Source organism: Idiotropiscis lumnitzeri, chromosome 5 (genome assembly GCF_059441095.1).
Source record: "Idiotropiscis lumnitzeri isolate Australia: NSW breed Sydney's pygmy pipehorse chromosome 5, RoL_Ilum_1.0, whole genome shotgun sequence".
Lineage (NCBI taxonomy): Eukaryota > Metazoa > Chordata > Actinopteri > Syngnathiformes > Syngnathidae > Idiotropiscis > Idiotropiscis lumnitzeri.
The window spans coordinates 19035861-19106454 of record NC_142395.1 but is presented as its reverse complement, the minus strand read 5'-3'; the positions used below and the strand labels follow the sequence as shown (position 1 = coordinate 19106454).

The 70594-nt window shown below is 39.0% G+C and overlaps 6 protein-coding genes across 8 annotated transcripts in view; 4 read left to right on the top strand and 2 right to left on the bottom strand.

The window, feature by feature from the left end:
• nsun3 (NOP2/Sun RNA methyltransferase 3) overlaps nt 1-1312 on the bottom strand; it is a 6117-nt gene extending 4805 nt beyond the window's left edge. Inside the window, exon 1 of the mRNA XM_088296479.1 lies at nt 978-1312. Coding sequence (XP_088152605.1) covers nt 978-1115 — 138 coding nt within the window. The 5' untranslated portion in view covers nt 1116-1312. The remainder of the gene's footprint in view (nt 1-977) is intronic.
• A 380-nt stretch (nt 1313-1692) lies between these two features.
• On the top strand, nt 1693-4934 carry LOC148337159 (ATP synthase F(0) complex subunit C3, mitochondrial-like). Of its 2 annotated transcripts, none has more exons than XM_088296480.1 (5): nt 1693-1852; nt 2137-2227; nt 3524-3595; nt 4020-4219; nt 4589-4934. In XM_088296480.1, exons 2-5 carry the CDS (start codon nt 2189-2191, stop codon nt 4701-4703), a joined length of 426 nt encoding a protein of 141 aa, XP_088152606.1. In that variant the 5' UTR covers nt 1693-1852; nt 2137-2188; the 3' UTR covers nt 4704-4934. The 2 variants fall into 2 exon arrangements, with proteins under 2 accessions (XP_088152606.1, XP_088152607.1); XM_088296481.1 differs by lacking the exon at nt 1693-1852 and adding an exon at nt 1875-2063.
• A 14766-nt stretch (nt 4935-19700) lies between these two features.
• Nucleotides 19701-24586, top strand: rrad (Ras-related associated with diabetes). Of its 2 annotated transcripts, none has more exons than XM_088296473.1 (5): nt 19701-19820; nt 21721-22116; nt 22970-23043; nt 23134-23338; nt 23668-24586. In XM_088296473.1, exons 2-5 carry the CDS (start codon nt 21741-21743, stop codon nt 23943-23945), a joined length of 933 nt encoding a protein of 310 aa, XP_088152599.1. In that variant the 5' UTR covers nt 19701-19820; nt 21721-21740; the 3' UTR covers nt 23946-24586. The 2 variants fall into 2 exon arrangements, with proteins under 2 accessions (XP_088152599.1, XP_088152598.1); XM_088296472.1 differs by lacking the exon at nt 19701-19820 and adding an exon at nt 21529-21596.
• Nucleotides 24587-25138: 552 nt separating this feature from the next.
• Nucleotides 25139-43055, top strand: cdh16 (cadherin 16, KSP-cadherin). The gene is made up of 17 exons (XM_088296978.1): nt 25139-25189; nt 25272-25367; nt 25900-26034; nt 27339-27468; nt 28461-28619; nt 28850-29046; nt 31867-31992; nt 32507-32657; nt 33331-33543; nt 33928-34004; nt 36786-36977; nt 39243-39484; nt 39548-39678; nt 39896-40135; nt 42062-42178; nt 42556-42672; nt 42917-43055. Exons 1-17 carry the CDS (start codon nt 25145-25147, stop codon nt 43015-43017), a joined length of 2469 nt encoding a protein of 822 aa, XP_088153104.1. The 5' UTR covers nt 25139-25144; the 3' UTR covers nt 43018-43055.
• A 667-nt stretch (nt 43056-43722) lies between these two features.
• On the bottom strand, nt 43723-62377 carry ca7 (carbonic anhydrase 7). The gene is made up of 11 exons (XM_088297099.1): nt 62224-62377; nt 60942-61139; nt 58849-58967; nt 58513-58608; nt 57994-58056; nt 57759-57914; nt 56672-56810; nt 49759-49887; nt 49514-49630; nt 44540-44745; nt 43723-43839 (listed from the first exon to the last, which is right to left on the bottom strand). The coding sequence occupies exons 1-11, from the start codon at nt 62258-62260 to the stop codon at nt 43723-43725; spliced, it is 1377 nt and encodes a 458-aa protein (XP_088153225.1). The 5' UTR covers nt 62261-62377.
• A 553-nt stretch (nt 62378-62930) lies between these two features.
• nae1 (nedd8 activating enzyme E1 subunit 1) lies at nt 62931-70383 on the top strand. Its single transcript, XM_088297143.1, has 20 exons — nt 62931-63072; nt 64058-64161; nt 64247-64307; nt 64387-64417; nt 64552-64623; nt 64814-64893; nt 65175-65284; nt 65481-65590; nt 65666-65728; nt 65805-65868; nt 65958-66049; nt 66189-66248; nt 66345-66478; nt 67118-67193; nt 67584-67623; nt 68078-68164; nt 68645-68737; nt 68816-68930; nt 69009-69058; nt 69132-70383. Exons 1-20 carry the CDS (start codon nt 62942-62944, stop codon nt 69239-69241), a joined length of 1683 nt encoding a protein of 560 aa, XP_088153269.1. The 5' UTR covers nt 62931-62941; the 3' UTR covers nt 69242-70383.
• Nucleotides 70384-70594: the final 211 nt, after the last annotated feature.

Sequence of the window (70594 nt, the reverse complement as noted above, 5' to 3'; positions counted from 1 at the left end):
CGTCTCATGCTGACAAACTTTGGAACGGGTACCACTAGTGGAAAGCGGGCGCCCTCTAGTGGTACTCAAAAGAATTACTGCCTAGTTAGTATTTGTATTGAATCTTTAACAACCATTTAGGCTTTGTTTTGTTTTACTTTTATTTGCAATAAAATGTATTTAAATAACTACAGAAGTAAAGTTTTCCCCAATAATTAAATGCAGAGTTAGTGTTCAAACTATGAAGAATGTAACAGAAGCTTATAGTATTAAATATACTTTCAGGAATAGAACATGTCTTGTCTTTTGATGAATACTTAGGTCTACAAGACTATATCATTTTAATATAGGTCATGATAAAGGTACCTGGAAAACAAAGTATTTGGAAGGTGATAGTTGGGGTGAAACATTTGAGAACCACATTGTTAAAGAATAAAAAAAATACTTTTCAATTTTACTTTAATACATAGAAATATTTGTAACAGCTCAGTGTGTTAAGAAGTGCACTCAAAGCAAAAATAAAAAGTAAAGAAAATAAAAATACAGGTACTATCTAACGTTATATATGTTGACAATTTCAAACAATATGTTATTATGTAGCTGGTGGACTGGCAAATCTGTCTGGCTGTCAAAAAAAACTAAGCAATACTATATTTTTTCCTTTCTCTCTTTTTAAACTCCAGTCGTAGTTGATCTCGTTTTTTTTTCTCGGTTATTTAATGTGGTTTTACGTTCACAGTTTTCAAAGCGCAATGACGTGGCGACACCTGCTGGATACAGTCTGAAACAACATGCACAAACTGACCGAGTTTTAACTCAAAAAACTCATTCGTTATCACGTTGACGCGCTTGAAATAAACAAATCTTCTCTGTTGGATATGTTTTATTAACTGAGTGGCGAGTGTCAACCGTTGGCTCGTGAAATAAGAACAGTGACACGTGCAGAGATACGATAAACATCTGCGGAAGCAGACAAAAAGTTACGGTGAATTATTTACCTGTGGACTAGAGGCTATTTTTCGCTCCTTGCGTTTTCGAATAGCATCGTGATGACCTGACGAACACAGAAGCCTCGACACGTGCTTCCCACCCCTGTTGTTTAATGTCCTCCGAAGGGAGACTGGGAATTGAAACATTTGATTCCTACATGGAAGACCTCAGACGATCAGTGGTTAAATTAAACAAGAAATATTTTACATCAAACCAATTCAGGGTGTCCCCCGCCTAATGCCCGAAGATAGCTGGGATAGGCTCCAGCACCCCCCGCGACCCTAGTGAGGAGAAGCGGTATAGATGATGGATGGATATTTTACCTCAACCACCCAGAATGTAATCGGTTCTTGTTCTACTTTAACGATTGAGTGCCGGTGTGCCCTTTTACAATGGACAGCGCCACCAGGCGGACAGGAAAATTAACTGACGCATTTTACAGCGTCACCAGCAAGTAGTACAGTACAAGTAAAAATAAGAAATCCATAATTGGGGTGATTTATGACCCATCTCAGATATCCAGTTTTGAGTTAAAAAAAAGAAAATGCTCCAAATGTTATATCTGATTAAGGATCGATATCATTTAACATCTTGATTGATTTATCTTACTCATTAATAGAACTTCATTTATTAAGATTATTAAGATTATATGCGACAGAAGGGCACCACCTCATGAGAATTTATAAGAACGTGTAGTTCTCGTCGTTGGGGATCAAAGACCAGCGACCTTCTGCAGGGGTCACAGATCGTGTATTGACAGGTTAGTCTAGCGACAACGCGCATGCGTGCACTAAAAGGAACGCCGATAACACCGGAAGTCAAACCCTAAGGGGACATTGCGCATGTGCAATCCTCTCGTGTGTTCGACCTCCACTCGTCACCGGTAAGGGCTATTCTCTTGTCATACCGCGGTTTAAATTATTATTTAAAATCTGTATCTGCCGCCTCTGCGCAACGTATTGATTTCAAACAAGCGACACTGTTCTCTTGTGTTCCACTAGCTTGTTGTTGGCAACCACCTTTTCGATTGTACCCTACGCTGACCTTAATCAGCGCGTGTGCCCACACTGCACTTGCTTTGTTCACACCCTATTGCAAGTTATCTTCGCTTTCTCAAGAATGTGCACCTGATTATGTTTTTAATCGATTCCTTTTGTCATTGCGCAGATCTTAATCTTCTCCAACCCAGTGCTTGACCTGACGAGGACGTCCTGTCGTGATGTATGCCTGTGCTAAATTCGTCTCAACGCCCTCTCTGGTGAGGCTTCACAAAAGTGGATAGAAATGACAGCGTGAACACGTGAATGTGTCATTAGTTAGTGGCAGATCTTTTTTTTTTTAATGTTATTGGCACTTGCTATGTAGCTTGCTAGCTGTGTTGCTCTGCCAATGGAAGATCGTCGTCCTTGTTCACGAAGGCTAAGACTAACGGACTCCTCTCAGGGTTAAAGGGACACTTGGATGAGCTTATCATTGGCATTTATAGAATAGGTCTGCTTATAAAAATGACAACCATACTAAAACGACCCCCCCAAAAAAAGTCTCCGTAGTGATTTACTGGCTTTTTGGGGGTGATTAGATTTACAACAAACTGGCACGCCCCTTTTTGGAGCTTGGTTTATTTTTTTCAGCCTTGGCGTCTCGTCACAACAGGGAGGCAAGCGTTGTAATATTGTTTGCTTTATTAGTTCTGTTGTCTAAAACGGCAATCGATTGCCACCAAAATGCAAATGCACGTCACTACTACTGTTGTCCACTTCAACCTGTGAAAGTATAAAAGCGTTCCGCACAATAATTTGGATTTATTGACATCAAATGTGAGCTCGTGTGATCCACTCCACACAAAAAAAAATAAAAATACATAAAAAATACCGTGCCAATCTTCACTTGCATAGGCTGAAGCGGACAAGAGCATGAATGCGCACACGAACCCCGAATGGTTATATTTCGGACTTTTACCTGCACTGAAGTCATATCTCCTTTTAGGAGGCAGGCGGCTGGCAGGCAGCCAGTCACTTAGTGTTCTAAAACTACAATATGTCATCACCAAAATGTATCCGCTCATCTCTCCTCATGCTTACTTAGTACAGACGTCCACATAATTTTTGGTGACGTTTGATCGCAGTTTTCTGACTTGAGTCCTCGGTTTACGATGGCGTTACGTTCCTGCAGCAGCGACTCACCCTGATCTAGCCTTACTCTCCTCATAACATTTCTATGCCATAAATATAAAAACAATTCGATGAAAACCGCCAATACGGTGGTAACTGAGCCTTTCTTCTTGCACTGTGTGACGAGTTTGTGTCCTTCTGCCAATACGCAAACTGGTTATTTGCATTGTTCCGAACCACACAATGTATATCTGATTACTGCCTTAAACTGAGGATCCTCTGAACAATGTTGTTTACATTTGTACTAAATTTATTCAGACTGGTAGCACAATTCATTTTTAATCTGTTGACAATTAAAAAGGCTCTGTCAGATTATTAAAGGTTTTCATTTCAGGTCTATTTTAATCAACTGTACCTTTTTTTTTTTGTCCCCTGTTATATAGGTCCGTGCAGGATCTCAGGCTCTGTACAGGCCACTGTCAGCAGCTGTAGTGTCAGATGCCAAGAGGGCAGAGGTGAGCAGGCAATACTGAAAGTATGTTGTTAATGTAAATCTTATCAGATAAGATTTCCGTCGAACAGCATTTGTACAATTTCTGTGAGAGAACCATGGTAATAAATTTGTAATACCTTTTTGCTAAAGTGCTTCGAAATGTTTGGCCTGTGAAAAAAAATTATTCTGTTACTGTTGAAGTTGTAACGACATTCATGAGGTCACAGCTGACATCAAAACATTGTTTTGTTTGTAACATGACATTTTTATGGACGTTTGTACCAATTTGGGCGGGGAGGGTAAATTTGGGCAATAATGAAAAACCTGCTAACAGAATAATAATAGATTTTTGGAAAATACAGTCACACTTGTTTGGCCTTGATGAAAATATTGCCTTTGTCATGTTTGAGTCAGCCTCTAAAGTACTGATATTTATTATATTCTAGTCTGCTGCATTCGTCCTACCACGGGGAGTTGCCGCTTCCCAGCAGCAGGTGGTGCTGCGTGGATTTCAGACCAGCGCAGTGAGCCGGGACATCGACACTGCTGCTAAGTTCATTGGAGCCGGAGCTGCCACTGTCGGAGTGGCCGGATCTGGAGCCGGTATTGGGACAGTCTTCGGTAGCCTCATCATTGGCTACGCCAGGTATACCAGCTGTTGTGACTAAGTCTATCCTTACGCCACTGAGGGTGCCTAGACATGGAGCGCTTGCCGCGCTTGATCACATTGGTGAAATAAGTCCTTAAGTACCTCCAACTTCAATGTTTGTGAATCAATGAACAAATACAATGATGACACCTAACGGACAACTTGGTGACTTACATATGAAATGACTCAGACACTATATTTTACCACGCACAGTAGGAATATCTTTCTGACACATGAATATAAATTAAATATATAATATTGATAGTTGGCACTTGGCAGAGATTATTTATATTTTGGAAGGTCTCAAAAATGATGTGGGTTGTTATTTTTCTTTTCTAAATACATTTTGTATTTCTTTCTCCACAGGAACCCTTCTCTGAAGCAGCAGCTGTTCTCCTACGCCATCCTGGGCTTTGCTCTTTCCGAGGCTATGGGTCTCTTCTGTCTGATGGTCGCGTTCCTCATTCTGTTTGCCATGTAACCCATTTCAGGATATCTACAACCAGGGACGTGTCACAATATTACCAAGAATGAGCAGTCTGCATGTCCATGAATGGTAGAAGAACACAATCATGGTGCTTAGTCCTCATTTTCTGTTATGATTGTGAGCAGTTGGCAAACTAACCATTTTTAATGGTTTTTGCTCTTATATTGTATATTTAATCAAATGTTTTTGTTAAAGAATCATAAAAGAAAACTTTGGATCTGTCAACTGTGTGTGCATATTAATTGCTGTGGTATGAATCATTTCACAATTAATTTGAGCATGGATGTAACCCTCAACTTGGAGAAGTTATTTTCTTGCGGCAAGAAGAAGGAATGATTTAACATAAAAATTACTTAAATTGGGCAAATGCATATTGCTGTGTATTTTGTACTTGGCCACTGTCAAGTCACGAATTGCAAGTATAGGCAAAAATAATCCAGTGCAATGGCGACGTTGAATCTAAAATATATTTGGTTAGTCCAACAGTTTCATTGCTGTTTTTGATTGGTCTTAACTACTAATTCTAATAGCACTGGATAGATTAGATCAGGGGGAGGCAAACGTTATGATTGGCGGGCCACAATGGGTTCTAAAATTTGACAGAGGGGCCGGACCAGGAGCAGTTGGATGGAGTGTTTTGGTAACCTCACCTCATCCGGAGAAAAATAATACATTTAATTTTAAATGAAAGTGAATGAAAGCATTACAACAATATATATTTATTTGAAAAACCACAGTATTTAGAAAATATAACATTAACAAGGTTTATTCATTTACATTTTTTCCAGTTCGGCGGGCTGGATTAAAATCTTTAACGGGCTGCATATGGCCCCCGGGCCGTAGTTTGCCTAGAGCTTGATTAGATATTCATGGCAGCACAAAGAGACTGAAATCTGATTGGATGGAAATAGAAAAAAGTCGTAGTAATGCATACAGTGCGCAAGCAGTGAGGTCACGAGAAATGCTAATCAATTAAATTTCACTGAATGTTTTGTGTCATGTTTGTGACTTCAGTATTGCTTCTCCGTTCTACCTTTTTGTGCACGCCGACTCCAATGCGTCTTCACCCACCTGCACCTCGTTTTGCCTTGATTGCATTGTGCTCTAATGTGCCTCGCTCTGACTTGTCGCCAGTTCGTTCGTTGTACCTTGCGGTCACGACACTTTTCCTTTCGCATCACGTCTTTGGAGCTAATTCTGGACACTGCTCAGCAAAACGAACATTTTTTTGCCCTCCCCACGAGTTGGAGCTCGTTAGGAGTCTGTTGAGACGCATCGATTGTGAGGTTGTGTCATTGAAGATACCTGCGGATAAAAATTGTATCGCGTGCTGCTGCTGCTGCTTGACATGCACCTGTTCTGATATTGGTGCGTCAAATACATTGTAAAATGTTTCTGCTTAACCCTTGCACGCAATGTGCTAACACACTTGCCATTGCTGTTTGGTGCACCGAATAAGTATCTGTAAGGCGTTTTTCGATTACTTACTGTGTGAGTGGTCATTGAACGCCCCTGGGTCACCTGCGGAACGTGAGTCTGTACAGTACTTGTTTAATTTTGCTTCTCCGCGTTCAGTGCATTCACATATCCCCCACAAACCTTGTTTGTAAACCTGTAAATTACAAAAAAAGTGTTTGTATTTAAATGAAAACAAGCACGTATTGTCGCGAAACTTTCACTCAATGCGTGCGCACTCCCGTTGCACGGGATCATTTTTTTCTTTGAATTATTATTTTGTATACAACAGGTGTCACGGCCCCATGTTGTCACCTAACTTTCACCCACCCATTTAGTTGCATTAGAGACGTCTACCGATTACACTTTTATCGCAATTAAATGGATGCGAGGCTCTGCGAACGCGAGATTGAGAGAATCCCTGATAAGGATGCGTCAACGCCGCGCGCAAGGACGACGAACGCACACGACCAACCAAGCCATTGGCAGACCACCTGTTTGCAGCCTTATTCCATCGGCTGCTACACCCACAGACGAACCTCTGACAGGGAAAAGCCTCTCTCCCGAGGACCGTCTACGTCGGCTGAAGGAGGGACGCTTCCTCAACTAGGGTCAAGTGGGTCATTCCGCGAGCAATTGTCACGCCAAAACACCGCGCCGAATACGAGGAAGGGTGAGTTTTAATCTCAAAGCAGCACCCTCCCAACTTGCTGCACTCTGTAAGGCGTATGTGCCATAAAACATTTAAAGTGACAATGCAGCTTTCTGTGCTACAGTCACCGGACACAAACCCTAATTGACTTTTCCAGACTCTCGTTATGAATGCATTAGTTTCCATGTTTTAATCACTATGAGTTCCAAGCTTATTATAAGGCATGCTTGGTTTAAATTGTATTACCCTCACATTGGCTGTTCCTTTGGACTGATTTCTTTATGGGGCAACAATTGTGCATGGGACTGTTCTAAAGCCCCATTTGACATATGGCAACAAGCCAATGAATTTCCGCACTTTATCTGAGGATCTTGAATCATCATGGGTGACCACCAGCCACCAGGACCTGAAAGAACTTTTTTTCTTCCTTCCTCCTCCAAAGTTAAAGCAAAGACTCTTCCACCCTATGACAGTGACGTTGGCTTGCTGCTTGGAACCACACCTCTGCAAGGGTCCGGGAGGTCGTTTTTGGCTTCAGCAATCAGCATAACATGAAGCAATTACTTCTGGTTTAGGTCGCTGGGATCTCTTTCTAGCTATGTAATTATTACAGTAAAAAAACATGAGGCCAAGTGATTAAAATGATTACAAAATTATTACCAAGATGGGACAGGTATTGCTAAACCTCAATTTGTTGTCGAGCAACAGTTTGGCTGCCGTTGGGGTTTCACGCAGAAACCAATGGACAAGCGGAGAGGATTAACCAGGAACTGGAGACTTGGCTCTAATTTGCTCCACCTGGGTGGAGTATTCTCACAGTTGCCCTGAGCAGCAACTGGTCTGTCACCATTTCACATTGTACATGGTTACCAGCTCTCTGTTTCCCACCCTAGCACCCCTAGAGTCCAGTGTCCCATCTGCATTGACCTCGCTGAGACGCTGCACGAGGACCTGGGAGCGAGCCTTCCCTATGCCAAGGTATGACTTACAAGACAGCAGCCGATCGTTGATGAATGCCAGCCCTGAATTATGAAGTGGGACCAATGGGTTTGATTCTTCACCAAATAGCTTCAGTCCAAGAAGCTCACACCCAGGTTTGTTGGACCCTTTTTCTATCAAGGTCATCAACCCTGTCATGGTGTAACTCAAACTCCCAATGTCAATGTGGATCCACCCCAGATTTCACGTCATCCTGCTGTAGCCTGCCATGTTCAATGCTGTTAATGGGGCGGTACTGTCCCGTTTGTGTGTTCCACTTTGTGCTGTCCTCTGTTATCCTGTTGCTCGCTGGCCTGCTCCAGACCGTGCCTTCTCTCACTTGTACCAAGCTCGTTTGCCCTGATTGCTTTGTGTATAATGTATACCCAATCATGTCCCTCACCTGTTTCCAATTAATCTGTGGAACAGTTGACTATAGGTTAAATGATTTACAAATCATTGTTTTTTTTATTTTTTTTACTTTGTTTTAAACATCGTCCCAACTTCATTTGAATGGGTGTGTTAAAAAACACCCCTCGGTATGATGCAGTTTTGAATCGGTGTATCAAACCCTTTAGGTGTCAGTTGTATGACTCATAAACTTGGTTTCTTTGTGATCCGGTGGTTGTGATTACAAGAGTGTTACAGAAAATGCGGGTTCAAATGGGCCTCATAAAGGAGAGGGGGAAAAAATCCAATCCTCACTGAGACTCTGCTCAATAAAAATGAGTTGATCCAAAAGGAGAGCGGATCGGATAAAACATTGTCAAAGAAAGATCTCATGAAGGATGAGAATGTTCTACTGTAAAATCACAAGTTGAAGAAATGGCGCAAATTTTAAGTGCTGTTCCGTTGCCTTAAATTCCATGTGAGGAACAAAAAGGCTAAATGGGTGTTTTTCTAAGCTTCTTGAACACGAAGAAGGATTCAATCAGAATGTCAAGGCCTGGTTTAAATTGACAAGCCAACAGTTACAAAAGACTGTCATGGACTGGAAGGCTCAGGATGGACACTATCTCACAAAAAGGTGACCTGCAAAACCGCTCGGAAAAGGATCTGTGGAAAAGAGGATACAAATCACCAAATCCCAAATTTTCAAAGAAATGATCAAGATCACTTTCACAGTGACCAAAATAAAAGGGGACAACCGCATAAGCATCTTCAGTTTGTCTACCGTTGACTGACAATATATCAAACCTCAAAATTAAAAGCTTCATCGGTGGCATCTGTACATCTTCAAGGAAATGGCTGCTTTATTTGCAAGAGAAAAGGAGATCAAAGGGAAATGTACTCTTGGAGAACAGGAGGAACAATTCGGGAAACACAAGGAACAATTAAGGAAATACAAAGAACAACTTCAGCTGGAGGCGGATATCCCAGCGTCTATAGCAAAAAAGTGAATGTTTAGAAACTCACAATTTGTGAGGAGCCAAGCGAGGGGAAGTAAGACTTCAGTACTCCCAAATCCACAGACAGCAACTCATACTGTCACAGCACCCTCTGTGTCTCAGAAATGAACCTAATTTTCAAGAATCAACATCAGTGCAAATATAAAACAACAATCGCCTCACTGCTAAAGTCTTTCATCGAACATTTGACCTCACCATTGAAAGCAAAACCACTCGAATTATGGACTGCCTCATTACCTGGAGCAGCATACCTGGTGGAGCCACAGTAGTTTGTCAGAAGCTGTCAACACATATTTGATAGCACACGAAACAAAGGCTTTGCTCCATGAACATTTTACATCGGCAGATTTGAGCAAACCTCTGTCCTTACCACAAATTCCGAAAATGGCGAAAGGCTTTGCAAGCATACCGTTCATTCCTGCATGGTTATTTTACTGCCGTGACAGATCTACACAAGCTGTGTGACTTGAAGACACCAGTTAATATGCTTGTCATTCAAGAAGCTTCCATACAAACTTGGGGTCAAGTGGTCAACTGTGGCATTCTTTGATTTATGGAAATTAAGTCAAAGAAAAACATTTTCTGGTTCTTCTTGTTAAAGGGCAAGTGAGGGTCGCCATTGATTCTATATTTGGTGATATACTGTACAGGTTGCCCCTTCGGTTAGTAGGAGCATACAGAGAGAACTGCAGAGAGTAGTTTTGCAACTACTGTAGCAATATTGGAACAAAAGCCAAAAGGGAGAGAGGAAATGTGTCAGATGGAGCTGAGAGGACTTGTCTCCATTTTAAAGGACGATGGCACATGCTGAAGTCATGCATTCTCTTGAAGAAAAACACACAAGGTGCTAAGTTGGAATTCCTGAAAACGAATGGAGTTTGCTTTGGTTGTATGTGCACTGGGTACATCAGCAAGTAACTATGCTATAAAAAATAGGCTTGCAAGAACAATAAATGGATAGTTCAAAGTTTAAGTGATGAGGATTTCTGTTGTTGCATTTCATAAGTTATGGAATCATCAATTCAAGACAGACTTTGCTAAAAGCAATTAAGATGAACGACGGGGACTGTCAAAAGAAAACAGTTTCTTGAAAATGACTGAAACATTGGTGAAACTGAGCAATGGCCTTTTTATAGCCTTGCCTTACCTCTGGAGGAAGAAAATTTCAGCAACACAAGATTGCAGAACAATGCAGCCTCTGAAGAGAACATTTAAGAATAATGTACCATGCCACAAAGACTACACTAAATTTGTAAATGACCCAGTGGACAATGGACATGCTGAGAAAGTCCGAGAATGTTGGCAAGGGTTGGTATATCTTTCATTATGTGGTGTATCATCCACAAAAACCGAAGATGTATTTGATGGTGGTGCATCACTCAATATAAATCTACAAGGACACGGCCCCACAAGCATGCCAGTTGCTTCGGGAAAAAGCCCATCATTCTGATTGCTGATTGAAGCTGTTCCATCAAGTCCATGTACCTGAGGAAGGTGCAAATTTGATACGCTTTCTGCAGGGACGTGATGGAAATAACAATAAGGATTTGACAGAGAACAGGACAATGATTGATGTTTCAGGCAACATCCTCCCCATGTGCTAACTCTTTGCAGATGTACCACAAGACCACCGAGAGCTCTTCAGCCAAATGGTGTTTAAATAATCTTGCACATTTTTTATGTTGCTGATCACCGCACATCTGTATTCTCTGAACATGAAGGTGTGTACTGATGTGGAGCCTAAAGAGACACATGTGTGGGGGCTCCATTTCACTAAATGGATCAGCAGCAGTCGTGTTGGCGGCAATAACAGACTTGGATCTGGATCAGGAGGTCCTACCAGTAGAGAAAGCTTTGGGGGTTCAATTTCAGCAGACAATTCGCGAAGAGTGATTTTGTTAACAATGTTCTCTTTGTATCATCATCAGGGAGTACTAGCTCCAGTGGTCCAGTGATCAGAGCCAAAAGAATTCTTCAAGACCTGTATCTGAAAGGGATGAGACCCTACTGCCACTATCTGTTGTTCAAGAATTGGTAAAAAACTGCAATTGTTGCCAGGCTTCTGCATTAGAATGTGCTTAAGGCAACCCAATTTTAAAGGAGCAACTCTTGCCCAGCTGCATTATTTTGTAGATGCAAGCGAGGCGTGCTTTAGTACTGTCACGTACCTGCTGTTGAAGAACAGAAGAGACCATACAGACGGTGCCTTATGGGAAAATCTAGGATGGCACCTCTTGATACGACATCCGAAACCTACGACAATCACACAAATGGAACTGACAGCCGCATCGATGGCAGTTTGTATTGACGATCTCTAGCGGACAGAGCTGAGACTGCAACTGTAAGAAAGCTCAGTCCCATACTGGAGGAGTGTGTTGAGTGTTGGAGGCCATCTTTGTAGTGCTGCCATGCATGAATAGTCGAAGCGCCTCAGTGTAATAGTCAAAGCCATTATAAGGCATGTCCACCAGGATGTTGTGCCATGATGGCAGGAACCGTTTGTTGTCAAGACTATGGCGGCGCTGTTGGATCCCTGGTACTAGTTGTCAGCCAACAGTAAATGGCGCACTTTACTGTTGACAGTTTTGGCTGGTGAACTTCACTTTGGAGTAGATGCCCTTGGACCTTTCGACATCAAGCAATGGAGGAGTCTTGTGGAAAGAGGTGGCCTCATCCTCAAGGAACCTGGAAATGCTCAAAACGTTCTCCTTAAAGAATGAAGTAGAACCTTCCTCCTGAATCACAGTATGGTGGAGTATGGCAGATGTGAGGTCCCTCTAATAGAAAGATTCTCAATTCAACGGCGAGGACTCAAAATATGGATAAGAAGTGTCCCCACATCGTACTCTGTGAAGTGGAAGCAATTCTCAACATCGACCATTCACTAATGAATCCACAGACTTAAAAAATCTGGACACCTTTTACTCCCACGTTCCCAACCACCATTTCAATTGCAAATCCAAGCCCAACTTTCCACCTAGTTTGTTTGCAAAGTGGACAGTTATTCACTCCAAAGTTTGAAAAAAAAATCGATACATGGGAGATTTGTTTTAGTAATGGTGGAGGAAGGATTTATTTACTCACTGCTAAAGAAACCAAAGAAGTGGACAAAAGTCAAGTGGAATGTCATCCCTGGGGACAGTGCTTGGAGTGGATAATTGCCCCGCGGAATTTCTGGATCAATGGGAGAATCACAGAGGCTGTTTCAGACAAAAAAAAAAAAAGACTTGAACAAATGTGCACAAACTGAAAGAAGATGATCAACAGGCTGTCAAGAGGATGCAAAACGCATAAACTGCTTTGGTCATGACTTCTCCCTGCCACTGAGTCTTTGCCACAGCTCCAGGAGTGACTGAAGTGGACAGTAGTCAAGCGGAATGTCGTCTCCAGTTACAGCTTTTGTCGTAGAAGATTCTGCCCCTCAGATTTTCTGCATCATTGGGAGCAAGACAGAAACCAGTCCAGACACAAAAAGACTTGCACGGTAGGTTTCTTTCTTGATACTCTATTCCAGACAGAAATACTTCAACGGTAGGTTTATGTCAAAACTCTATCACTCTGAATGTCTGTGACCAAGATCTAGTGTCTGCAAGAGTTTCTATTTTTTAATCATCATACTTGGATCACACATGAAAACAGAACTGTCATAATTGAGGGCCGGAGAGCAGGTAGGTCCCAGTTCCTTGACACGTTCTTTACATGTTTAGATATTCATTGCATTGAAAGTCTTTTATTGCGAATTGTTTGGTAAATGGGATGCTTGTTGCATGCTGTGGGGATGGTACGTCAACCCATGTCCTAAAATAAACTGTTCATGTGGAGTGAACAGTCAGAGGGTTAACGGGGAAGTCCGACTTATTAGCTGACCGCAACTTAATCGCATTGGAACCAATTTGAACCCTCTAACGGGCCGCATTGGACTCGTTCTAATCATGCGGCTTTCAACGGCAAAGAAAACTGACACATCGGCCTTTTTTGAACGATTATTGTTGCGGACCAAGGACAACCGGCATGTCTGACAAGGTAAGGATCCTTCTCACTCCGCCTCTTGGTGACTAGAAATTGTTTCGGATAGTCACCTACAAACAGTGAGATTAGGGCCAGATGAACTGATTTTATTGCTAACTGAGACAATATTTAATTCGTAATGTATTTTTGAAAATCTTTCATTCACTGTAATGTACTGACGTTTTCATCTTGCTAAATTCCGTGTACGTAAAGTATTTTTAATACCTGCAAAATCTACAGATTAAAATGTGAATCTTATTAAATGACATTTATAAATTTATCTAAATGGCAAACGGGCTTTCACAATACTTTTCATAATTAATACATTTTAAAGTAAGATTATCTATGCATGTTTTGATGAATGAAAATCTCCACGCCTCAATGGTGTTCATATCATCATAATGGTTGTTACCAGAATGGCCCCAATGAGATGGGGGTCAAGATACCATTCAGAGGATTTTTACCAAATTGATGCAAATGAAGAAAACTGGCAAATTAGGCGAGTTTATTCAACAAGAACAAGAATTCTCCGTGCCAAAGAATGGTTCTGGCACCATTGAATACTTTTGTGAGTGCCGTTCCTAGAAGATGGACAAGAACACTCTGGCAATGGAAGGAATGAAGAAGACAAGACTTCATGTGGAACCAAGTGGGATAGTAAAAAAAAAAAAAATTGAAGATTGATGACAAATCACCAACGGGATCTCTCACCCGGGAAAATGAGCTGGACACTTAGTCAAAGAAATGAAATCTTCAACTTATAGGCATCACAAAAATGAGAAGAGAGTCATAGAGATCAGCCAAAACATCCTACCTCTAACAGAGGAGAAGAACAATATTTCAGAAACTACTATTGTCGCACATTCCATGTGGAAGCCAATGGCAGTACAATAAAAAGACAACTTCAATACGCAAGCCATTATCAATCGCTCTGCCCTAAAATCTTGCAGGGATGTCGTCTGGGGAAAATATTTTTAAAAATCCTGCACAAAGACTTTTGTCAGCTGGTCTACGGGTTTAGACTGAAACTGCGGACCCCTGTACAACAGGCTCCAGACTGATAAAGACTACAAACGGTAGGTTTAGGTTTATCTCTACACTCTGGGGTCCTTTACCCAAAATCTGTCTTCTTAAGGAATTTGGATCACCTTTTTTTGCTTTTAACCATAAATATATATATATTTTTGTTTTTGTGGCGGGGAGTTCGGTGGATGTGGAAAAAAAAAAATGAAATGTGCAGTTTCTGTATGTTTGTTGAATCATCCCACAAATACTTTACATGCATAGATATTCAGATAGCATTCTGATGCACTGTCAGTCCCAAAGCACCGACTGGTCCAACTAAAGTTGAAGCTCTGCCTTTGGCCACTCAAGTTCCTAACGTTCTTTCTCAATCTTTATGGCCTTGTCTTCTGAGCTCATGCTCATTAAACATTTCTCCAAATAAAGGCTTTGTCTGAGCACTTGAACAATCTCTACAGAAAAGTCAGATTTGTCATCATCAGTATTGTTCGTTAGCGCATAGCTAAGCGCATCTAACAGGTGGAACGACTCCAAACAAATGCAAATGCAACAGACTTCAAGTTCTTTGGTTATGTCTTGTTCGGGCCACCAAGTCTTTGCCACAGCTCCAGGAGTGACCGAAGTGGACAGTGGTCAAGCGGAATGTCGTCTCCCGTGACAGTTTTCATCGTAGATGAATCTGCCCCTCAGAATTTCTGGATCATTGGGAGACTGACAGAGGCACAAAAAGACTTGGACGGTAGGTTTATGTCATGATTCTCCATTCCGGACAGAAAAAGACTTGAACGGTAGGTTTATGTCATGACTCTCACAATCTGATGGTTTTCGTCCAAAATCTTTTTTTTTTTAAGTGTTTGAATAATCTTTTAAAGTTTTGACTAAACAGATTTTATTTTTGTGATGGAGGGACAAAATAAAAAGGGCAATTTGTGTTGTAATGTTTCTGCATGTTTATTGAATCATCATACTCAACGCATAAAAACGTAACAACTCTAATAATTACGGGCCGGAGTCAGGTAGGTGCCAGTTCTTTAACACGTTCTGTACATGTTTGGATATTCATTGTATTGAAAGTATTTTATTGTGAATTGTTTGGTGAATGGGATGCTTTTTGTACGTCCTAAAATTAGCTGTTCAAGTGGAATGAACCGTCAGAGGGTTAACCGGAAAGTCCGACTTATTAGCTGACCGCAACTTAATCGCATTGGAACCAATTTGAACCCTCTAACGAGCCGCATTGGACTCGTTCTAATCATGCGGCTTGGAACGGCAAAGAAAACTGACACATCGGCCTTTTTTGAACGATTATTGTTGCGGACCAAGCACAACCGGCATGTCTGGCAAGGTAAGGATCCTTCTCACTCAGCCTCTTGGTGACTAGAAATTGTTTCGGATAGTCACCTACAAACAGTGAGATTAGGGCCAGATGAACTGATTTTATTGCTAACTGAGACAATATTTAATTCGTAATGTATTTTTGAAAATCTTTCATTCACTGTAATGTACTGACGTTTTCATCTTGCTAAATTCCGTGTACGTAAAATATTTTTAATACCTGCTAAATGTAAAGATTAAATGACATTTATGAATTTATCTAAATGGCAAATGGGCTTTCACAATACTTTTCATAATTAATGCATTTTATAGTAAGATTATCTATGCATGTTTTAATGAATGAAAATATCCACGCATCAACGGTGTTCATATCATCATAATGGTTGTTACCAGAATGGCCCCAATGAGATGGGAGGGTCAAGATATGCCTACCATTCAGATGGATTTTACTAAATTGATGCAAATGAAGAAAACTGTGGGAAATTAGGCAAGTTTATTCAACAATAATTCCCTTACTTTAAATCTCCAGCAGTCCAAAAGGCTCTGTAGTCATCACCTCAACATATCTCATACCTTTTTCAACTTAGAAAGACTGGTTCTGGCACCATTGAATCCTTTGTGAGTGCCGTTCCTAGAAGATGGACAAGAACACTCATGCAATGGAAGGGATGAAGAAGACAAGACTTCATGTGGAACCAAGTGGGATAGTAAAAAAAAAAATTGAAGATTGATGACAAATCACCAACGGGATCTCTAACCCGGGAAAATGAGCTGGACACTTACTCAAGGAAATGAAATCTTCAACTTATAGGCATCACAAAAATGAGAAGAGAGTCATAGAGATCAGCCAAAACATCCTACCTCTACCTGAGGAGAAGAACAATATTTCAGAAACTACTATTGTCGCACATTCCTTGTGGAAGCCAATGGCAGCACAATCAAAAGACTACTTCAATACGCAAGCCATTATCAATCGCTTTGCCATAAAATCTTGCAGCGATGTCGTCTGGGGAAAGAAAATAAAAAAATCCTGCACTAAGACTTTTGTCAGCTGCTCCACGGGTTTAGACTGAAACTGCGGACCCCTGTACAACAGGCTCCGGACTGATAAAGACTACAAACGGTAGGTTTAGGTTTATCTCTACACTCTGGGGTCCTTTACCCAAAATCTGTCTTCTTAAGGAATTTATTTGCTTTTGACTATAAATATATGTATTTTTTGTTTTTGTGGCGGAGAGTTGGGTGGATTTGAAAAAAAAAATGTTTTATGCCATTTCTGCATGTTGGTTGAATCATCCCTCAAATACTTGCACAGATATTCAGATAGCATTCAGATGCGCTGTCAGTCCCAAGACGCCGACTGGTCCAACTAAAGTTGAAGCTCTGCCTTTGGCCACTCATCAAGTTCCTGACGTTCTTTCACAATCTTTATGGCCTCGTCTTCTGAGCTCATGCTCATTAAACATTTCTCCAAATAAAGGCTTTGTCTGAGCGCTTGAACAGTCTCTACAGAAAAGTCAGATTTGTCATCATCAGTATTGTTCGTTGGCGCATCTGACCGATGGAACGGCTCCAAACAAATGCACGGTCATGCGACAGACTTCAAGTTCTTTAGTTATGTCTTGTTCGGGCCACCGAGTCTTTGCCACAGCTCCAGGAGTGACCGAAGTGGACAGTAGTCAAGCGGAATGTCGTCTCCAGTGACAGTTTTCATCAGGGATGATTCTGCCCCTCAGAATTTCTGGATCATTGGGAGAATGACAGAGGCACAAAAAGACTTGGACGGTAGGTTTATGTCATGATTCTCCATTCCAGACAGAAAAAGACTTCAACGGTAGGTTTGTCAAGACTTTAACAATCTGATGGAGGGACAAAATAAAAAGGGCAATTTGTGTTGTAATGTTTCTGCATATTAATTGAATCATCGTACTCAACACATGAAAACGCAAAAACTGTAATAATATGGGCCGGAGTACAGGTAGGTGCCAGTTCTTTGACACGTTCTGTACATGTTTAGATATTCATTGCATTCAAAGTGTTTTTTTCTGAATCGTTGGGTAAATGCGATCCATGTTATGTGCTGTGGGGATGGTCCATCAGCGCATGTCGTAAAATCAGCTGATAACTTAGTGGAAGCGGACTGAACTGACAGAGGGTGAACAGGGAAGTCCTACTTTTTGCTGACTGCAAGTTGATCACATTGGAAACAATTTGGGGCTTTTAACGATTGGAATTGCAGTAATCATATTTGCTTTCAACAACAAACAAAACTGACTGACTGAGCCTTTTGGATCGATTGTTGTGGACAACCGGCATATCTGGTAAGGTAAAGATCTCTCTCAGACAGCCTCTTTGTTCACTGCGACAGAATAGTTTATTATATTTAGTTTTATTTTTAGATATTATTTACTGTAATTCATATTTTTTTCATCCTGCTAATTTCACTTTATATTGTAAACACCTGGATGACAAGTATTTTTTTGCATTTGTTGTGCAGGGGAAAATGTGAATCTGATTAAATGCCATTTATGAATTCAATGAGTTATGGTAATGATAATTAGAAATGAGTAGCAAACGGAGTCGCAGAATAGTTTTTGTAATGAATACATTTTAAACATTTCGAATAAGATTATCGACGTGTGTTTCAGGAGTTTATATTACTGGTAAAAATATGCGGGTGTCAACAGTGTTTATTACTTTTTATGTTTTTTTTTTTGTTTGTTTTTTAAGGAATGGCCCAAAAGGAAATGGGGGTAGAGGGGGAGGATCAAAATGGCTTTTAACTTTACTGAACTCCGACACTTGAATGCTTTAAACGGCGGAAAATTAGGTAAGTCCATTCAACTTTGGGTGTAAGTAGTTCTGTGTACAAAGTGACGGTAGATGCTCAAATCGTGAAAGCGATCCAAAAATCAACTATGCATCTATTATTTCCTTCTAATTTTCCTAAACACTAGGAAGTTTTCAGTATAAAACGTAAAGCTTTACTCTTATTTTCTACCCAATTAAACTGATTTTGTTTTTTATCTCATTTGATTACAGATGATTTCAAGTTTTGGAGGAGTCAACGGGAGAACGTTTTTCATATTGTACAGGAAGATCTGATGCCGCTTCATCTACGAATCACAACTTTACAAGTGAAATATTACACATTACAGGATGTATAGAAATGGACGTGTGGAGATTTATTGTGGAGATTTATTCTCTACGTTGGATTTACATTTGGCAGGCCCATTGGGTGGAGCTATTGGCTGACTTCACAGTATAAAATTGCAGACCGCCCAGGTAAACAGACTGACCTCACAAGGTATTATTAAAGGTAACTGAAGTGTTAGATCATGTTGCGCTGGCTGAGCAAGGGCCAGAACCTGTGGTGCATTTCTCCAGACTCTCTCCCGTTGTGTTCCTTTTCTGAGGCATCTGCAGCTCCTGAGGGGCATGGCGCCGCCCAACGAGGTCCACTCGAGGTCTCCTGTGATCCAACTTGGGTCCATCGTCGGTCTGCACAGGCGGAACGGGAGAGAAAGAGGACTGGACTGCCATCCTCAAGGTCATTGCAGGAGCGACGCCACCCTGCAGTTGCCGGCACTTTGGGGTCTAGTGAGACGACCATGAGCCAGAGGTGGCACACGGCCACTTACAAGTCTCTATGCCGCCTGCTCCCGCGTCGTTGCCGTATGACTGGGGGTGTGGTTGCCATGGGGGATGGAAATGGCTCAATTGAATGAGTTTCTCCTTTGGCTCTGTGTGAGAACCTGCAGCTGCAGGTGATTGAGGATGCGAGATGGAGGGATGCGAAGGTTGTGCAGTGTGTATCCTGGCAGCAAAACTGAGGTCTGGCTGTACGACTGCATGGACAAGTCAAACTGGGATCCAGCAAAGACTCTGGATAAGCGAGGCGACGGTCATGCACTCACAGTGGAGGGTGGGTGCCGTTCGTCGCCAATTAGGGCTGCCGGCGGCGAAGACAGGGAAGCGTAGGTATAGATGTTACAGTGTCAGGGGCGTCTTTGTAGGGTGAGTGGCAGTTAGGGTTGGGAAAGTAGGAGTGCTCTACCGTCTGCTGAGCTATTCAGAATCTGGCATCCGCCCTGCCGTTGGCCATGGAGTGATCCTCCGCAAACTGTGACTCAGACCAGATGTGGAGCACCTGCCGCACCAGCAACAACTCCATGGTTTCAGCGCTGGACCGGCATTTCGCCTGGTGGACTCTTGCTACGAACTGAGCCGCACCAGTGTCTCGTCCAACCGGTCAGTGATGTGTTTGTTTAAATGGGACTATAGTTCATCTGTCTTGTCTGTTCTTGTCCGTGTGTTATCCTTAGTTACATGAGCAGTTTTAACTCCTGATAATGTTCACAGTAGTGGCAGTCGATGCCATTAGGCAAAGGTTTACCACCTGATTCCACAAGGTGATAATAAGTGCGTCTCCCTGACTGAAGTTGTTCTTAATTAAAAGTGTCTAGTAAAGTTCACATTCCTTGTACCTGGTGGTTCTGTCATGTGGGCTCAGTCTGTGACTCCGGACCAGACCGGTTAAAGGTGCTGGCAGCATACAACTAACTTGCCAGATGAGTTTTGTCAAGCCTAACATTAGGTTTGTAACGACATACTGTAAATGGCATCAAAACAAAGGACCAAAAACTTGACTAAATTTTGTTCCACTTTTTCTAAAAGCATTTATACTGAAGAATAGTTTGAAAATGAAAATGAAACATTCCTTTATGCTCTGCAGAATACGCCTCACCCTAATGACTCAAATAAAAACATGCATTTTCCCTTTCATTGTTGGATAGAACTCTGCTAAAGAATAACTCAACTACTGGAGCGTCTGTCTTTCATTAGTTCTATGAATTATTTCCCTTGAGCGAACCTTTTTTCTACAATTGTTTAAAGTAATTATTTCTGTTAAAGGCAGCCCTACTTTGTGTATTTTCGTTGTCCCAAGATTGTGTAAAGGCAGGCTCCCAAACTGCCTTCTGAATAATAATAATAAAATCATGGCTTCTGTATTCGCTCGGAGAATGAAATGTCTGAGATCCCATAATAGTAGTTGAAAAACAGAATGGTCTGCAGTACATCATGATGCCACAAGAGAGAAGCAACAGCTCGCAGTCCAGAGTAAGCCATTCACCAGCCACCGTCCGGGGGAGTGAAAACGATGACGTACACTCACTGGCCAATACATTAGGTACACCAGATGAATGAGATTACCAAATGCTCATGCTTTCGAGATCAGGATGCCCACGTTTGCATTCTACCGCCACGAAGGTGTTCAAATTATATTTTTAGATTACGAAATGTCATTTTGCCCCTCTCGTGCAATAAACGCGACCGCTATCATTGCCCATCTGAATTAATGTGATTTTTATTTTAGTAAAGGCCGACTCTTTAACAAAGACCTCATATTTGATCTACATAATATATTATGCAGCTATATCCAACTGCTGTTGTAGCTTTTGAATGAGACTCGACAGCCAGACGTAACATTTGGCAAATACTGAGTTGTAACGAACAAGCAGGAGATGTTCTGATTTGTAATTGTCCTCCGATATATTTTGCACAGTTCTGTTCTAGACCAGATCTCATAATACCTGCTTTTATTGTCTTTGTTGATATGCTGATGGAGCGCATGGATGACTAACGTGCACATTGTTTTATGGATTGCCAACACATCTTTCAATACGAGGAGATACCGCTCAGCGTCTCTAAATTTGCATCGTAAATTAAATATTTATATCCCCTAGCTTTTAGTGGGCTTTCCCTTCACGAATTTCCTCGTAGGAGTAGGATGCTCCATTTGGCTTGACGGAAGGGAAATTCCTCCGCTCTTCCAGTCACTCCCCTCGCCCCCCTCCCCTCCGCGCGGTGATGCTGCCATTACGCACTACTATAATAAGTTGGGCCGCGATTCCCTGTGACGTCACATTCGCTTCTGTATAAATAAACTGAGCGGTGGCCACAGAAAGAAAGGCACTACTGCAGGATTACTGGACCAGACATCGTCGGATTTATTGGCACGACCGAGTAAGTGATTTGGTACACGATTTGGTTTAGGTTCCGATAGTTAGTTTATAATATGTTAAACAACTAGACGATCTTTAAAACGTACCGGATTACACTAATAGAGACTTGGTTCGTGTGTCTACAGGTCGTTTGTTATTAAAAGCAATGACTTTGAACAAGAGCGATAAATTGCGGAGCATGGACAAGAGGCGAGGCAGCACGCCCTTCCCCGTGAACATGACCCACCTGCACCGGAGAAGCATGCCGGTGGACGACAGGGACCTGCGCGCCACCACCGTCCACCCAAACGGACAAAGCGACGAGCTGTCCAAGCTGCTGCGTTGCACCTCCCACTCCCAGAACGAACAGCACCGGGGAAGCTGCGCCTCCGACTCCTCGGACTCGGTCATCTCCACCGGCAGCGAGACCGACTCGCAGGTGCACAAGGTGGTTCTCCTCGGGGAGCACGGCGTGGGCAAGTCGAGCCTGGCGCGCGTCTTTGGCGGAGTTGAGGACGCTGGTCACGACTGCGATGAAACAGGTAACATGATGGCACGCAGAGCATGAGTCATCATCCATTCCACAGCGAGTTTACCATGCCCTTTGTGTCATCAAAGGTCAATTCATATACTGATCCATTTAGGTTCTTGTATCACTAATCCATTTTGCATTTAAAGACAGTTGGCTGTTTTATAGCTATTGGTGACTGCGTATACTTTCCCTATTATAATATTACTTGCAGGCAGTGTGAGTTGAGGTCACACTCAGTTAAGATGTGAATTGATGTGTTCTTTTTACAGCTATGGGAAAAGGGATTTTTTTTTTTTTGCCATTTTCTGTACATAGAAATGTTGGAGTCAGAGCAAAACATTAAAAAAAAGAAAAGAAAAAATAGACGCTATCAAATATTGTCAGAACATGTGCAGAAAATTGTCAAAATCTCCCTAAAACGTCCAATGTTTTTCTTTTGGTCTCGATTTTCTTTTCCCTAATATGTCCATATTGATTGACAATTGCTTTTCAACTGAGATTGGCTCCAGCTCTCTGTTATGCTTCAACAGGATAAGCCATATAGAATATGTCTGAATGGATACATCTTACAGTTGTGAATCATTAATGACAAATTCGCTCTGCTGGATTGCTTTCTTATTTCTTCACACAAGAGTGTACGCTTATCGATTATTGCTATTTCCATCTCCAGCCTCTGACTCAGACTCAGCTGTCACAACCACATCACTGTTGTGCATAACACGCAAAGCAAAATTTGTCGTCCAGGGGACGACCATAACCGGCCGTGATCACTTCCAAAACATAAATTACCAAAAGAAAAGGGGGGCGGGGGAGCACAAATAGAATTTTTTGGTCTAACACATCATTTATTTCTCTCCTTTCAGGAAACACTTATGGCAGATGTATTGTTGTGGATGAAGAAGAATCTGCTATTGTGCTCTATGACATCTGGGAACAGGTGAGGTTCATGATGGTTTCCCATTCACGCACATTCATATCCTTTATCAATGTATAAAGCTGAAAACTGGAAATGTATCTTTCTATGAAGGATAACAGCCAGTGGCTAAAGGAGCAGTGCATGAGGATGGGCGACGCCTACATTATCGTGTACTCTGTGACGGACAAATCAAGCTTCGAGAAGGCGTCAGAGCTGCGGATTCAACTGCGCAGGGCCAGACAGTCAGAAGATATTCCCATAATCCTCGTGGGCAATAAGAGTGACCTCGTGAGATCCAGAGAAGTGTCAGTTGATGGTAAGTCAGTAACATGAACTCGATGTATAGTATCGTCAGACTAATAAATGTCAAATAATGACAAATGTCTAAATATGTATTTGGTGATCTGGATTTTCTTTTTTTGTGTTGCTGTTAAAATAAGTCTATGATAATCATTTGAGGCCTTTATGATCAAATTTCACTTCATTGTTAATTTGCCAGGTTTAGATTTAATGTTCCCTTTGAGGCCTTGGAAATATTTACAGTTAGAAAACAACTGCTACTAATAGAGACTCGGCTCTTTTATTTGGCACTAAATGTTTATCTTCTGGAAGAAGTCACGTTTCCCCCCTTCGTTATTATTCCAGAGGGAAGTGCTTGTGCAGTGGTGTTTGACTGCAAGTTCATCGAGACGTCGGCCTCGCTTCACCACAACGTGCAGGACCTGTTCGAGGGCATCGTCAGGCAAATCCGCCTGAGGAAGGACAGCAAAGAGGAGAACGCTCGACGCATGGCCAACTGCAGACGCAGGGAGAGCATCAGCAAGAAAGCCAAAAGATTTCTGGGCCGCATTGTTGCACGCAAGAACAAGAAGATGGCTTTTCGGCAGAAGTCCAAATCCTGCCATGACCTCACGGTTCTTTGAGAACCAGCTTGGACACATGGACTTTTCTACTTTTTTTTTTTGGCCTCTGAAGACCCAAACGCTGTGTGTTTTTTATTTGAACACTATCTGAAATGGACTAGTTGAGCTGTACAGAATTATATTTTTTTTGATTTCCTGGCACCAAAAGCAAAGTCTTGATTAATAGAAGACTTGTCATATCATGTTAATGGTGTTCACATGCATGACGCTTTGCATATTCATTTCATTTTGTCCACCATATAATGTTGCTGTCATATGATCAGCGTGGCTGAGAAACCAACTAAGGCCTTTTTTTTTTTTTTTTTTGCCTCGAATGGATTGCGAATTTTGCCTTTCCTATTTTAGTGGAAGGCGCTCATGTAAAAGTGTACCATGAAGGATGCTGACTGCAACATACGTACATCTCATTTTGCTCAAAGACATAAAGCATCACGCGTAGTCTGTAGTGGTATTTACTTGAAGGGCGGTACGCAGGTTCGTGCCTCAGACAAGTTAAGCGAAGCTGCAGCACTAAGGAAAATAACGACAGTCGTTCTTTAACACGAGTTCGGTTTGTGAAGCAATACGTTTTTATTTGTCTTGTAGACATTCAGATTGTCTTTGTTTTTCGATAATTGCATTTTTTTTTTCAATAAATTTAACTGAAAATATAAAGAATTCTTGTTTTTCCTTCAGCAAGATAATGTTTCAGTTCAGTGAAATTGAGTACTGTAATTTGCATCCTCTTGAATATTCATTTGAGGCTGGCAGCGCAATGGTGTACCTCTGGCTTTGGTTTCCCAGGAAGGAAACATGGTAGTTAAGCATGCTTATTTGAAGGCGTTAACCATTAATCCCCAAACGAGTACAAGAGCAAGACTTTTTCCAGCCAATTTAAACTCCGCTCACACCTCTCAAAGGGAACACACCTCATTTGAAGAAGGTAGGATTCGGCAAAACATTCAGAGAAACGATTGTGTTGAATGCACCTTCAAACACATTTGGGATTCATTTGGATAAGTTACTAGGTTTTTGTTTTTTCAAATGTGGTTTCCTTGAGTTTTGTTGTTTTGGTAGATGTTTAACTGTCACTTTTAACTTTTGATAGGTTACGCATATCAATGCACAAAACAATTTATTATTTAATAACAAGAAGGAAATGTTGATTCCTGTTTGAAGCCATGTGTCTACAATATATGCGTTAACATTTACAGGTAGTCATGGCTAATTGCAGAACTGGACTTGGACTAATTTTTGCAGTCACAGTAAGATCTTGACCTTGATTATAAATGGCTATAGAATAAGAAAACGTGCGGGGAAAAAAAATGTCTTATGATATTTTTACAGGTGATCTTAAACAAATTTGCATCCTGCTTAGGAGCAAATGTTAAAATCGGTGTCCCAGAGAACTATGATGGCATTTTCCCATGGTATTTATCCAAGGTAAGACCATTTTCTTTTTTTTTTTTTTGCAAGTTCAGAAAAGAAAAGGGGCTTCTTGTGTATTTTTGTACTCGTAAAACGGCAATTTGCGTCACCAAGTATGATATGCAAAAGGACTATATATATATATATATATATATATATATATATATATATATATATATATATATATATATATATATATATATATATATTCCTGCACTACTCAGACATCTCTTCTAGCATAACAAAACAGTCTGATGCAATGCAGTTCTACATAAAATTTTTAAAAACCTGTAAACTCAAGGTTAAATTATACAACTCAAAGCCGAGCAACATCGTCAAACTACTGAATTGACTCTCATTGGATCATGTGTACAATACTTGTATGGAGGCTCGTGAATTTCGTATTTTTCCTATTCTGCTCGTTTTAACGTGATGATGGTGAATAACGAAATTCAATGAGTGAACAAATGATTTCTCGTCGACAAATAATTTGTTTTTTGGCGTTTGTGATTGTTTGCTTTTCAGACTAACATTGTGTGCTCCTCAGCTCCACAGCCTTCCAAGCAATTACAGTGACTTGGCGGTCACGGGAGATGACGAAGGTATATTTGGAGTGGACTCTCAGTTTCTTTATGCTCTCCAACCGCTGGACCGAGAGAAGCAGCCATCTTACTCTCTGCAGGTATCTCAGTATTATGCAGAATAATCTTAAAAATATATATTTTTGTCGAATGAAATGCAGTCTGTTCATACGTAACTGCACTATGAAGAATCAGATTGAGGGCAATTAGTGATTAAAAGACAAATGTGAGGATGTCAAATTGATTTTGGGCCACATTGACCCTCAGAGGGTCCGGTATGTATAAACAATTGCCATGTGTGAGAGTGCATGTGCGTATTTTGTTTACACAAGAAATGCAATTTTATGTGACGTGTGATACAACGTGACTCATTTATTTTGAATTATTTCTAAAAATAAAACAAAAATAAGTCAGGCAGTATCTGATTTTATTTTTTTTTTTAAACAAATGAACTTCTAAAAAGTTAAAAAAAAAAAATAATTTATCCGGTACTACCACTAATTCTAAATACAGATTTGAATTAATAATAATAGCACAAGCAGCCACGTATGTATACTGTCCAAAAATAACGGGTCCTTGTAACGTAATGACAACATTCAAGCCAACTCTTTAAATTTTCATCCTCAGTGTTGTTTTTTTTTTTGTTTTTGTTTTTTTTTTTTATAGTTTTTGCTTACTCCAAATTTAAGAATTTGAAGCATGAAGTTATACAAAATTGAACAAAACACTATAAAACTAATATTTAACTAAGCACCCATTCTTCATTCTTAATGTTTGAGATTTTGTTAAGGGGTGCTTTTCCAACCTTTTGTGTAAAACCTGCAATTTCTATAAGTTACTACTTACTATTTGCGTTCATTTTTTTTTTTTTTTGGCATGATGGAAAAAAAGAAATAAATTTAGCAACAAACATGACGTAGGCACACTTTTTTTTTTTAAGTGGTCCACATGATTCAAGACATCGGGCCCTTGAGTTTGACACCTCTGAGGTAGTGTCATGCATATAGGAATGCATACAATTCAAATAGCGATAGTAAATGTCACATTGGCTGCGAGCAGGTCAGCGCATGCCACCACAGCAGTTTTGTATGCTGACTGAGCTCCACTAGCTTACAAAATGCCATTTGTGACGTACTTACTCCAGTATGTCTCTGTAGGGGACCACCACTGTAAATACAATGCATGACATGATAATCCACTGATATTATTTCGATATGCTACAAAGATGACATCAGAGCAATATGCCAAGGCGGCAATGGTCGAAAATAAAATATCAAAAATATATAAACAATTCCTCGCTTAGTCACACTTTATATGAAGAACACGGTGTGTGTGCACTTGAAGGTGCTAACAGAACGTGCAAGCCTTATGAAACGTCACTTGTTCCGTTTCTGGGTCTGACAAGGTCTCCTTCAGAATGTCAGGGCAGCGCCAGAGCTTCACGGTCGAAGTGTGCGTCATCGACAAGAACGACAACGTGCCCACGTTCATCCAGGAGAGCATGAGGGGCAGTGTGCAGCTGGGCCTTCTCAAAGGTGAGACAGCCCCGCCCACAAGGCTCATCTAAGTCACAGTTAAAAGAAACCTTGTGATAGTACATTAATTTGCTATCCAAATGCCTCGAGTAGGTATGACGCACTGTGTGCGCCTGATTGACGGAAGACGCACTTTGACTACTTGTAAAATGGCACTTAAAAGAGTGCATGTGTCTGCAAAGGCTTGATTGCCATTGTTTGACGTCTTTATCAAGAAGGACAAGGCCAGGGGTGTCCAATCAATGCCAGTGGTGTCCACGGTACTAAAAATAGCATTTGACATTGCCTAGGAAAAAAAAAGGGTGAGATGCAGGTGTGTCCGTGTGCGGGCCGGGGGTGATATGCGTAATGGGGACTACAACTATTACGAAGAATAAAACTTTTGCAGAATTTAGATAATCCCCAATGGTTTCCTGCACTTTCTGCTTTGTGCCAAGGTCCAATTTGTGAGCACGTCCTCAAACATGGTCAGTTTACTGCAGACCACTCTTGTTTTTTCAGGGCTAAAGGTCAATGTATAAGTGTTTGATTTATTGATTAGTAACATGATGAATCAGCATTTAAAATGGAATAAGATGCCATCAGAATTGAAGAATAAATGCTTTTAAAGATAAAATAAAGATAAAGATGTCCTTTATTAGTCCCACAATGGGGAAATTTGAAGTGTTACAGCAGCAAAGATATAGATCACACAGAGTTAAAAGTCATGCTTTTTCCCCAGCCCTCTAATTAAGGTCTTTTAAAGCATTTCTATAAAAACCGCTTGTTGAACCGCTGTGTTTAATCAAAAAATGTCTAAGTGGCCCTTGAATGTTTTTATGTCTTGATACAATTAAGGCAACAAAAAAGGTCTAAAATTCCTTAATCCACATCTTTGTCAGGACAAAAGTTTCATGGTCAAGGGAAACCTAAAGTTTGCTTTTAGTGGTAAGGAGGCTGAAGCACTGGTGACAATCTCTTTTGACATTGTACCCGCCACGTGTGTCTCTCAGGAATACCCTTCATGCAGGTGGAGGCGCTCGATCGCGATGACCGCAACACTGCCCACGCGGAGCTGCGTTTCCGCCTAATGGAGCAGACGCCAAGAATCCCCTCCCCTCAGATGTTCTTCATTGACTCCATCACGGGAGAGGTTTCCCTCACGGAGGACGGTCAGTCCTTCGAAGTCACTGCTAACATACAAATGTCATTTCCATGCATATATTATACGGTATGTCCTCAACATAAACCTTATAATGACACTTGAAATAGTCAAGGTGAGATTATGATTTGGGTTAAGGTTAAAACACATTTAATGTTGTTGAATGCATTTAAATTTACATGCACGCGATTAGAAACATCAGTACCAAGTTGTGCTGGATAATGCTTGCATCATCACCAGGAGCTTCAACACTGGACCCTGAGATGTGCGGTAGATATAAACTATCAGTGATGGTCAAGGACATGGCTGGGAAATCAAATGCTTTTTTCACCACTGGCCTCGTCACCGTTGAAGTGACAGGGAATACCTGGGCATCACCTGATCCCGTCCGATTGCAGGAGAACCTCCCGGGTCCGTATCCCATCGCCATCTCGCAGGTAAAATAATTCAAACCCTCATTTGTTTGTAATCTGGCAATGCAAATAAACGCTGCAACTGCCAAGCTATTTTGAATCGTCCTCTTTTGATCACCAGCCGCACAAACGACTCTGTGCAGAGCATCTGCGATATCGTATAACAATGAAATTAAGTCAATAAACTGAACGGCGTAAAGTGGCATCACGTTGCCGGTTGCTGTTTTTAGGGCTTCTCAGGTCTTCCTGACTCACCAAATGCTGAATTATTAATGTTGTTCAAATGCCATGGATCCTTTCAGGCTACATCCCGACTGAGTCACTTTAACTCTGAATAATCCCTCGCTCTGCCCCCTCCGACACTTGCCGACTTTAGTGAGGTTTAAATTGAGTTTGCCCTTCAGGAGCACAATAACTAAATAAAATTCATTCCTGGAGTTAACCACAACTTCACTGTAGTTTTCATTTTTGATAATTACATTATGATAGAGTAAAAAAGAAACCTGCCAATATTGCCGCTGGTTTTGAACTGTAAGGATTGAATGTGTTCAAAACCACAACAGCCCCCAACCTCCTCTTCCTTTTCTCCGCCTCTCATCACTCGTGTTTAACAGCCCCGTCCACCTACTGACAGTGTGTGGATAACAAGTGTTGGCACGTTTGATTTTCATAGGGACAAATAATAAGATGGCTCATTTAGGTTTGCCGCTCATCACGGTTGATAGTTCTTTCTTTTTAATACAGAGAGGTAGGCGGATGAACAAGGATGCACGTTATGTTTTTTTAAAAATACTCTATTGAATAAATATATAGAGAGAACTCGAGTAAAACGATAGACAATTTCATCTTAGTCATACCTTAATATATAAAAATAACAAACGGGTGACGCTTACTCGGGGAACCCTCAGTTCGCCCACAGTAAATAATTCTTCAATAGTGTGAAGTAGGCGGCAGGACTAGCCACTCTTATGGAATATGAAGGTAGACTGTGGATTCTTCCTAGTCTAAATTCTCTGTAAATGCACCGCAAAGGCAAGTTCTTCTTGTTCAGCAAACCTTTTACACCGGTTACAATTTCAGTTTTCATAAATTTCGAAACTTCTACCCCATAATGAATGTTAATACTGATAATATCCTATGTATATATATTTTATATGTAATCCTCACTTGGTGTGAATATTCGTGGCTGTGGTGGCTGATTTCATTCTGTTATTTACAAGTTTCTAATTCCCTGCCTAAAAGTGTGATTTTTGGAAAGCAATCAGTAAAAGCACTTGGACTTGGTAATGCAATCTAGTGAGACTTTGGAGGGGAAGAGAGGCGTCACTCTGTGAATGGTTTAGTCAAGGCTCTTTACCGCATTAAATCACTTTCAGCGCAAATCTTTTGGGAGCAAAATTGATGTGGGCCTCTCGACATTTGTCATAGCCACTTAAACTCGGATCATATACCAAATGAGATTCATATCCACGTGCAGCTGAAGCGATCTGCATAGGCACAGTCAAAACGTTTGAGGTCAGTGATTCTTAAAAAAAAAAATGGCAAGAAGATAAAAAAAAATAAACATTTTTATATGAATTATGGGAATTGTGTGTGAACTCATTTGTCATGCTTGACTCTGAGGGAAGTACCTCCTTTTTATTTTTTTCCAAACAATTATTTGTTCTCCCTCTTACATTCGTGAAGTATATCAGCTTTGTTTCTTCTGGATTGTATCATATAGTCGGCTCCAACTACTCGCGCAGTCCGTTAAAGCGGAACAAAAAACAATTCCGATAAATAATAATTTAGATTTTGTCACTATAAACTCTGCTTGCCTTAAGCTCATGTTGGAACATTTAGCAGATGAATGAGACTCCTGTTCTCATTAATGTGTAGGTAAATAAGTAACATCATTAAATGAGGAGACATCTGATTTTTTGCTTGTCTCGTGTGAAAAATGATCAGATTTTGACGCCCAACCTTTATTTAAATCCGTCCAAATCAATTGCCTTGCGTACTGCATGACAATGTTTTGTTGGCTTTTCTACTTGTGTAAACAATGACTTTTTTTTTTTTACTTAGTCATCCTGACAGTCAGTTTTCTGCAAATCCTGCTAATTCACCTTCTATGAAGTACAACTCATTCTCATATTTCATCTTATTGTTTTGATATTCTGCTGACCTTTCAGTCTGATTCAGAAGGAACAATATCAATTTCTATTGACTTATTCATTTTTCTGCATAAAATGATGCAACCCAATTGCAAATTTCATTTCATTTCTGGGATACAAAAGGAACCCTATAAACACTAATCCGATGACTTAATATTGTCTTGCGGTCCAGAAACACGCTAACAATGAGAAGCAGCTAGCTGGGTAATGTTTTGATATGTATACAAAAGCAAGCATTTGGCCAATCATCTCCAGAGGCAGCGTGACAGTGATTTGAGGAGATACACATGAGCCTTGTGTGCAAATGGCTGCACTCGCCTCCACTCCTTGTTGGGTGCTGTTGGATTGCGTCCGAGGCTCTTTCAGCCACGCTTGCGCGGCACTCTGTCAAGGGCTGCAAAGAAGAATGGAAAATCCCCTTCAGCCTGCATAGTTAGTTTTGGCTACACTCTCTGTTTCACATCATTGTCAGTGCATTCAGCTGGCTCCTTATCACGTAAACAACCGGTAGCCTAGCTTTACGTATACTGGGCCTCTTGAATTGACAACGTTGACAATAAATAATCCCTTTTTATAACACATGCAACGTAAAGTCCTATCCTAATGTGCTGTGGAGTTTTCAAAGTTGAGCAACACAATTCCGGTAATTGATTTCATGTCACGTTGAGTGCCCATGTGCATGTTTGTCAAGGTGAAATGGAGTGGAAGTCAAGCAGAGTACAGTCTTGAGGGGGAGTTTCCAGAGATGCTCTTCACCATCAGTCGAGAAGGAGTCATTTATCTCAATGCACCTCTGGACAGAGAAACGCAAGACCAGGTCTGTAAACTTGCAAGCTAAACAATCTTCTGCACCAAATAATGAATGTTGTGCTTATAATTCATGTTTAAAATATGGAAACACTCGAGTGCAGCGACACGCCGCCGTTTACGTGTTGTAGTAAAGTTGCGTCCAAGGCTGTGGTGTGAGCCAAAGCAGCAGTATTGGAATCTTTCCAGTACTTGTGTGTAGTTCTCAAGAATCACAATAACCATCTTTTCACTTTTAATAAATAATAAATTCATGAACAATAAACATTAAACATTTTGGAGACTTGTGTGAAGTCACAAGAAGGAGTCATGCCATATCACCAATGACAAAACTCCTTTCAAATTTTCTATTTCCATTTAACATAGTGGAGATGTTTTGTCAAATAATAGTATATGTCACAGAACATTGCAGTATATTAGAATGTTTTAAAACTAATACATGTAACGTTAACATAGAAACAAATGCAGTTGCCTTGATGGGATGTGAAACTGCTGAAAACAATTCTTCTCTTTGCCGGAGTCAGTTCCTGATCAGCATTGTGGTCGAGCGTCCAGATGGCCGGGAGATCGCCAAGCCGGTGGAGTTAAGAGTAATGGTGGGTGACGCCAACGACAACAGGCCCACGTTTCCACAGGCACAGTACCACACCGTGGTCAAGGAATTGGCTGCTCGAGGTGGGAGGACCATTGCTCTTTTGAGGCCTTGAAAAGTTTTGCCAATTTATTGACATTTTTGACATTCTAAACATATTTTTAATAAAAAATAATCAGCGATGCAGTGAAGGAGGTGAATCTCCTGCGATATAACTGGGGATTTTTGTGCAGTATTCTAATAAAAGACATATTGTGCTCATTAGAGGGTTGCTAAAATACATCAAATGAAGACATATGACTGGACTGTTACTTTAGTTTTGACAAGAACATCCAGGAAACCTTTGTTTGAACATCCAAAATAAAGTGAAGCGTCACATTGTTGCAATGTCACTCCTGACATAGTGCTTAGTCACAAATAATGTAAGCGTGTGGTGCATTGTTGTGTGTCATTAAGGGAAAGTGTCTCCTATGAGTTTAAATAATTGGGAAATTTCAGGGAGTAATAATTTAGTAATAATTTACTTATTGCAGAATTTCAGGGTTTTAAAAAAGAAAAAATATATATATATATATATAATTATTTGGAAAACCTTATTAAAAAAAAAAACACGCATACACAGGGTTGTAGTGACACATGAGGTCCTGTGATAAAAGCGTTTTGGGGCTTTTAGTTCAAGGAAAATGTAATCTCTCAAACCTGTTGCAAAGACCCGAAGCTCAAAAGTGACGGGTGCACATTTTACTTTATCCCCAGGAACGGAGATCTTGACAGTTCAGGCAGCTGATAATGACGACCCAAAGACGGATAATGTGCGGATCTTCTACCGCTTGGTTGGCCAAATCCCAGAAAGTCCCCGCGCTTTGTTTCGAGTGGACCGGGACTCGGGTGTCATCTCGGTGCAAGCGGACAGCATGGAGGGGACAGCGCCGCAGTACACACTCACCATCACTGCTGAGGATGCAAAAGGTGACTCAATAGTTCTCATTTATTTCACATGAAGACAGACATTGTACCAATACTCTTTATTCCGACAATAAAAAGCCCTAAATAAGTATTACTGAATTTGGGTGTGAAACTCGATTAATTAATATTTCAGTGATTTTGTAAAAAAAAAGAAAAACAACTAGAACAAATATCAACTTCCCCCCCCCGTGCATCATTTATGGCAGTAGCCTAGTTAACATTGAAAGTTTTGACAATAAACAGGATGTAGAAGCATCTGATGCATGACTCATGCATGAGGATGAGATGGAGACAAGATGAGGGACTTGCTGTTCCTTCCTCATCTTTTATTGGCATTCTGGCCTGACCCTGAGTCACCAATAAAAGGTGTAATGATGTCCCTGGCAGGTCTGAACAGTTCATGTACTGTGGTGGTGACGGTGCAAGACGAAAACAACAATCCACCAGTTTTCTCGCAACATGAGGTAAGACGGAGCTCACTGCCATGAACATGTTCATCAGTACTTTTGGAAATAACCCCCCCCCCCAAAAAAAAACTAAAGAAAAAAGACACGCCAATATAAGTGGCTATTTGGCTGTGGAACATAACTCTGCAGGTCACTGATTTAATTTTCCTGGCGAGGAACTAAATAAAGCGTGCCCTCTAATCCAAGGCTCATGGAGATGGCAACGTGTTATCTGAGTTTTATTATTTTCTTTGTATTCTAAGTAGACAGTGCTCTTAATCACATTAGCTTCCTTTGGAGAGAAAGTTTCCACTGGTGTATTTTTAGAGCAGGCCCCCCGTCATCCCTGCAGCAGAGCACTATCATGTTGAAAACGACATCAGATATTATTTCATAACCCGACAGTGTCAAATTTCACTCTTATTGAAAGGATTTCAATCGCTTGTGTAGGTAAACCAAATTTTCTGGTATGTGTGTAGTCCTGGCACTGACTGATTATGACAGGGTGACCCCCGCCTCTCATCCAATCTAAGCAGAGGTATGTCGTAGGTTCATGTGACCCTGCGCAGGATAGATGTTATTGATGACGGGTGGCCCAAAGGCCGTTCGGCAGAGCCCACACACTCGCACCCACATGTGGCGTACAACAGAAAAAAAGTCATGACGACTGAGTGATGCGTGGGAGAGCCATCGTGCTGCGTTAAGTCATTTTCTTTGTAGTGACTCTGACAGGCTGTACACGCATTAGGAGTGATGAAAAAAAAATTGCTTTAAGGCTAAGTATTTTATTGTTTTAAGCCGAGAGCAAAATTAGAACAGCGGAGCTGTGGACTTAAAGATTTCCTCACAGTTGTGAGGTTCTGGGTTCGAGTCTCCACCTCGACCTTCGACTGGATGGATGTGTCAACCCAGTTCAGGGTTTAATATGCATCTCGCCCAGGGTCGGATGGAAATCGCTGCTCCTAACCTGCAACCCTAATAAAGACAACAAATGGACGCATGGTTGGAAAGTTAGAACAACCAAAATGAATGTGTGTAAATGTATGGACGGATTAAATCCGTGTTGGTGACGCACATTATTTACCCATTAATTCTCACTCCTGCACTATGTACAAACTTGCTCATGTGATCACCACTACAGATACCCCCACAAACAGTGAGGTGGAAAATGCTCTTGAGCAGGTCACGCCTGAGCAGTGCAGCATTTTCCATAGCCTTGTGAAGGCAACGGCAAGTAGGCTGATGTGGAAGGTGAGTGGTGACAGGGCTGGGTTCAGCGACCCTGCAGCTGGGGCAGCCAGATCAGAGGCATGCTGCTTGACTGGAGGACATTAGTGAGTGGCAGATTAAAAGGCTGTCTAAACTGGTGTGTTAATAAAGGCTCGCCAACACCAGGAGGGCAACAGGCCGCAATACAGGGTGGGCCAAAAGTAGGTATACACTTGTTTGGAATCAACAAAGGGGAGATGAGAAAGGGGAACAAGGGAAAAAAGGCAGAAAGAAAGATAAGATGGAAAGAAGGATCAAACGCTAAGACTGGAAGGGAGGAAGACAGAACATCATTTTTTAAACAATAGAAGGCAGGAGGTAAATATGCATACAAAACAACACTACTTTATTTATATGGCACATTTCACAACAGCTGGCGCTGTTACAAAGCAATTTACAAAAGGTGAAATATTAATTAGCAGGCCCCGCGACCCTTGTGAGGAGAAGCAGTACAGATAATGGATGGATAAATTAGCAGGAAATTCGTACGCAAATCAAAACACATATACAGTAGACACCAGAAGAACAGCCGAACAGCAACAGTCTCATGTTGAGTCGCAAGCTAAAGAATAAAAATGTCTCCAAACGTGTTTTACAAGTGGACTAACATTCAATGGAAGGTTATTTCAGAAGGACTAGCAACAGAGAAGGTGCGATCCCCCTGAGGCTGTGCTTAGTATTCAGCCCCTCTACTTACATTTGGTCTGCAGACCTGAGGCATCGGGCAGGTGCCTAAGGGTTGGAGGAGCTCAGAAAGGTACGCTGGGGCGAGGCCATTTAAAGATTTAAAGACCAACAGAAATATCTTCAAATGAAATCTAAAGTGCACTGGGAGCCAGTGAAGAGAAGCAAAGATTGGGGTTAAGTGCTCCGTCTTCCGAGCTCTAGTTAAAAGGCGAGCAGCAGCATTTTTGGACCAGTTGGAGGCACTTGACGGAAGACTGGATGACTCCAAAATAAAGTGCGTTGGTTCAACTGCAACTGTTATGAAATGTGGCATACAAATAAAGTTGTAGTGTATTGTATAATCTAGCCTATCTGAAACGAAGGCAAGGGAAGGGAGGAAAGAGTTATATAAAGAAGTAACTGATTGAACAAAGCGAGTCAGGAAGAAATCCATTCTAGGAGACAAAATGTTAATGTAATTAAATAAAAATACCTGAAGCTCATACTTTAATCCCACTCTGTACTATAAATGGACAAAAGTACATTTACACTTACATGAAGCGAACATGGGCAATTGAGTTGATTTAAGACAGGATTTTGTTGTCTTTGAGCATTTTCATTACTTTCCACCAGAAAAGTAAGACCATTGATGTTGGACCTGAAAAAGAGCTCAGTTCATCTTGAAAGCATTTTTGGATTTGAGTTCAGGTGCTTCCCACATTAGCTGGAAGCAATTGACCAAAACTGATCTAAATCCTGAGCTCCTTTAAAAATATGTTTGGCAAATGTCCGTGAATAAAAATTAGTCTGATAATCCCAGCTGTTTGATATGCTGTAATACATTTTCTGTCGCCTCCCGGCCAGTATGGACCCTTCCACATCTCGGAGGATGCTCCAGTAGGCACCACAGTAACAGCTGTGCTGGCAGGTGATGCTGATGTACGAGGAGGAGACAGCTGGCAAGTCAATTATCGTTTAGAGTCTGGAAACGAGGAAGAGGTCTTCTCATTGCTGACGGACAGGCAGACCAATGAGGTTTCACTTGTCCTTTCAAAGGTAAACGATCCGAAAAATCCATTGCTCTATTGCTTCATTCAAGTGGATTAGTACATTGGAAATGGTTTCAATCAAAAATTATGTAGTGATTGTGATTAACATTTTACTTATTTATGATGCTTGATTATGAGTCATGAAGAGTCTGAAAAATGTATACTGCCAGCTTCGTAAAACTAGCCACAGTAATAATCTCCAAATGCAATACAGATTTGCCTGACAAAGCTAGCTAACTAGCGAGCTAGCTAACTAGCGAGCTAGCTAACTAGCGAGCTAGCTAACTAGCGAGCTAGCTAACTAGCGAGCTAGCTAACTAGCGAGCTAGCTAACTAGCGAGCTAGCTAACTAGCGAGCTAGCTAACTAGCGAGCTAGCTAACTAGCGAGCTAGCTAGCAAAGCTATTTCGTACATTCGATCTTTTATGTTGTGTTCATTTCCATACTAGCAAGAAGAAAAAGTAATTGAAGAAATCAAACAACCTAACTGTTATCTTATCTGGTAAATACAGCATGTTGTTCTCCTTGTCATTTCTTTCATGGCGAAAGACTTCTGAGGCACATTATGCAAACACCAGTTGTTATCTCTTTTTGTCCATCAGGCTATTATTCTGTTTCATGATACAATCATGGAGTCAGTTGACTGTCTGAAATTGATGATGACCACTCGCATAAGGATTTCCAATCCTACTGAACATGTCTGACATTTACAGTTTCCAGACCCTGAATTTATAAGATTGGGGGGTGAAATTCAATCTGAGCAAACCTCACAGCAGGTTGTTTGTGGGGCGAGTTGTTGAATGTTTTAACGACTGCAGGAAAGAACCAAAGACCTACTTTCATTTCAGATTACAATTTATTGTTTTCAGAGGCCATATCAAATAACTCTCATTTGTTTGGTTTAAATAGGTTATGTGCTTGCCTTTGGCATATCCACTGTGGTGGATAGAGACATTTTAAAATGCAATGTGTTTATTGCGATTAACTAAAAATGCTTGGCTACATCCTTCACAAGTTGAGCTCCGGTGAAAAATCATGCGCTCTTGAAATTAACTTTCATTTTTTTGCGTCACCGTGTGAGGCCAATGCCGGAAGGCAGACACATTTCATTACTAGAAATCACACTCTGTTCGCAGCCAGAGAGAATAATTAGATTGTATGTGCAGAGACGAATGGCAGTTAGGCACACAGGCTAGAGGGCCGGATTTTGAGAATGAGGGGTGAGCTAAAAGTAAATCTAAAACAATTGTGTTGACATGGAAATGAATACAACACTTCAGATGACTCATAATAACGAAATTTGTAGTCAAGATGGTTCAAACTGCAATTGTAGATGTCTGTTCATGTACCACTTGCAATGGCTGGCACATGGAGACAAGCATTCACACTTAATCACACTTCACGCTGGTAACGGACTAAACATACATGGCTTTTTGACCGTTGGGAGAAAAATAAAGGAGTTGGAGAGAACCTATACGCATATAATGAAGCAACACCATCCAGAAGGACATCCCCTTAATGATGGTGATGCAATGAACGGCTGTAAAATCTTGACTTGCTCACATTCAGATATTCAAGATTCAGTATATTCTGCGATTTTAGATACCTTTGACATCAAGTATATGCCATTGAGGACAGGAGTTGCTTAGATGACTGTATTCAAGAGATAGTGGCTGCACATAGTCTAATGTGCTGATGCACAATGAGTAGCTTGATGCGTCACTTCCAGTCAGCGGCAGTTACCCATACGTCCCCCGCCAAAGGTCTGCGTTCTCTCTCCCTGGCAACAGAGACGCAGTCAGCGCAAGCTGCCTGATGTCAGACAGCCGTTGTTTGATAATGTCTTGTTTCACACAGCTCCTCCGGCTGAGTGTGTGCGTTGATGATTGTGAGTGGGTCGGCTGGGTCTCATCAACGCTTGTAAGAGTCCTCTCCTTCCTGGAGTTGCATCCTTTTTGACGTTCATCCACTTTTGTGCCTCTGGTACTCCTCCCGAGACATATTTTAGGCCTTTCCTTGCTTTCTTGGTTCTGATATTCCCGCTCCTCTCAGGGTAAAAAGAATGTGGCTTTTTCTCACTTCCGTACCCCCAGTAGTGGGTTTATTTTTCCACATATGACATCTCATTTGACTTTTGAGCAAATGGGGAATAGAATTTGAGCTCCATGCATGTGACTCCTTTTTCATTGTCCAACCCATTCACTTAAAAAAAATGTGTTGAAAAGTTAAGAATAACTGAAATACATTTTGTGCTTTCTTTCTGTTCAAGCAGGTCATTGACTTTGAGCGTGAGAGTGAGTACATCCTCGTTCTAAGTGCCCAGAACCCAGTAGCGCTGGTCCGGGGCCGCTATGGTCCTTCATCAACGGCAACTGTATCGATCTATGTTGACGATGTAAATGAAGGTCCAGTTCTATCCCAAAGCCATTATGAGGTGACTGTCAGAGAGGGTGAAGAACCGGGTCGGGTTATTGCCACCATCCGAGGCTACGATCCTGATTCTCACCCAATCAGGTATGTCTAACTATCACCATTCTGGAAAAAAAACGATCATCATTCAACTGTTTTTCTTTCTAGATATTCTCTTCAGGGAGACACCAAGAAGTACTTTTCAATTGGGAAATATTCAGGTGAGCTGAAGACTGTGCAAGCGTTGGACAGAGAGGAGAACAGTACATACACTATGGAAGTCATTGCAGTGGACGGACGTAAGTTGGATTTCATGATTAGTCATTACTGCACCACAATTGATTAATTAAGTAAATGAGTACTCAGACCACAGACAGACCTTTTCTCAGAACTTTCTTATTGTAGATCATATGTACATTGTTGTGTAAACAGTAAATTAATGCCATCAAAGAGTTGAAATAATATTTAGCTGATCCAAACCTGCTCATGTCATGATTGAGTTTTTCTTGAATCAAGGTAACTCTTCCTTATCTGCATCAACTTTGGTCACGGTGCAAATTCTGGATGTGAATGACAACAGTCCAGTGTTGGTGGGTGACTACTCGTGGAAGTACCTGTGTACCCCTCGCTGGGAAGACCAAGCGCTGGTGCTGGCCTCGCGGGACAGCGATGGCCCGCAGCACGGAGGAAGACTCAACTTCTCGCTAAGGAGCGATGCCACAGTACGACGCAACTGGAAGCTCACTCCCATCAATGGTGAGCCTGACTGGACTTAATCGCGGCATCCCATGACAGTCTCAATGAAATAGAAGGAGAAGAACACAAGCACTTTTAGCTATTTTGTTTGCTGCCTTTTTTTCAGAAATGACATTTGAGCAAATGTACATTTCACTGGATTAAATGGGGAAAGAAAAAAAAATATGATAAAGAACTAAAAGTAAAAACACATTAATTGCATAACAGAAACTCCGACAAAGTGCCAACTGCTGGTCCCCCCCCAAAAAATAATAATAATATTAATTCAACCAATTCTCCTACCTAACTGAGCTGCATTTAGACCCTCCAAAGTATAATATTGTATTTTTTTCTGCAACAATGCTTTTAAATGCACCTTTACATATAAGAAGAGCTGCTGGTATATTCTATGCCGTTTCTTTTTCATGAAACTATTAAAAAGATTATGACGGCAAAGAAGAGAAGATTGAGCAATCAAAGCACTGCTTGTTTTCTTAATAGCAGACTGGGCATAATACTCACACATCCGTAGTCAAGGAAACCGTCACCTGGCCTTGTTGCTCCCGCTGCATGTGAGCTTTTTTCTGTTGGCTCTCGGATGAGACAGATTCTTTTCAGATTCTTTACACAGCTGTATCACAAAAGACATTACAATTGTCTTGAAAATGGACGCTTGCTGGTTAAAATCCCCTCACTGGTGTCCGTGGTATCTATTGAATCACCTCATTACCTCGACTAAACTGATTGAGCGATAGTACTAGATTTCATTCAGGGGAATGAGAGAACAGGAGGGTGAATACAAATGCACGCCACACTTTGCAGATTTATAATTGCTTAAAACCATCTATCCATTCATCTCCTCATTGTGTGAATGATGTGATTTATTTTGTTTCCATGGTGGCACACTCAGTCATCAATGCATGAATGAGATTTTATTTCTTATTTTTATTTTTTTTTAGTGGTGTTAAGGTCTTTGCAAGATTCAGAAACGGAACAAGAGTTCCATTTATCACATCTAAACCACTTTCCGCTCAGGTGCAGCCCCCCCCCTCCTTCCCTCCGCTATTATACTGCAAATAATTGAGCTCGCAGAAATAATTACGTGTTACTGAAATACATGATTTCTTTGGCGTCATCAATGAGTTCCAGCTCATGGAAGCTAAAAGAGGAATCGTGCAGAAAGTGTTGCACCTTGCCATCAATAATGGCTGCTGTTTTTGTGTCCATGCACCCATCAATGCAAATGAGGCCCCACTTATGTCTGATTTTCCCTCACAGTAAGTGGTGATGACTCAACCATTCTGTATTTAATGCATTTAATGTGATCAACCTTTGTCATTGTTAATGCCTACAAAACAAACCGGCATGGTGTCTAGCCACATATGAAATAGCACACGGAGGAGAAAAACAAAGCGGTGTTGCACAGCTGTCCTTGTTTTGGCTGGCAAATGTGTTGAACATAAAAGGGGGGATGATAGTAAGTGCATGCATAAGAAACTCAGATAAGGGTTCAAACAACTTCTCCTTACAGGGCTGGTCTCACGTCATTCAGCCAGCCGTGTATTTTAAATTGATTGGCTCAGATAAGAAAAACTCAAGGCCACTCCACAAAAGTGTGTGGGTGTTTTGACGCTGCTGAACGGGAATTGAGTTTGAGGGACAGCGATAGTTTGGTATGTGTGTGTCTGTGTGTGCGCATGTGCGTGGTCATGCGTGTGTGAACCTGAAGTATGCACTGTAAATTGGACAGTCCACATCCAACTTGGTGGATACGCCTATATATCACTTCGGCATCTCGGTGGGTGAGCCCAACCCCCTTTGGCGCACCTTTGGTGACGGGTCTGAAACTCACACCATTGACATGTCACACTTACATTTGTAATTTCCAGCAAAGACACAAAGCACATTAGACGATGAAAGTAAATGTGTATTTTATTTCCTCCTCAGATACTCACACCAACCTCTCCTTGAACACGCCGTATCTGGCCCCCGAGGTTTATACGGTGCCCTTCACCATCTCTGACAGCAGCTCTCCTCCAAGGAGCACCTTCATAAATTTACCAGGTAATCGCCACACTCCTGCTCGTGGGCAAGAACTATGGAGGTCACGAGACGTTTGGCAAAAATCGAACCAATGTGCCTGTTGAGCTGTCCTGCTGCCCCTGTTCATTATATATATTTTTTTTAATTGTCATGCATGTCAAAGCTGTTGACACCTCTTTATGCGGTTTTATCCCAGACACTTCTTCAGAATTTCTGTATGGAAATTACTGCAAGTAGCAACATTTTAGCTCTGTAGAGAAACTGCATACTTGATTTTACATGCCTTTTAAAGAATGGCCATCAAATCCCGAGCATTCCATTTATTACTGTATATTAACCTGCCCTTGACCTGAATGGTTATTGTGTTACGACGATTGAGTCATTTTGTCTTCTTTTAGTGACGGTGTGTCCTTGCAACATCAGGGGGAACTGCAAAATGGCTGCCAAGCAGCTGCAGGGCATGCCAACTATCCAGTCTGCAGTGGGTACTCTGCTTGGCACATTTGCAGTCATAGGTCAGTATCTATTGAGCTACATCGCATTCCTTGTCAAATGGGGATACTGCTTATTTATTTATTTATTAAATTTATTTATTTATTTATTCATTTATTTATTCAATTTATTTAATTAATTAATTTATTTATGTATTTATTCATTCATTTAAATGCTTTCTTCATATCGTTTCAATATTTTGGCATTGTGATATGGGTTTTCACTGCAGGTTTTGTTATTGTCATTATTTATTTATTTTTCAATCAGGAACGATCCTCGTAGTTGTGTTCGTGCGACTGTCCTACCAGAACCCCAAGCAACCGGCTAACACAAACCAGGAGAGAGTTCCTCTGAAAATGTCCATCTGATAATCACCATCCAGTGCACTGATGGTACCGTTGTGCTTTCTGAAAGTGATGCTCTGTAGTTCAAGTTCTGATGTTCTGAAGAATATATGTAACGTGAAAGGTGTTTGGGTTTAACTGTCTGCGATATGATGCTGTTTGTTATATATTGAATGTCATTTTAGGTGTAGTTGTTTACACTTGTGCTATCTTTACACTGCAGATATGTCATTTGTAATAATAGTCACGGTTTCTTTTTTTTCTTTTTTCCTTGTCTTGTGAAATTGACCAATTGCTGTAAAACCATCAGCAAAATGAGATTAAATGCTGTTTTATCTCTGCTTCATCTACTCAATTTGTAATGTAATGTGGTATGGTGTCACTTCTTAGTGTTGGATTTTTAAGCATTGTGCTCGTTTGCCGTTGTGATCTAATTTAAAGACACTTCATTGTCAGAACATGAGACTATACAACAACATTAAGATAATGCCTCACAAAAGAAAAAAAGAACAAGATAAAAAGATATACATGACATCAGGTTTAGTTTGTTTTTCATAGAAACTGTTCAAAAAGAGTGTGGCGCATGTATTTCAAAATCTGAATCTCCTTCCAGATGGTAAAAGTTCAAAAAGGTGGTGCCCAGTCTGGCAATGTTACTTAAAGATGTCGTTTGACTTGTGCGGGCTGCAAGATGTCCTTCATGAGGTGGTGCTTTGTGCTTGTGTTTTTTCAGTTTTTATAATTCTCCGCAGAGCCTTTTTGTCTGCTACTGAGCAATTTGAACTGCATCAGGATGCCGGTCAGAACGCTCCCAAGGATGCAGCGGTAGTCGGACACAAGCAGTTTCTGTGATAGATTAATCTTCCTGAGTGTTCTCAGAAAATATAACCACTGCTCTGCCTTTATTTTCCAGTAGATTGTAGTTTACAGTTCATCTGAGGTCCACGGTGATGTGCCTAAGTTTAAATCCCTCTTTATCTGGGAGTGAAATATAAGTTACTTACTTGGTTTTCATGATGTAGAGTGAAAGGTTATTTTGTCATGTCATCTGCGGATTTGATTATCGGATTGGTGTTACATGATGGGGAGCAGTCAGAGTAAAGGGACTTAGCACATAGCCTTGTGGGGCACCTCACTTGTCAGGGTGGAGGAGAAGTGGTGAGTGCGCACAAATTGCAGATGTTGTGCTCTAAGGCCAAGTTGTGCATTTTTAGGAACCTGCTATTTAGGATGGTACTGAAAGCAGAGCTTTAATCCAGAAAAAGCCATGCAAAGGTCTCGGGTTATTTCAGGTGCTGCAGTACAATTTGGAGAGCAGTTTCGATGGTGTCATCAGTTCACCTATTGCTTGTGTATGCATACTGGTCAAGGTCCAGGGTGGGTAGAAGCCGCACAAGATACTTCTTGATTGCTGGTATGTAATCACTCAGCTCCGTCACTGCAACTTGCTTTGGAACTGGCACTACGGTGGATGTTGTCAAACATGTGGGGATAGCGCACTGGAAAAGAGAGAGGCTGAAGTTATAAGTGAATACCTCAGCAGCACCTTCTGGGTGTTGATCCTCTCAATAGCACATCTCACAACAGCAGTTTGCAGAATGAGTGGCTGGCTGTTGATGGATAAAGCTGGCGTGACAGTTTCTGCTGCATCCACCTCAAAGTGTGTGGAGAAATGATCAAGCTGCTCTAAGACGGGGCTCCTGCTGCTCCTGCTTCTCCTGCTGCTGCTGGTCAGGCTGCTGTTGTCATTTTCTGGTGATTTGACGCAGATTATGTATGACAGGCATCCGAGCTTTTGAGGCGTTGGTCAATTTCTCCTTTGCCTTGATCACGATTGTGCTCGATGTTCTGCTTGTCTTGAGCTCCATCTGTCAGTTGTGCGCAATACACAACTGCTGTAAGCCGAGATCCAATGCATCTTTTGTTTTGTCGTGTTTTACCAACCTCTAACCTTTATGTTCACACATTTCTACGTTATTGTAAATCCAGTATGAACTGGATATTATTAATATGTAATAACAAAGCTGCTGTTGGCCCACACGGCCATCGCTTTTTAATAATAAACTATTTATAACCATGGAGCAAAAGAACCTTGACTCAGATGAGAGGGCGTAGGGGAATCGGACAGTTTGTGGCATGAGATCAAGTTCTAGGAGGCAATGAGCCATGCCACAGACAGGAAAGGGGTGAAGGTTGCAATCATATCAAGCAGCTTGGAAAAAGAGGCTAATCCCTCCATTAGGGATGGACACTGAGGGACAGAAACAGTGTTCATGTTTCCCCAAGTGGCCGGTCTGTTTTCCATTGCTGATTAACAAATATAATCACCCCCACCCTCTATTCCCGTCACAGCACTGGTTATTTTAATCTTTTTTTTTTTTTTTATTTACACTACCATTATCTGTATCTGAACTGTGCCACATGAGAGCAAAAAAACCATGCAGTACGAATCCAGCCCATCAGATTATGCTCAGGATATATGTGATACATATGTGAATGGTAAATGTAAGTAAATTGTGATTTGTTTTTTTTAATAATAATAATAATAAAAATATTAATAATAATAATACATTTTATTTGAAAGCGCGTTTCAAAGTACTCAAAGACACTTTACAACAAGACTAAGAAATATAGAATAAAACACAGCGTAAATGATAAAATACACAAGTTTAAAACACACAAATGTAAAAAAAAAAAACAAAAAAGGAATTTTAGACATTTTATTGGCATAAACAAAATAAAACATGGCCAAATATTTTGGCGAAATTTGTTCTAAAGGAAAAATGCCCATTATCATTGCTTTTACAAAAGTCCCCCCCCAAAAAATCCGGTACATTTAAAAGAAATTCAATCTTTTGCACCATTTTAAAGAATATTGATAATTTATAGAATGATCTAGAAGAGGTCTCCAATCAACTAAGCATTGTAAATGCACGTTGCTGTGTGGATAGTTTTAGTATAATAAATATGTATTTAATAATATTTCATATGTATTTACTCCTTGCTGCCAAGCAACCAATGTGAACCATATTCAATCCAACACTATGTGGTAGGAGAAATTCTCATCTCCCGTTAGTGGGTGTATTTATTTATTTTTTGCATTAAAAAAAAAAAAAGGGATTGATTAATCTATTCCTAGTTTCGGTATCCTCAAGAGAGGGGACAAAGTTGATTGCAGTTGATTATGTGTCATCATTCAATAGATACCCCTGTTTGCTGTCAGAGCATAGAGTACATGCTTCCTTTGGCAACTGTGGGGAAAAAAGCAGTTGTCAAGATAAATGATGGACGTCTTTTTCTTTAAACTGAGATAAAAAAAAAATGTTACCCTTAAAAGGTTAAAACCATTAACATTTGGCTTTGGAACATTTTTAGTTGCTTCGCCGTCTCCTGTTCTTTTCAGTCATTTGCGAGTGAATCGCTTGCAATTACTGGTACATGAGGCGGTTCAAAGGCCACTCTGGTTTTCCATGTGTACAACAATTACATTCAGTGCCAGGAGTGGTGTTGCAAAACCACATCAAAGTTGCATCATTTTGACTGAATTGCCACAGATGTCCACTCAACAATTAACACAAGCTTCTGGTAATCTAGCGGAAATTTGGCACAAGTGCAAAATATGCTTTTGCTGACCAATGTAGCTCAACAAAATTGTCCAGACTTACAATGTAAGAAAGTTTAATGTCAAGCCGTTATCTGTAAGTCTGTAACTTGAACCAACCTTTTTGTAGAACTATGTAACATACATTTCCATTAACGAGCAGGACGTAAATTTTAAAGATCTTTGTCATTAAAACCTCCAAATAAATCCAATAAGGAGGCCCTTGAAAAAAGAAATACTTTGGAACAAACAAAACAAAAATTGGTCATCATAGCCCTGAATATGTATCCACTGTGTGATATCATAAATTGCTTGAAAATGTTTTTAACTGCTTGACAGATGAAACGGACTGACACACAACGTGCGTCACTCGTACTATTTCAGGCGCTTTAGACCCTGCAATCACTCTTACATTTCAGACTATGAGACAGGGAGCTGGAAATCAACAATTTAAAATTGAGAAGCAGCAGGAATAAAGGCATGAAAAAGCAAAGTGGGCTGTAACTCTCCTTTTTCTCACCACCTCCACTCAGACGCAGATCAGAAGTGAATTGAAATTACCTGTTTAATGTTTAATTACATTTATTTGAACAAAAGTCATTTCAGCACGTGGCATGGCTCTCAGGGAGTAAAGAATTATGCTGTATCAAATACCTTCACTAAAACTGAACTGAAATGTGAAGCCGGCAAAAATTGACAAATATAATCAAACTTTAATTTCTATAATAACTGACGAGCAAGTTTAATATCAGTATACGTACATTCAACATATTACAAAGGTTTCTTTTGGTAGTGTATAAGAATGTTGCCTGTGAACAAAGGAGCCGGTTTGATTCCCCTGACAGGCTTCAAGAATGAATATTCAGGGCGAAAACTCCCTCAAATGCTGTCCACTGTTCCATGTGTCCTTTGTGTATTGTACTAATTAAATTTGGAATAAGGTACACGTAATATAATCCCTCAAGGGGACCGTTCATTTACACTCTGCTGTGTATTTTTGTTGCACACCACCCAAAGAAGCAAACCACACACATTTAAACATGCAAGGAAAAATGTCACACTAATAGCTTTGTTTATTTTTTATTCATTTAAAGATGCTATAACGACAGAATATTATCTCTTAAAATTAAATATATTGGAGAATATTTGGAGTATTCCTGATAATATCCAGTGTCTATTTGGAAGGCTCCAATGATTCCATTATTTTCTGACTCCCTCATCCCATCATCATCATCATCACACAATGGCACATGTCCATCTTGGCTCAAGCACGTGTTTGACTGCAGCGTTCACACTTAATAGCAAAACGATTATGAATAGCAACGAAGACTAATTTTCCCGCTGTCTCGCAAAAATCATTCACACATATAAAGGAACGGCTGCAATGAGACATGGCTGCTCCGACGATTTTTGTAAAAGTGGCTTTGTCTTTGTCCCCTCCCCCCCAACACCCACCCCACACACACGGTCCACCACCGCTTTCTCAGTGAACACAAAATGAGACGAGTGGCTAGTCTTGAGCTAATCCTTGAGTGGGCAAACTTGCTCTGAAATAATAGAGGCTGGAGAAAGACATTAGTTCCATGTGAAGCCATTTGCCACACTACTGCAAATACGTCACCATAGGTTAATGATATTAACCTTTGATGCCCCCTTTTTTTTTTTCCAGTTTTAACTAACACAATGGCATATATATGTAATTGTGAACAAAGGTCTTTCTGACGCACATGGTGAGTCACCGATGTGTCAAACGGCTGCAGTGTAGCACTAACTACTGTTGAGGAAAACTTATTCAATGTCAGATTACTTTTTTCGCCTTAAGTATTGGTGGCTGGTATCGGCATCTTTCACCAGCACTCGATACCTTGAAATAATAATAATAATAATAAGAGTAATAATATTAATAATAATAATAATAATAATAATGGGCATGGTTTTAACCTGTAACCGTTAATTAGTACTTCCTGGGCTGGTTTTATCCCAGTCACAAGTCACATATAGACAAAGAGCCATTCACACTCTCAGCACACCTATATGTACAATTTTAGCATCTTGCATAAACTTTCTTCGTTTTCTTTTTAAATGTGGGAGGGCGCTAGACTGCCCAGAAAAAAACACAGGTACAAGCACGTAAATTCATCCAAACTACACACAGGAGTGGACATTCAAACCTGGAACCTCTTGAGTCTGAAGCAAACATTCAAACCATCTTCCACCGTGCATTCTAACACCCAAAAATAAGTATTTTGTTCTGTAATTTACGGTGTCGTTCTGTGTAAAATTCCTTCATATTTTCTTGACAGGCTGCACCACATCATACAAATTGAACTTATGAATGTAGGATTGTCATAATGTTTACAAAATTTTAGAAAAGAATTAGTAATTGATTATTTATTATTTTTTGAAATAACATTTTCCATACCACTCGTTCATCCTTACCCGTGATCAGATGCTACCAGGAGAAATTTTTGATTTATAAGACGGTGAAGAAGGTGCAGTGTAGCTAGAAAGATGAAATATGTTTAACGCATTTGACTAATGTGGCGTAGTAATAGTATTTCAAAAGAAGAACTGGGGGATAGTTTTTTTATTAACTTATTAAAACAATGTTTTTCCTGTTGCCAAGCTTCAGGTAATAAAAAGTAAACATAACAAAGGACAGCGAAGCAGACGCAATGACCGAATAATCAAATAAAGCCCAGTTGTTACGTTCTCTATTTTTACAGTCTGTAAAAGTGGAATATTCTGGGCCAGTTATAATAAAGCCAATCATCGTTTGAACCAAGTGCACGCTTATCTGCTGTCAGGACAAAGCTCCATAAACACTAATTGGATGGAAAGAATCTGGGGGGAAGAATCGGCAGTCTGTGAACTCAGCAGCTGTTACGCCGTTTGTTTTTCAAAGGGATGCAGACTGACCAGCACTGGAGGCCCTCTGATTACCGTTTTTACTGGACGGTGCTTTCCAACTTGGGGCCAAGAGTTTGTCGCACATGTGACCTAATGAACAGTGACTGGAAAGCCTTGCAAGTGGTGCTGTCAACACCAGGACATAAATAAAGCTAAAGATAGGGCAACTCGGCTTCGGCCCAGCCTTCTGGTCAGACGGAGGCTTTTTATAGAAACACTCTGATTTATAAAAGGCTAACAGGGACTATTTTTACCCGATGGGCTTGGGGTGATAGTGATCTTGGAAACTTGTGATGCGTTTGCAAGCATGACTGACCCCTCTGACTTGAACGTGTTGGTGTGGTGGCTTTCCAGATAGTGGATGAGGCACAAGTCTGTGATGTCTTGGAGAATGTCCAAGAGGGTGAACACATGGGTCTCTCCTTAACGATCACGTTTATTGTGGGTTCGTCTGGGAATGATCCACTAATAACATTTTTTTTTTTTTTTTGGTAATGTCAGAAATCGCCAAACAGGTGGTGGCTTATTTGACCAGCCAAGGGCCTCTGACATTTTAGTGTCATAAATGTGTCTAAACTTTAAATTCTGAAATTTTACTACACTGTGCATCCAACATTTTGAATCATTGCAGAAATGTGATAATTGAAACCATTATTATGATCATCATCATCTTTATTATATTTTTTTAAATCATCTCACTGGTCATGCGGCACAACAATGGAGAGCAGAGGGATAAGGGTTGTTTTGGTCACACGCGAACAGGGTGGAAGGCGGCGTTCAAGTGACCACTTCAAAGTTCTATGATCTCATGGAGGTTTGCTTGCAGTCCTTTATAAGGGAATTCAGCAAATCTGTTTCTTCTTCCATATCAATGAATACAAAGCTCGCCACTCACGCACTGAATTGAAAGGGAGTGACAAGAACTCTTGTCGATTGGCAGCCTTTTTAAATCTGCTATGCTGCACCCGCTTATGCACGTCTGCAAAAATACCAACACAAGGTCTAATCTGCAGATTTTGACTGTACCTTTCATTAGACTCGCGCTGGCCACCAAATTAAAGTGCTGAGTGTTTAAACTTCCCATGCCATCAAAATGCATTTTCCCCACTGTTTTATGCATTACATAGGTTTGTTGATTGTTTGCAATGGGCAATAAAATTCAAAAGGCTTGAAAAAAAGCCGGTCAGATTTGCCTGCTTTGGTGATTGCTCCACTCAAATTCAATTTTAGGACGCGTTCATCACCTTCAAGAAAGCCTTACCGTCCCCAACTCGTGATCTGATTGGCTATCACAACTGCCTATCAACTCCAAGATCCCGTTGATTCTGAAGGCCTCGGATGAATAGTACCTGCCACTGGTACTATGAAATCTGCCTGGCAACACAAGCTAGCTGAATTCTGATTGGCTAAAAACTCCCACCTACTAATATATATAAAACAATAATAACTTTTACCATGAATATAATTTCATTTTTTTGGTTATGTTAGGCAAACAGAGAAAGCCTTGAACAGCCACCCCTTGGACCACAGATGAGTTTCATACAGTAATTGACATTCAATGCGCTCCTGTGATTGACTCATGAGTTATTCGTGCATAGTCCGTCATTTAATACGTTTAGGCTCCACCCATTGTGCTGATCTTATAATTGTCAATGGATGCATAAACCCTGGAATTTGAATTTCCTCCTCAAGAATATTTGAAGTGCTTACCCACTCATCAAGTACGAACTTGCACAACCAATTTTTATACGGCTTATGTGAGAAAACGTGAGTTCATTAAATAAGAGCTTTTCCACTGTTTATTGTTATAAAGTGCCAACTCGTGCCAATGCCTTTATGGAATCAACTGAGAATGTAAATACATCTGTCAAATCTCTAAACGGTCCTTTCATGTATGAAATGTGGAAGCCAAATGTCTTTGACAGTGATTTTAAACAGACATGTATGAAATGAATATGCCTTGATGGAGTTCTGTGTGTTGCTATAGCGACCCCGGAACAAACATCAAAGCTTGGTCTTACTCACTACTCTGGGAGCTTTAAAGGTGATTTATTGAAGTAAGTCTGGTTCCCTAAAGACTACATAGATGTGCAAGGACCTCTACCAACATCATATGCTTCAGATCAGCGTAACCAGACTTACGTACATGTCAAGGATCAGGGTCCAACCATCGTACTTAACACTCTGTGAGCCCGCAATTCAATCCGCAGTGTGTCATCAACACTTTGAGCAAGCAACCAGCAAATAGATAAACTGCAAGGTAGCATTTTCTGAGACAAACAATCCATAGATCAAAACATTTATGGCGGATGAGTCAACAGTCAAGCACAGAATTACAGATCGTGACCTTGCCTCCATGACGCTTGTGCTATTTTCTCTTAACAGACCACCAAGAGACGGCAGGGTCAAGCTCATCGATGTGACCTCTGTGATTTATTGTATAATACTGAGTGAACCAAGGCCCTAGGCTGTCGACTTTAATGGCATTTTCTGTTTATACACAGCCTGCTGTTATTGTGGCAAGCTGTTATCACTGTACCTTAAACTTGAACCCCGAACGTGGCTGAAAACCAAATGTCAGGATCCATGAGGAACAGGGGTTGCACAGGAAAACAAAGCCTTGGTTTACGGAACAGCGGTACAAACAAAATAGATACTAAATAAAGGCATCATAACGGAAACGGAAACACTGGTCGCCGGAAGGATTTTAATGAGTTGGATATTTTTATTAGATGGTTTTATTTCCTGACAAGGTGATGCAGATGGAGCACGGGCTCAAAGACAAGTAGGGGAGATATGAGTGGGCCCAGAGTTTGTTCTTTGTTGCTCTGTTGTTTGTATCCACGGCAACTGCACAGTGACTGCTTCTCCCTGCTGCCAGATCGAGTCGCTGTCCTTGCCAATAATGACAAACGAAGGGGATAGAAAGGAACATTTCTTGACATCTTTTGCTGCTTGTTGTATAATACACCAATGTTTACAGAGGTTACTCTTGCTTTTGCGTATATAAATGTAATGACAAATGTTTTCCACTTAAAAATGTCCAAAACAAAAAGGGATTTACTAAAAATTTTCAGTACAGTATTTCATAATTTTTAATATCTCTGCAATACAACAGGAACAGTAACTTACCTTTTCATCTATTTATTTTTATTGCCCTTTATTGGATTTATTAGTGCCCTCAACATACATTAGTTAGTTTAGACTGTCCAGCATATGCTGGCAGGCCCCATTTCTGTAACATTGTCAAGTGAAAATGTATTAATCCATTTGTCATCAATTTAGGGCACCAACTGACTTTGTCTTTTCAATTATCACATAGTTTTCGCCTTAATTATTTGCTCAGAGGTTATAGACAAAGCCGCTGCTAAATATACATGCGACTGATTCTATTTCTGAGGTCTGACTGTAATATCTTATAACATAGCACATCGATTTGGCCGGGGATGATGTGGTTGGTCGGGTATTCTCTGTCTCAATAAAGCTTCCTGGTGCTATTTTGGTAGGGTTATTTGAGAATCTGTGTTAAATTTACTTCACGCATGCCCATTCTCATTCCTTATTTATTAGCATGCTATCAGATTTATTTTATATCATCAGCATTTCGATGCTAAGGAAACCAATGCAAACAATCATGATCATTTTTATAAATACCCATGAAAACGGAAATGGCAAGGTCAAATGTCGTTGAAAGTTTTGGGGGGGAAAAAAATACAATTTCAGTTTTCTTCTGTAGTTGGTTAAACCGTTTACAAACTGCATAAAATACAAGTTTACAGCAAATGATCACTTTATAAGCACTAATAAAAGTTTGTTACAATTAATCTTTGCCAAAGCAAACTAGACTCACTGCATCCAAATAAAGAGGGACATGCTGCCATCTACAGGCATTCATCCATTTCCCACACTGTTTATCAAGTCATGGTGAATGAAATACAACAATAAGTATTCGATTGCGTGTTTTTATTGCGGTTCCTCCTTTAGGTCTGAATCATCACTATTCAATTTTTTTTTTCCACCAAAACATCATTCCAATGATAGCTTAGAAATTGTGTAAAACGCAAAGATTTGCAAATGATTGTCAAGCACGGTGTATTCAATATATTTGAGACAAGATATTTAATGTTCAAAGCTGATCAATTTAATTTCATTAAAAATAATCACTAATGAATTTGATGCATGCAAAACGTTCCAAAATGGCAGGGACAGGGTCATGTTTACCACTGTATTAAATCCTTTTAGAACCACTCAAGTGTTTGGAACTGAGAACACTAAAAGCTTTGTAAGTGGAATTCTTTCCCATTCTTGCTTGATGTACAGCTTCACTTGCTCAACAGTCCGGGGTCTCTGTTATTATATTTTGCACTTCAAAAAGCACTACACGTTTTCAGTTGGAGAAAGGTCTCCACCGCTTGCATTCTGGTACTCACACGCTTATACGACCAAGGCACACTGTTGTAAAACATGCAGAATATGGCTTGGAATTGTCTTGCTGAAATACACAGTGACTTCCTGAAAAAATAATATTCCTTGGATGGCATCACATTGCTCAAAATCCTGTACGTGGCTTTCGGCATTAATGGTGTCTTTGCAAATATTCCCATTACCCATTCCATGGTCACTAACACACCACTATACCATACCATCACAAGTGCTGGTTTATGAACCTTGTACTGATGGTCAACAATTCGGATGATCGTTTTCCTCTTAGGACACAACATTCCATGATTTTCAAAAACAATTTAAAATTTGGACTCGTCAGACCACAGCACACTTTTCTACTTTGCGTTTGTCCATCTCAGATGAGTTTGGGCCCAGAGAAGCCGGCGGCGTGTCTCAGTTGTTGATATATGGTATATTTTATATATATATATATATATATATATATATATATATATATAAAAAATATATATATATATATTTTTTTTAATATATATATATATTTTTATATATATATATATATATATATATATATATATATATATATATATATATAAAATATATATATATATATATATATATAAAATATATATATATATATATATAAAATATATATATATATATAAAATATATATATATATATATATAAAATATATATATATATATATAAAATATATATAAAATATATATATATATATATATATATATATATATATATATATATATATATATAAAATATATATATATATATATATAAAATATATATATATATATATATATATATAAAATATATATATATATATATATATATAAAATATATATATATATATATATATATAAAATATATATATATATATATAAAATATATATATATATATATAAAATATATATATATATATATATATATATAAAATATATATATATATATATAAAATATATATATATATATATATATATATATATATATATATAAAATATATATATATATATATATATAAAATATATATATATATATATATATAAAATATATATATATATATATATATATAAAATATATATATATATATATATATATATAAAATATATATATATATATATATAAAATATATATATATATATATATATATAAAATATATATATATATATATATATATAAAATATATATATATATATATATATATATAAAATATATATATATATATATAAAATATATATATATATATATAAAATATATATATATATATATATATATATAAAATATATATATATATATATATATATATATAAAATATATATATATATATATAAAATATATATATATATATATATAAAATATATATATATATATATATATATAAAATATATATATATATATATATATATAAAATATATATATATATATATATATATATATATATATATATATATATATAAAATATATATATATATATATAAAATATATATATATATATATATAAAATATATATATATATATATATATATAAAATATATATATATATATATATATATAAAATATATATATATATATATATAAAATATATATATATATATATATATATATAAAATATATATATATATATATATATATATAAAATATATATATATATATATATATATATAAAATATATATATATATATATATATATATATAAAATATATATATATATATATATATATATATATATATAAAATATATATATATATATATATATATATAAAATATATATATATATATATATATATATAAAATATATATATATATATATATATATTTTATATATATATATATATATTTTATATATATATATATATAAAATATATATATATATATATATATATAAAATATATATATATATATATATATATATAAAATATATATATATATATATATATATATATATATATATTTTATATATATATATATATATATTTTATATATATATATATATGATATATTCTCAATCTTGACGAATAATTAGTCCTGAGTAAAACAAAAAAAAAATAAGGAAATAGTTTTTGCAACATTTTATTTCAACCAGCAAACATGGCAGATTGCATAATATTTCTTACGTACTCAATAAGATTATATAATACGTGTGCGTGTGCCTATGGAGATTAATAGCCATGTGAATCCCAAACAAAAGCATTCTTGCAAGGAAAAAAAAAACTGCAGCAAACAATCCCACAGTGGTGAGAAATGGAAATTATTGTAAACACAAATCCTTTATTCGCCAAACAGAGCACTGAAGATAAACACAGCAATAATCCAGTTCCAGTTGAGACTGTAGGAATGAAAATGATCAATAGCTACAGGGACTGGATATCCACCAGCAATAGTCTGGGTAAACAAAGGATCATTTGACACCAGAAAGGAGCCTAGAAAGCAGTGTGGTATCCTACCACCTAACAAGAATTGACGCTTTCTGGGACTCCCTTTTGTTCAAACAGTTGCAACATGAATGGAGTCCAAATCCAACCATTTAATTCTTCATCAAAAGTCAAGTAATTCAAGTAATTCTATTATGCAATTATAACCCCCCAAAAAAAACATTACATCACTTTATTTTGTCATTAAAGGTGACCAGTAGAACAAGTCATGCATGTTTCAATTCCCGTGATAGCCCTGAGGTAAAGTCAATATAATTAAGTCAATATAAATAAACAAGTTTAATATGCTGGTATTGTTGCATTCACCCTGTCATCTACAAGAGGTTTTGAGGTTCCATTTATTGGACGAGCGCACTTCCCTGTCGTTCAGGGGTTGAGGAGTCCTGTAGTTGTTTTCCATGCGTATCATCTCATCCTCCTCCTCTCCAGTGAACAGAAGCATTCGGAATTTTCCCAGCTAGAATACAATTGAAACAGTTTATGAAGAATTTTTTATAATCAATGTAATAGCATCATTTCCCTCACCGGGTTAATAAAGTATTTCTCTATCTTGCTATCTATAAAATAAGGGTCAATAAATTATCTGGTGTTTTATGTTGTATAATACATACAGGTCCGTTCCTCTGGTATAGTAAATTCCTAAAATAAGTCAAAACCTTGCCGCTAAGCAGTGGAACATTCATCAACATAATCACCTGGAGAGGATCAATGGACTGAGACCAGGAATCATAAATTGTGGCTTTCTCAACTTTAAATCCTACCTTTAGCCATACTGCACACACAAATTTGCAGAAACAATCTTTATCCGACTCGCCTCCTCCCGCAGGAATGGAATGAGTAGAGATCAACAAAGAGGATGGTAGTCTTTACAAGGCCAGTTCATAAGGTTAGTCAGCTTAAGGTATCAACAGCTTGGCTTTACCACACCTAAACCTTGTGATTATTTTCAGCGCTAAAGGGGCCCAATGTTAACGCGACGACATAGCAACGCAACAAAGTATGCTCCCCTATTTAAATATAGCGACGAGCGCCACCGTAAATTGTAACATTCGCAACTGGCTGGTCAACTGTGGCATCCATTTAAATGCTCAATTCTCTGCTGACTTGCGGATAAATAGAATCATGTTTGCGTAGCGGTCATTTCAAAATAAAAGAAGCTGCGTGAAGATTATTTTAGATTTTTCTTCCCATGCATTTGGTGCATTTTGTGGTCAGAAAAACAGATTGAATGCCAGAGAGTAATGTAGTAGGATTATTATTTTAGATTTAAAAAGGATGGCTGTGTTCTGTGACCTGGATTTAAACTGCTTCAGCCACATAATTACGTGATTTGAAAACTAGTATAGTTTAGGTCGAACAAGAGGCTGTCAATGTAAGTCGATAGTGTGGTCAAGGGATCACAAACCTGTCTTTCTGATACAGTGATTGGCTCCTTCAGGATGATCCAGATGACACTTTCGTGCAGTGGAGGTGTGGTCAGTGATCCAAGGTAGGTCCAGTAGTGGAGGCTACTTGGTAGGAGGCACATGGGGTTGAACCTTTTGAAATCTGTGACACTACCCTATGGCCAAGACAAAATCCAAGCAATGTATTTGTTTGATAATTTTAAAGCAGAGTGAGCCAGACACGAGCAAACTCACCTTAAACTTTACCGTGTACAGTGCGTCGGTTATCATGTGGAGCCACCTGTGTTCGTCACCAGTCTTTCAACACAGGAACAAAAAAATATTTATATTACTTTTCTTTTCTTTTAAATAAAAGTATTAAAAACATCTTGTTAGATTTATAATTGAGCCCCAGAAAATGAAGGTACTAGAATGACTATAGTTTGGCATATTTTTGTAAAGCCATTTGAATTACCGCTGAAAGTCTACACTTCAGTTGCATCTTGATTCGCTTTATTTCAAACGCATTGTGGTGGTCTAAGAGGCTGAAAATTCCCAGAAATGTTCAAACCCCGATTCCAATGACATTGGGGCACCTGAATTCAGTCAAACACACTACGAAAACAAGACTTTAATCTTCAAACTGATGAACGTTGTTATACATATAATACATTAAATTACACGAACAACTACATTTGTTTTCTGAGAATCTTGCTTTACTAAAAACAGATGTCTTAATAACTTTAAAAAAAAAAAAACACACATTTGACTTACTTCTAAAAAGATACCAAGGACAGCAAGTCCATCAGGGGCTGCTGCTGCCTCCCCAAATGTCTTGAACTTGACTGCATTCCAGTGAACCAAATGAAGCTGGAACAGGTACATAGACAGAAAGGGAAGTGATTAAGATTTCCATTATCTTGCGAAATGCAAATCAGTTACTTGGCCAGATTATGATATATATGATATATGATTAAAAGATTGGTTTGACATTCCTATGATTTCAATTGTACATGTATAATAGTGAGTGCACTGAGCAGGATCCTCTGATCCATACTTGACAGCATTGCGTCATGTGAAATTGTTTTATTCAGTTCCAAAAAAACTGACCTCTGAAGCGTAGCCGTGGCCTGCAACAGTGTGCTCGGAGCCATGGCATCCCTTTCCGCCCCAGTGGAAGTGGAACTGCTTCAGTCTGTATGGGTTGTCGAGAGGGCCTCCCTGGATCACTGCCGCAGGACAGGAATCAACACTATGCCAATTTATCACAAAGTCACTCTTTGTTAAGACGAAGAGCATTGACAGCCAGGTTGCTTTGTGTTCTTACTCGTCTGCACCATAACATTCAGGTCCAAAAAAGATTCACAAATAAGGTCAAACATTTGCTGCACTGGTTGAAATGTTCTATTCCTGTCGACTGGGCCACATTGGCCATTACTAAATGGAACTTTCCTGTGGTTGAAAACTGCATTTCAGAAGGAAAGTGCATATTTTATGTGTGCCTGTATCCTGGACTGCTGGGCAAGGACTTCCATACCCTTCTAATCTGATTGTTATTCATCAGGTTTCTGACATCTTTTGACAAAGTGCACCGATCCCAGTTGTTATCTTGGCAGAAATGATACAAGGGCCAGATTCAGCGAACCCGGTAGAGTTAGGTTAGAACTTTTGTATTATAATGACATCATCATGCATAAGAGAGAGAGCAAATGTTTATTATTAAGAAGTTCTTGACTGCATGTACATCTGAACTGGTAACAAATGTATTCAATAATCCCCCCTCCATCATGGGGGAAATGTTCCAGACCTTTCCCTCAATAAGTGAAATCCGTGAAATAGAATGCCATGTTTAGATAAATCCGAGGCATCTTTTTCTAGCTAACGAACTTGTCATTTCACAATACAATCTACGTATCAATAATCATTCCCAACGATGTACAGTACATTATGAAATGTACTTTCTGTAGGCATAAAAAGTAGGATTGAAGAGGATTTGACATCTGATCATTTTCAGCAAAAACTTGGCTGAGCTGAAATATATTCTGTTTTTATTATTCTTTCAAATTTACAATGGCAAAAAAAATAATTGCACTCATCTAGTGGTCGACAGTGGAATTACATCCAAAATAAACGTGTCGCAGAGCAAAATAGATGTATTTATTTTATTCCAATTGTTTTGTTACATTGACTTAAATATACCCAGTAATATAGTTGATCGTAATATCTTAAGATTCTCAGTGATTGTTGTCATGACGATTTCTGTGTGTGCAAGCTCTTGCTGCACTGCAGCAGTTGGGGCCCCATGCTGATAGCGTGTGTCAGGGACCTATTGCATAGAATTTTTCCGGTGCAGACGGCTCCTTGGGATGGTGTTTTGTCACCTGGATGATCTGTGCCGAAGCCTCAAATTTCTGAGGGCATTATAGTATTATTTTTAACTAGTGTGTGTGTGTGAGTATTGGTGACTGATCTTTTCTTGTTTTGTTTTTTTGATTGAATGATTGATACACATTCAAAGCCCCTTAGAACTATTTGTATGTGAGAAATACTTTTAACAACAATACTGTATACAACATGTTGAAGTAGAATGTTAACAACAATGTCAACCATACCTAACCAACAAAGCCAGCCCGTTTAAGGGATTTGAGCCACTTATTCATATTGCTGCTGAAAAAAAATGTTTTCTCAGTGTAAAGTGAAAAAGTCCCATGATATGCAGCCCATATTTCTGCAGTTATTGATGGTAATGATGGGGTGGTGTACTGTACATGGTCCCACCCACTAGCAGCTGTATAATAACTACGGAGATTAGCTCAGTTTATTATACTTCTTTTCCAAGAAACAGATAATGTGATTGTACTTACAGTACCTTCAACTCAAAACTGTACACATATGCAATCGTAATTTATGACCAGTTACAATATTTTTTTTAATCTGACAATGATGTGTACTTATTGTCTAAGCCACAACACAATACTTGAATTATGACTCAGCAAAATTCACAAATTTCTTTAATACGTCTGTCAAGGTTAGCTAAAGGTGAATGAACATCTCTAATAACGTGCGGATTGGAAATTACATCATCTTTAAATTGGCCATTTGTATGATGAAGGCTGTTAAGAAATCCAAACAATACAAGACTGTACAGTTTGAACATATTAAAAATAAACCAAGTAAATCAATCGACATGTCTGTTTTCTTACTTGAATGGTCATGTGAGTCATCGAAGTCGACCACTACAGAATGTCCATTGTTGGAGATGTTAATGGAGGAGCAGTGATCATAGTTGAGGAGAATGGGTTGCAGGCTCGGGTCATATGCCGCCTGATAAGGCAGTATATCAATGGGAGACTGCCTGTTTCCCTGGGCAACGGGGAAAGTCTTGTGCCATTCTGATGGACCTATTCCGATACAAAGCATGAGCAAGCATTCCGTGTTATTATGCACATCGTAGGTACACCTGCTATTAAGTATTTCCCACGTTCACATATGGCCTGTTCCATTCTTTAATTTGTCCCACTGATCGTTTACATTAACACAAGTCCTGTATTTGTTGGTTTAATTAATTTGTTTATTTCATTAAATAATTGGTGTATGTATATATATATATATGTATATATATATATATATATTTTTTTTTTTTTTTTTTTTTTTTATTTATTTTTTTTTTTTTTGAATTTATATATTTTGAATTTATTTTATCGGATAATGGAGATAATCAGAATTAAATACAAGTAAAACATTTAACCAATTAACAAAAAGAGAATGAATTCGTATTTTATTCACAATTTTTTTTAACTATATTTACACCATTTTACATTTATGTACATTTAACTACTATTTCATCTACAAATAACCTGTCCCCCGTGTCCGTTTCAAAAATCAAATGCTGCTCCTGGCACAAATATGCACACCCCTGATGTAATGTGATCAAATATGAGCGCTATCATAAAATTATATAGTTACAAAAGTAAAGATCAGACTCACGCAACACTTAAAGAAATGTTAGATTAAATTTGTATATAATTAATGAAATTATTAATAGAATGAATAAAAAGAGGTGTTAAATGTTTTTCTTTCAGGTCTATAGCTATGTGGAAAGGCGAAAATATTACATATTCCTAACATCTATTTCATTTTTATTGAGTAAATAATAGACATTTTTGTATTAACTTAAATTAGAAACACCAAGACTTGTTTCCCTAAGAGTAGACTGTCGCCTTGAGCACAGTAGAACACAAACCAATAATAAAAAATAAAAGCGAGAAAAAAAGGAAAAAAAACACCACTCGTGCAAGAGCGATTCAGCAATATTCAAATCCGGACAAAAGTCCCTTGGAGAGCGCTAATCTCGCATTGAACCTGAGTTGAACCAATCAGCCTCAGCAGCACAACGAGCACCTTTCAAATTCCATCAGACGGTCATCAATGAACTCGAGCAGCGATATCGGATGCGAGCAGAGAGGAGATGCTCTCACGTCTTACCGTTTTCTTTGCCATATCCCCAGCTGTTGATCGGCATCTTGTGCTTTCAGGGCGTAAGATTGAAACGTTAGGATTAGGTCCACACGTACTGGGAGAGGATGAGTGTTGCAGCTGATGAGGAAGACTTTGTAACAGGCAGGAGGAGGAGGAAGCCTTTTTCTCCTGTAGACGCCCCCTGCACGCCCACTAAATAGACACCCTACACACGCGTGCGGAAATCCATCAGAATAAATACACGTTATAATAATAATAATTATTATTATTATTATTATTATTGTTAATAATAATAATAATAAAAGTATTATTATTATTAATAGCAATAATAATAATTCTGATGTTGGGTATACCAATTAAAATTTTTGTAATGAATTTATTTTGCTTATGGGCGAATGGGAAGTTTAAATAATTTAGATTTAAAACTTCTAACTTCGTCTTTAGAGAAGATTTGTAGGATTTGAATTCTGTTTGATGAGAATTGATAGTTCATTATCAAAAATCTGTCGGAGTATGGCATTAGGTGGATTAGGATTCCTTCAATCCATTCCCCAAAAGAGAAGGGAGTAATTGGTTCACATCACTTTGATTGCGTTGATAAAATTATCATGTTTTTTTTTTCATTCATGTTATATTTAGAATTGAAAGTCTCAAAGGGCACAATGTATTCCGCATCATCAATAATTATTTTTAATCTCGTAAAAAATGTGCTGAAAATGCAAATATGAATCGCTTTACGTGGAAATATGTGTCGAATCTGACGTTGCAAAAGTGGATTCGCCTTTACCTAGCATTGACAGATATCATGGCAGCTATTAAAGCAGCCAAAGAACAGAAATATGACAGGCAACTCAGGTAATTCGTCTTTTAATGAGGCCTTATGTGCCCTAACGTCATTTTGCTGTTTTCCCAATTTGCAAAAATACAACGGCGAGACAGCAGACTGCGCGTTAATGAAGGTGCTAGCATTAGCCGCTTTGCTACAGGCAACATCGGCTAACAAAACAGTCGATTGGTTGAGTTGAAAGTGCCTTCTGTTTGTGATTGTTTTCCCAACGCTTCGTCAGGATGTTGTTTCGTGTTAGTATGATCAATTTATTCGCATTTAGTGTGTGTTTACTACAACCGATTACATAGTTCTCCTTTCTCCTGCTATCTTAGACGTTTTTGGGTCTGAATTGCTCATCAAAATCTGAATCATCGTTATTGGCCAAGTATGTTACGGGACTTAGTGTATTGTAAGTATAATCCACAAGAAATGTATCTCTGGTTGTTGGAAACACTCTAGTGCACAGATGTTGAACTCTGGATCACGTCAGATGCTACCCTACGTGTTTTAGATGTTTCCCTTCTCTAGCACACATTATTCAAATGATCAGGATCCTTGTCAGGATTCTATAGAGCTTGCTGATGATCTGATAATTTGAATTACATGTGTTAGTGGGGGGAACGTCTAAAACAGGGGTCAGTAACTCTGGTCCTTGCGGTTTTAAAAGTTTACCTCCTCCAACACGCTTACGCCCTCGAGAACTGGATTTGGTGACCCTGGATCTAAAACAACCAGGATGATGGTCCTTGAGGACTTGTAGCAGCAAAAGAAGTAATGACAAAACATATATTTAGAATATAAACCCAAATGTTATATATTAAGCAGTATTAAGCACTGGTTTTCAAATTCAGCTCCACGAGCTGTTTTTCATTTTTTTCTTGCAGTGTGCAAGGTCTTCAAGGGTGGGTAGGCCAGTTCAGCAGTCCTAGCTGTTTGTTGCAGTCTAATTTTGTCTTTTTTTGTAGCAGTACCAAGCCAAACTGTGATGGATGAACATGTGTGTGCTTACAGATTGTGGGGAGACCATGGTCAAGAAGCTCTTGAGAATGCCCATGTTTGCCTAATCAATGCGACAGCAACTGGGACCGAGATACTGAAAAACCTTGTGCTTCCTGGTAAAACCTTTGTGTATTAAAGAGTCAGTCCAGTGAGATTTTTTGATGTTTTGAATGAATAGAGTAACTTGCTTCTCTTTATCAGGCATTGGAGCCTTCACTATAGTTGATGGTCACACAGTTTCTGGGGAAGATGTAGGACACAAGTAAGATGCGTTTTGGGGTCTAATAATTTTATAACTAGTTGTTTTTGAATGTTTATCATAATTTTATCTTGCTTTGCAGCTTTTTCCTCAGCCACAAAAACATTGGAAAGGTACATTCACATCCATATGTGTCAAATAAGTGTACTCACAAATTCCTCCATGTTGAATCATTTGATTTTTGGTACTTTATTTCTTTATGCTCACAATATGTCAGTGGGTCTTGACCCGAGTGTTTATGTTGCAGAACAGAGCACAGGCTGCCACAGAGCTGCTGCAAGAACTGAACACTGACGTATCGGGCAACTTTGTTGAGGAGGTTAGTTTGATTTATGTGCACTGATAAGAACATGGACAGCACATTATAGCACAAAGTAACAGGAGGAAATATTACAACAAATGTAAAAAAAACAAAATTTAAATTTAGTATTATGTTGTTGTTTTTTTTCTATATATATTGTTGTTTCAGTAACGGTTGTGCTTTCTCTCTTGTTGTCTTTATTTTTCAGAGTACTGACATGCTCTTGGACAACAATCCAGATTTTTTTCATAGATTTACCATTGTCATTGGTGTGCAGTTGCCTGAAAGGTATGAAATTTTGTAATATTGTACCATCACTGTTACAGTTACTGCTAATTTAAAATGGTTCTAGACCACTAAATAAGATTTCCGCTCTAATATTTGTTGTTGATCATTTAATTAATGGATCTCTTTGAAATATGGTAGAGGCCACTGTATTGCCTAAAAGAAACAAAAAAACGGGTCGTTATGTTTTAGTTTTTTTTTTAAATTGTGAAACTCGTTACATCGTCTTCTGACTAAATCAACTAAGCTGAAATTGTGTTTTTTCTTCTCCTTAAACTTAATAGCACGAGTCTGAGGCTAGGCTCAGTTCTGTGGAGTGCCTCAGTACCATTCCTGCTTTGTAAAACCTACGGCCTCATCGGCTACATGAGGCTTGTTGTGCAAGAGCACACAGGTTAGTAGCATTTGAGTAACATGCATGAACACATGGACCTCTCGACACAAGTGTGATGTTGCAGTTCAGAGACATAAATTGAGTACATGACGAGATAAGATGAGTGACATCTTGCACTGTGAGCATAGTTCTTAATGACGTCACTGTGGCCTCAGCTTTACATTTTGTCCTGTTTACATTTGACTTATCACCACAGTGATTGAGTCACACCCCGACAGTGCTTTGGAGGACCTAAGGTTAGACCAGCCCTTTGCTGAATTCAAAAAGCACATTCATTCCTATGACCTTGTAAGCATGGACAAAAAGGTGCGTGTTTTGTATGACGGTGCACTTTTTTGATGCTTCGCACAACTAATAGTCTTGTTTATATTTGCGCTGTAGGATCACAGTCACACACCTTGGGTCGTTATCGTTGCCAAATGTCTTGAAAAATGGCTAAGCGAGGTATGGTAGAATTCTTGAACAAAACAGGTGTTGGTATTTGTAATGATGTGCAATTACATGCCATTGTATTTTTTAGCAAGACTCCCAACTGCCCAGAAATTACAAGGAGAAGGAAGCCTTCAGACAGATTATTCGGGAAGGTATTTGTGTTGAGTCTATCACTTTGTTGAATCCCGCAGCTGTGCATCGCTTTCAAATGTGCATGATGTCATTCTGTGTTTTATTTTAGGGATCTTGAAGAATGAGAGTGGTGTCCTCGAGGATGAGGAAAACTTTGAGGAAGCAATAAAGAATGTCAATACTGCTTTAAATCCCACCAAGGTGCCTGTTCAGATAACATATAACAAATTGGACTTTTTAAAATTGCTCATTATCCTCATTAAAGAAATAATCATTGAAGTTTTCTGTAGGAAAAGCAAAATACAAAATTTAATATTCAGATGCCACTTTTTTTTTCCAGATCCCAAATGCTATTAAAGACCTCTTCAATGATGATCAGTGTAACAACATAACATCACAGGTTTTGCATTTTTCTCTTGCTCCTCATTAAATTATACAAATATTTAAGTGTAGAAATTGAAGATGGAACTCTAAGTCTGTCGGTGTTTGTTGACAGACTTTGCCCTTTTGGGTGATGCTGCGAGCTGTAAAGGAGTTTGTACACAATGAAGGCTGTGGCAGCCTACCTCTGCGGGGGACCATCCCAGATATGATCGCCGACTCCCAGAAGTTTATCAACCTTCAGAATGTGTAAGAAAATGTTAGAAAAAGAAAATTAGTAACGGGAAAGACATACAATAGTTCTAACGCCTTCACAAAGTGGGTGCCTTATCTTGGGACTTCAGCTCTCAGATCCTTCTGGTGTGTATTGCAACAACATAATGAGCCGCTGGCATTAACAGAAAAGAGAACTTGAGTGACAAATACAGACCATTTTGAAATCTAAAGACATTGAGATTGATTTGCAGTATTTGTCATGGAAAAAGCATATTAAGCAACTGGAGTAATATATATATCCAAAAGATTGAATTAACATCTTCAGAAAACCATATTGTGAAATCTAACATCATGGTCACAACACATAACGGCAACGAGATTTTGGCATCACTAGAATTTATTTTTTTCCTCTTAGAAACTGTTATTACCATTTCAATGATAATAAGGCTCATATTGATCAAATTAAATGATTAAAAAAAACATTTTGAACACATTACAAAATTTCAAATTCAGTGGAATTCAACTATCTTCTGGCCACTGATCTTAAAATCATAGCATTAAATATTAAGTCGTGAAATCCCAATTGGCTAATGACTATGAGCCAACAAATCATGCTTTGTATTTTTATATTTGATTATATGTTCTACAGTTGAAGTTAATGTTTCCTTACAGTTACAGGGAAAAGGCCCTGCAGGATGCAGCTTCTGTTGGCAGATACGTTGAAAGTCTGGTCCAATCTGTTGGAAAGGTATGCGATCATCAAAACACTGCAACGGTTGAAAATAATAATCGTCACTATTCTCAGTAAACCATAAAAACCGTACGGAAAAAATAACATTGCTGTGATTCTATTGGCTTTCATCTCAGGGCTGTTAACAGTGAGTAGCGTTCCCCTCCTGAAACAGCCATGTTACGTCAATATGAATTCACTTTGTGTTTGCTTTTGTTGCAAGCCATCCATCCATTTTCAATAACCAATATAAATATCAACTACTGAAAGATTATAAGCTGCGTTGCAGAATATTAAGAATATGATGTTTTTATTCATTATCACAACTAGTCAATGTCATTTAAAGTACTGTCAATATATTAAATATCAACAATTATATATGTCTTCTATTGTTTTTTTCTTCAACAGGCACCTGAAAGTATCTCTGAAAAGGACATCAGACTCTTCTGTGAGCGGCTTTTACATTTTAGATCCATTATGTGAATTGGTTTTAACATGTTATCGAAATTCAGTAAACTAAATATTCCATCCAAGCACGCAGTTGAACGTTCAAGTGTAGTTATCCTCTTTAGTCTGTTCAAAGCTCTAAAACAAAGCTGTCAAAACGTTTCGGATGGTTCGCATTTTGTTACGGAATCCCTTAATGCTAACTCGTTACTTCTGTAACAATTAAAAAAAACATATTTATGAATGTGTTATGTATGCAATTGAACAGCATGCAGCATTATTTTTATCCTATTACACAAGACACTGGAATCACTGTCTTATGGCAATGTTCTTGAAATTCAGACTCTCCCTAAAAACAGTCTTGATTGTTACATCATGGACTTTAATTGTGATTTGTTTCACTAACCACAGTAAATTGACTATTCCTGCCTGTTGCCATGTATGTTGTTGTCTAGGTAAGAATGCATCCTTCCTTCAGGTGGTGCGCTGCCGATCTCTAGCAGCCGAGTACAACGTGGATTCAGTCAACAGAGATGAAATCAGTAAGTTGGACAAGCCGTTCCCATAAAGCTGTCATTCCCAATCTCTCGCAGGCCATGAGAGATCTTGAGTTGTGCTGTGGGGATGTATCCAGTTTCAATCAATAGTTTTCTATTTACTGCAAATAATGTATCTTTGTGACAGGCAGAACAATTCAGTGCTTTTCCACTAGATGGCAGAAGGTACAATTAACTTGGGTATTCACTTGTAGCTTTGTGTGACCAAACAGGCACAGATTCCACACTGTCAATTTGTTATTAAGTTGAGACGAGATTACTAGTTTCTCTTTTTTCTTTTTTTTTTTTTAATGCATTTTGTTGTAGTAGTTGGCGAAAAATGTTATGTCAATTATGTGTGTTGGCTCAATTTTGGAAAACACTGCTACAAGATATTTAGTGTCATCTCCTATTTTAATTAACTACACTCCTTTGTTGTTCTGCATCATGCAATGTCACATATCAACTATTCGCGTTTGTCTGCAGCCTCATGCATGGACAGTCCCGATAGCGAGATGGTCTTCTACCTCATGCTTCGAGCCGTCGACCGCTTCTACCAGCAGCACTCACGCTACCCTGGTACTGTGCTAGGGGGGGAAAAAACAAGTTTTAAATGATTCCTCATGGTGCTAAGTTTTTAGGTGTATTGTTTTTCAGGAGTGTATAATTATCAAGTAGAAGAGGACATCAACAAGCTGAAGCTATGTGTCACCAGCCTGCTGCAGGAGTACAACCTCAACGTCAACATCAAGGATGATTACGTGCACGAGTTGTAAGACCTCGTTACTGTTTTATATTTATATCCTGTATCGGTGAGTGTCATTAATCATCATGTGTTTATTATTTGTAGCTGTCGATATGGTGCAGCAGAGCCCCATACAGTTTCTGCATTTATGGGAGGTAAGTGCATTACGTGCTCTGTGTTCCCCTATCTTTTTTTTTTTTTTTTATACTGAACATTGCGTCTGTTCAGGTTCCGCTGCGCAAGAAGCCATAAAGATCATCAGCCACCTGTTTGTACCATTCAACAACACCTTCATCTACAATGCAATGTCACAGACCTCGGCTACTTTACAGCTGTGAGACAGGTACTCATTTTGAACTCGTTCACAAAAACAGAGAAGAACATCCGTGGATTATTTCTTCTTTTTTTTTTTTGTTGCTGCTCTTCAGGATGCTTTTTCAATTCAAATATATGCACTTGAACGTTGATTTGGCCAAATAGCTATTTGAAGTTCTTGAAAGGAAGGGACGACATATTGGGCAATCCATGTTTTTTTTTTCAGAAGATTACATTAAAAGTTTTGCTTCGGTATTATGCTAGTGTCACATTAGTGTCTAAATGCACCGGAACTGTTTCTATCTCAGCTGGATGATTAAGAAAGGAGGACTTATTTTTCCTAAAAAGAATTTATAGCTGTCAAACCTTCCTAGTTAGGCTCAGTATTTTATTTTGGAACGTATTGCTTCAAAATATTTTCAGTTAATCGTTACTGTGCAATTCAAGCAGCACAAATGGCGTGCTGCATCTCACATTTAAGTTCATCCAGTAGATGGCACACTTTCATTCACTGGTTGTCATTCTTTTCAAACTCAATGGTCACTTCATTAGGCACACTTACACCACTACCCCAAACGTGATCCCAACAGCATTGCCATAGAATACAAAACAAAAATAGTGTAAGATGTCTTTTGGTTTCATTTTCTACAGATCATTCTGAAGTTGCTCATGTTTCCCTCGACTTGCAAAAAACAGTCCCGTAGTTATTCCTTTAACTCTTCATCCATTTTCTTTTAAATCATTGAGACATAACTGAAATCATGTTTTTAAAACTGATACATAGTTGCTGTCATTTTCAGTTTTGGATGTCTTCTTGTAAGATATCTGTGCTGTTAATATACTAACAAATTGGAAAGAGTTACTTGCCGTGCTGTGTCATCTACTTTAACAATGTGTCATCATCAAGTTCCATTAACTGAAACAAAAGTGCTGGCTAATATTAGCCACCCAACAAAGAGCTGAATCACTTCTGTAGGATAACAATAAAACATCTATATGTAATTATGTGGCCTCTGGAGTCTAACATAATTTTGCCAAGCATGCAGGACAATTATTTGTAAGAGGAAGGCTTGGATCTTTTCATGTACTTCCCCTCGTTAGTTACTGTTTGTTCTGCTTTGACTCAAAATATGACACAAAATACAGTTGATTGTTTCAACATTTAGGTATGTGATTCTTTTTTTATTTTGAAATGAGTATACACTGAGGTCATGCTATTGGAAATTTCCTCTGCAAAGTTAAATTGAAGGAGGAGAGTCATCTTTATGCTATCATTCGCTAGATGCACATTTTTTTTTAAAAGATTTAAACCAAAAAAAATGACATTTTTAAGGGAGACTATCGCTACACTTGAATTGTAAAACATAATCAAGTGT

What these genes read in the sequence shown, in the direction of transcription:
- rrad (XM_088296473.1), top strand. Translation starts at nt 21,741, where the DNA reads ATGACTTTGAACAAGAGCGATAAATTGCGGAGCATGGACAAGAGGCGA. An exon ending in TCTATGACATCTGGGAACAG is followed by an intron (nt 23,044 to 23,133) that starts GTGAGGTTCATG and finishes CTTTCTATGAAG; the next exon opens with GATAACAGCCAGTGGCTAAA. An exon ending in CAGAGAAGTGTCAGTTGATG is followed by an intron (nt 23,339 to 23,667) that starts GTAAGTCAGTAA and finishes TTATTATTCCAG; the next exon opens with AGGGAAGTGCTTGTGCAGTG.
- nae1 (XM_088297143.1), top strand. Translation starts at nt 62,942, where the DNA reads ATGAATCGCTTTACGTGGAAATATGTGTCGAATCTGACGTTGCAAAAG. An exon ending in GGGGAAGATGTAGGACACAA is followed by an intron (nt 64,308 to 64,386) that starts GTAAGATGCGTT and finishes CTTGCTTTGCAG; the next exon opens with CTTTTTCCTCAGCCACAAAA. An exon ending in AGTTTCTGCATTTATGGGAG is followed by an intron (nt 69,059 to 69,131) that starts GTAAGTGCATTA and finishes GCGTCTGTTCAG; the next exon opens with GTTCCGCTGCGCAAGAAGCC.
- ca7 (XM_088297099.1), bottom strand. Translation starts at nt 62,260, where the DNA reads ATGCCGATCAACAGCTGGGGATATGGCAAAGAAAACG. An exon ending in TCCTTGGTATCTTTTTAGAA is followed by an intron (nt 58,057 to 58,512) that starts GTAAGTCAAATG and finishes CTGTGTTGAAAG; the next exon opens with ACTGGTGACGAACACAGGTG. An exon ending in TGTACACGGTAAAGTTTAAG is followed by an intron (nt 57,915 to 57,993) that starts GTGAGTTTGCTC and finishes TCTTGGCCATAG; the next exon opens with GGTAGTGTCACAGATTTCAA.
- cdh16 (XM_088296978.1), top strand. Translation starts at nt 25,145, where the DNA reads ATGGCTAATTGCAGAACTGGACTTGGACTAATTTTTGCAGTCACA. An exon ending in ACAGAGAAACGCAAGACCAG is followed by an intron (nt 31,993 to 32,506) that starts GTCTGTAAACTT and finishes TGCCGGAGTCAG; the next exon opens with TTCCTGATCAGCATTGTGGT. An exon ending in TTTCACTTGTCCTTTCAAAG is followed by an intron (nt 36,978 to 39,242) that starts GTAAACGATCCG and finishes CTGTTCAAGCAG; the next exon opens with GTCATTGACTTTGAGCGTGA.
- LOC148337159 (XM_088296480.1), top strand. Translation starts at nt 2,189, where the DNA reads ATGTATGCCTGTGCTAAATTCGTCTCAACGCCCTCTCTG. An exon ending in CAGATGCCAAGAGGGCAGAG is followed by an intron (nt 3,596 to 4,019) that starts GTGAGCAGGCAA and finishes ATTATATTCTAG; the next exon opens with TCTGCTGCATTCGTCCTACC. An exon ending in CTCATCATTGGCTACGCCAG is followed by an intron (nt 4,220 to 4,588) that starts GTATACCAGCTG and finishes CTTTCTCCACAG; the next exon opens with GAACCCTTCTCTGAAGCAGC.